This window comes from Hyperolius riggenbachi, chromosome 1 (assembly GCF_040937935.1).
Source record: "Hyperolius riggenbachi isolate aHypRig1 chromosome 1, aHypRig1.pri, whole genome shotgun sequence".
NCBI lineage: Eukaryota > Metazoa > Chordata > Amphibia > Anura > Hyperoliidae > Hyperolius > Hyperolius riggenbachi.
The window spans coordinates 670,195,162-670,267,250 of record NC_090646.1 but is presented as its reverse complement, the minus strand read 5'-3'; the positions used below and the strand labels follow the sequence as shown (position 1 = coordinate 670,267,250).

At 47.9% G+C, this 72,089-nt stretch overlaps 1 long non-coding RNA gene across 1 annotated transcript; it reads right to left on the bottom strand.

Moving 5' to 3' along the window:
* Positions 1-31,861: 31,861 nt before the first annotated feature.
* Positions 31,862-51,205, bottom strand: LOC137561139 (uncharacterized). Its single transcript, XR_011029879.1, has 3 exons — positions 50,960-51,205; positions 33,370-33,520; positions 31,862-32,193 (listed from the first exon to the last, which is right to left on the bottom strand). It is a non-coding gene; the product is annotated as an uncharacterized lncRNA (long non-coding RNA).
* Positions 51,206-72,089: the final 20,884 nt, after the last annotated feature.

The following is a 72,089-nucleotide window of genomic DNA, read 5'->3' as shown; positions in this document are numbered from 1 at the left end:
GAAATAAGAATTCCGTCGGAATCGGAACTCTGTATTTTCCAACTATCCCTATTATTATCTTTTTGTTGTTCTCATGCTGTGGGCAGGGTTGGGCGCACTGTGGGTAGGGGATACCTACCTGGGGGATGACCATTACCTGTCACAGCAAAGACCCCCCTCTTGGGAGAGACTGGCAGCTATCACGGCTGCCAGTAGGTGGTGTCAGCCTCCAGTATTCCAGTTCTCAATTCCAAAGCTTTTCCGACAGGTTCTCTTCATTGCGTAATACTATTTTTTTTATTGTTTGAGCACAGATGTGAAAAAGAACAGCTTAAAGGGGATTTAAATATTTCTAATTAAGTTGCTCCTCAAGAAGTTAGTTCTGTGCGAAAGCAGATTATAAAAAGTAATTCTACAGGTGCAGCAGCAATAAAGTCTAAATCCTGCTCCGTTAAATAAAATAATAAAAAATAAAACAAATAATAATTCCCTCCAAGGTTTTGAATTCTAATATGCAGCGCACTGATTTTGGCAAACATCCCACAAGTTGCTGGCCTCCTTCCTTCGCTGCCTGCGTCAGCCGGATGTTCAGCTATACTGACGGGAAACTGAACTAGTTGCTGGCCTCCTTCCTTCTCTGCCTGCGTCAGCCGGATGTTCAGCTATACTGACGGGAAACTGAACTAGTTGCTGGCCTCCTTCCTTTGCTGCCTGCGTCAGCCGGATGTTCAGCTATACTGACGGGAAACTGAACTAGTTGCTGGCCTCCTTCCTTCGTTGCCTGCGTCAGCCGGATGTTCAGCTATACTGACGGGAAACTGAACTAGTTGCTGGCCTCCTTCCTTCTCTGCCTGCGTCAGCCGGATGTTCAGCTATACTGACGGGAAACTGAACTAGGTGCTGGCCTCCTTCCTTCTCTGCCTGTGTCAGCCGGATGTTCAGCTATGCTGACAGGAAACTGAACTAGTTGCTGGCCTCCTTCCTTCTCTGCCTGCGTCAGCCGGATGTTCAGCTATGCTGACGGGAAACTGAACTAGTTGCTGGCCTCCTTCCTTCTCTGCCTGCGTCAGCCGGATGTTCAGCTATACTGACGGGAAACTGAACTAGTTGCTGGCCTCCTTCCTTCTCTGCCTGCGTCAGCCGGATGTTCAGCTATGCTGACAGGAAACTGAACTAGGTGCTGGCCTCCTTCCTTCTCTGCCTGCGTCAGCCGGATGTTCAGCTATGCTGACAGGAAACTGAACTAGTTGCTGGCCTCCTTCCTTTGCTGCCTGCGTCAGCCGGATGTTCAGCTATACTGACAGGAAACTGAACTAGGTGCTGGCCTCCTTCCTTCTCTGCCTGCGTCAGCCGGATGTTCAGCTATGCTGACGGGAAACTGAACTAGTTGCTGGCCTCCTTCCTTCTCTGCCTGCGTCAGCCGGATGTTCAGCTATACTGACGGGAAACTGAACTAGTTGCTGGCCTCCTTCCTTCTCTGCCTGCGTCAGCCGGATGTTCAGCTATGCTGACAGGAAACTGAACTAGGTGCTGGCCTCCTTCCTTCTCTGCCTGCGTCAGCCGGATGTTCAGCTATGCTGACAGGAAACTGAACTAGTTGCTGGCCTCCTTCCTTCGCTGCCTGCGTCAGCCGGATGTTCAGCTATACTGACGGGAAACTGAACTAGTTGCTGGCCTCCTTCCTTTGCTGTCTGCGTCAGCCGGATGTTCAGCTATACTGACAGGAAACTGAACTAGTTGCTGGCCTCCTTCCTTCGCTGCCTGCGTCAGCCGGATGTTCAGCTATACTGACGGGAAACTGAACTAGTTGCTGGCCTCCTTCCTTTGCTGCCTGCGTCAGCCGGATGTTCAGCTATAGTGACGGGAAACTGAACTAGTTGCTGGCCTCCTTCCTTCTCTGCCTGCGTCAGCCGGATGTTCAGCTATGCTGACAGGAAACTGAACTAGGTGCTGGCCTCCTTCCTTCTCTGCCTGCGTCAGCCGGATGTTCAGCTATGCTGACAGGAAACTGAACTAGTTGCTGGCCTCCTTCCTTCTCTGCCTGCGTCAGCCGGATGTTCAGCTATACTGACAGGAAACTGAACTAGTTGCTGGCCTCCTTCCTTTGCTGTCTGCGTCAGCCGGATGTTCAGCTATACTGACAGGAAACTGAACTAGTTGCTGGCCTCCTTCCTTCGCTGCCTGCGTCAGCCGGATGTTCAGCTATACTGACGGGAAACTGAACTAGTTGCTGGCCTCCTTCCTTTGCTGCTTGCGTCAGCCGGATGTTCAGCTATAGTGACGGGAAACTGAACTAGTTGCTGGCCTCCTTCCTTCTCTGCCTGGGTCAGCCGGATGTTCAGCTATGCTGACAGGAAACTGAACTAGGTGCTGGCCTCCTTCCTTCTCTGCCTGCGTCAGCCGGATGTTCAGCTATGCTGACAGGAAACTGAACTAGTTGCTGGCCTCCTTCCTTCGCTGCCTGCGTCAGCCGGATGTTCAGCTATACTGACGGGAAACTGAACTAGTTGCTGGCCTCCTTCCTTTGCTGTCTGCGTCAGCCGGATGTTCAGCTATACTGACAGGAAACTGAACTAGTTGCTGGCCTCCTTCCTTCGCTGCCTGCGTCAGCCGGATGTTCAGCTATACTGACGGGAAACTGAATTAGTTGCTGGCCTCCTTACTTTGCTGCCTGCTTCAGCCGGATGTTCAGCTATAGTGACGGGAAACTGAACTAGTTGCTGGCCTCCTTCCTTCTCTGCCTGCGTCAGCCGGATGTTCAGCTATGCTGACAGGAAACTGAACTAGGTGCTGGCCTCCTTCCTTCTCTGCCTGCGTCAGCCGGATGTTCAGCTATGCTGACAGGAAACTGAACTAGTTGCTGGCCTCCTTCCTTCTCTGCCTGCGTCAGCCGGATGTTCAGCTATGCTGACAGGAAACTGAACTAGTTGCTGGCCTCCTTCCTTCTCTGCCTGCGTCAGCCGGATGTTCAGCTATGCTGACGGGAAACTGAACTAGGTGCTGGCCTCCTTCCTTCGCTGCCTGCGTCAGCCGGATGTTCAGCTATACTGACGGGAAACTGAACTAGTTGCTGGCCTCCTTCCTTCGCTGCCTGCGTCAGCCGGATGTTCAGCTATGCTGACAGGAAACTGAACTAGGTGCTGGCCTCCTTCCTTCTCTGCCTGCGTCAGCCGGATGTTCAGCTATGCTGACAGGAAACTGAACTAGTTGCTGGCCTCCTTCCTTCTCTGCCTGCGTCAGCCGGATGTTCAGCTATGCTGACAGGAAACTGAACTAGTTGCTGGCCTCCTTCCTTCTCTGCCTGTGTCAGCCGGATGTTCAGCTATGCTGACGGGAAACTGAACTAGGTGCTGGCCTCCTTCCTTCGCTGCCTGCGTCAGCCGGATGTTCAGCTATACTGACGGGAAACTGAGCTAGTTGCTGGCCTCCTTCCTTCTCTGCCTGCGTCAGCCGGATGTTCAGCTATGCTGACGGGAAACTGAACTAGTTGCTGGCCTCCTTCCTTTGCTGCCTGCGTCAGCCGGATGTTCAGCTATACTGACGGGAAACTGAACTAGTTGCTGGCCTCCTTCCTTCGCTGCCTGCATCAGCCGGATGTTCAGCTATACTGACGGGAAACTGAACTAGGTGCTGGCCTCCTTCCTTCGCTGCCTGCGTCAGCCGGATGTTCAGCTATGCTGACGGGAAACTGAACTAAGTGCTGGCCTCCTTCCTTCTCTGCCTGCGTCAGCCGGATGTTCAGCTATAGTGACGGGAAACTGAACTAGGTGCTGGCCTCCTTCCTTCGCTGCCTGCGTCAGCCGGATGTTCAGCTATAGTGACGGGAAACTGAACTAGGTGCTGGCCTCCTTCCTTCGCTGCCTGCGTCAGCCGGATGTTCAGCTATAGTGACGGGAAACTGAACTAGTTGCTGGCCTCCTTCCTTCGCTGCCTGCGTCAGCCGGATGTTCAGCTATACTGACGGGAAACTGAACTAGTTGCTGGCCTCCTTACTTTGCTGCCTGCTTCAGCCGGATGTTCAGCTATAGTGACGGGAAACTGAACTAGTTGCTGGCCTCCTTCCTTCTCTGCCTGCGTCAGCCGGATGTTCAGCTATGCTGACAGGAAACTGAACTAGGTGCTGGCCTCCTTCCTTCTCTGCCTGCGTCAGCCGGATGTTCAGCTATGCTGACAGGAAACTGAACTAGTTGCTGGCCTCCTTCCTTCTCTGCCTGCGTCAGCCGGATGTTCAGCTATGCTGACAGGAAACTGAACTAGTTGCTGGCCTCCTTCCTTCTCTGCCTGCGTCAGCCGGATGTTCAGCTATGCTGACGGGAAACTGAACTAGGTGCTGGCCTCCTTCCTTCGCTGCCTGCGTCAGCCGGATGTTCAGCTATACTGACGGGAAACTGAACTAGTTGCTGGCCTCCTTCCTTCGCTGCCTGCGTCAGCCGGATGTTCAGCTATGCTGACAGGAAACTGAACTAGGTGCTGGCCTCCTTCCTTCTCTGCCTGCGTCAGCCGGATGTTCAGCTATGCTGACAGGAAACTGAACTAGTTGCTGGCCTCCTTCCTTCTCTGCCTGCGTCAGCCGGATGTTCAGCTATGCTGACAGGAAACTGAACTAGTTGCTGGCCTCCTTCCTTCTCTGCCTGTGTCAGCCGGATGTTCAGCTATGCTGACTGGAAACTGAACTAGGTGCTGGCCTCCTTCCTTCGCTGCCTGCGTCAGCCGGATGTTCAGCTATACTGACGGGAAACTGAGCTAGTTGCTGGCCTCCTTCCTTCTCTGCCTGCGTCAGCCGGATGTTCAGCTATGCTGACGGGAAACTGAACTAGTTGCTGGCCTCCTTCCTTTGCTGCCTGCGTCAGCCGGATGTTCAGCTATACTGACGGGAAACTGAACTAGTTGCTGGCCTCCTTCCTTCGCTGCCTGCATCAGCCGGATGTTCAGCTATACTGACGGGAAACTGAACTAGGTGCTGGCCTCCTTCCTTCGCTGCCTGCGTCAGCCGGATGTTCAGCTATGCTGACGGGAAACTGAACTAAGTGCTGGCCTCCTTCCTTCTCTGCCTGCGTCAGCCGGATGTTCAGCTATAGTGACGGGAAACTGAACTAGGTGCTGGCCTCCTTCCTTCGCTGCCTGCGTCAGCCGGATGTTCAGCTATAGTGACGGGAAACTGAACTAGGTGCTGGCCTCCTTCCTTCGCTGCCTGCGTCAGCCGGATGTTCAGCTATAGTGACGGGAAACTGAACTAGTTGCTGGCCTCCTTCCTTCGCTGCCTGCGTCAGCCAGATGTTCAGCTATACTGACGGGAAACTGAACTAGGTGCTGGTCTCCTTCCTTCGCTGCCTGCGTCAGCCGGATGTTCAGCTATACTGACGGGAAACTGAGCTAGGTGCTGGCCTCCTTCCTTCTCTGTCTGCGTCAGCCGGGTGTTCAGCTATACTGACGGGAAACTGAACTAGGTGCTGGCCTCCTTCCTTCGCTGCCTGCGTCAGCCGGATGTTCAGCTATAGTGACGGGAAACTGAACTAGGTGCTGGCCTCCTTCCTTCGCTGCCTGCATCAGCCGGATGTTCAGCTATAGTGACGGGAAACTGAGCTAGGTGCTGGCCTCCTTCCTTCTCTGCCTGCGTCAGCCGGATGTTCAGCTATACTGACGGGAAACTGATCTAGGTGCTGTCACATCATGTGCATTATGAGCACATAATTAGAATTCTGATATACCTTTAGCAGTGAACAGTCCTACCTGCATAAAAAAACCCATTTAGTGCAGAGTGACATGGGGGATGCAAACATGAAAGCGGAATTGTCAGCCAAAAATCAAATTCCATTTACCCACTGCTCTGTGTTTATTATGTAGTCTACATCCTGACCCTGCATTGCATGCATTCCAATATAATCATAAATGTTTCTGCTGTAATTAATCTTATCTCCGTCAGCCTGGCTCTATTTGTATTCTGGCACATCGCCAGGGAGAGGGAATCTTGGTATCTCCCCTCCCACATACCTGCTCGTCACTGATTGGCTGAGGGCAGTTCAGTGTGTCATGAGGCTGAGAAGGGAGATTCACCTCACCCTTCTGCAGAAGCTGCTGAAATCTGATCTATGATGTGCTCACATGTGTTTACAAAGCAAGCTAGATATGACAATGCAGTTTCTAGGAGATAAAATAGTAAGGGAGAGAATTACATCAGGATTGGCGTCAGTCAGAGACTAATGTGTCCAAGGCTTCAGTGGGGAGAGATAATAATTACTTAACTCCTGTACACGGATCCAGCCACGTTTGCTTCGTCTTTATAATTTTGATTTGCCTCCTCCTCTTCTCTAATCTCTCATCCAGAAAGGCAAGACAAACATAGAAAACCTCCTTGCTTTGCCTGCAGTGTGTAATGATGATATTTATATATGGAAGAAGAGGACCTGCATGTCTTCAAAACAGTTGTCTGAACAGCAGTTTGTGCCCACTTTCTTGAATGAAAAGATTTAGACCCCTCCTAAACCCTGACAGAGCCTGCTGTTCGGTCCGAAGCAGTTCAGAGCCCAGCAGAAGCATTGGGCACCCCATTGGTTTGCAAAAATCCAATGGAAATCCTGCTTGAACAAGGAAAAATCTAATTTGTTCTTGGTGGATGTGATGAAACGCGGAAAAGCCGCTGTCTCTCAAGGCGAGGCGGCTGTTTCCGCGTCCAGCATGGCGTCACAACGCGGAAAAAACGCTGCATGCCGCTTAGGCAGAGCGGCGGAATCCGCATTGGGAACGGCGGAATCCGCATTGGAGGCGGCTCCCGCACTCAGTTCACTGGATACATTGCAAAACAGTACTGGTGTGGCTGGGACTGATAGTCCACCAAGATTCAGACTTACGCGCGCGCGAGCACAGAGGCAGAGTTTAAATAGCAGTTAGAAGGGTGTCGGCTGACCAGCTGGGTCAGCTGACAAATTCCACTGCTCCCATTGGACCAGCAATTAGGGAGGTCCTGGAAAGGTCCTAGAGTATATATACTGCTGGTTGTTCACTTGCTCTTTGTCTGGCGTGCGATCACATATGTGGGAGCACCCAGATCCGTAGTCAGATCCGCAAGTGTGCCGGGACCAGCTGGAGCTGTAATCCTACACTTAGCTAGATTCTGTTGATAGCTAAAGTACTAGTTTGATTGTGATTATCTGTTATGACTTTTGCCTGCCTAGACTATCCTCCTGAACTCTGATCTTGTACCTCGATATTTCTGATACTCTGTTGCTGAACCCCGGCTCGTTCTTTGACTCTGCTTCTGCCTCCTGATTTTGTACCCCGATATATCTGATACCCCGTTGCTGAACCCTGCCTGTACTTTGACTCCGCCTTTGCCTCCTGATCTTGTACTTTATCTGTCCGTGTGTGTACGACCTGGCTTGTCTGACCCCGAGAACCGACCTTACTGTTAGAGGCGGTTCCTCGCTCTGTTAGTGATCATTCCTCCTGAAGGTTGCTTTCAGTCTGTCCTTCCTACTGTCAGTCTGACTCCTCCCGTCTTGGAGAGCTCAAGTCTGCGGAAGGAATCTGTGCAGTTCTCCTTGCTGCACTGAGGCCTAGTCCTCAAAGTGTTACAGTTACACCAAAACACTACACTCTACTCAGGTGAACAGAGGTTAGCTAGTATATCGGATTATCAGTGATACTGCAGATCACGTATAATCTGGTATACATCTGTATTTCCTGTGATACTGCAGATCACTGGTAATCAGATCCTCTCTGTGCTTCACCGATCGTTACAGAACGCCAGACCAAAAATACTGATGGACGCACAAGCTGACCCTCTGTCTGTGCTTGCCACTTCGGTGGATAACATCCATCAAGCACTGGGCCAGCACAATGCCTTAATTGATGCTCTTAAAGGCTCTGTGCAAACCCTTCAGACGTCAGTTGATTCGGTGCGATCCCCTCCTAGTGATGACATACGTATGCCCGTACCTGATAAGTTTTCCGGCCACAAGTCTGACTTCCGGAATTTTAGGAGTAGAGTGTTGTCATATTTCGAATTGAGACCCCGATCATCGGGGACTGAGACCCAACGGGTCATTTTTATTAAAACATTGTTAACCGGTGACTCCCAGACCTGGGCATACAATCTGCCTCCCACAGATACAGCTCTGACCTCAGTTGAGGCATTTTTTAAGGCTATGGCCGTGATATACGACGACCCTGACCTTGCGGCAACCTCTGAGCGGAAGCTCAAACTTTTGCGCCAAGGCAGAGGGTCGGTCGAGGATTACGCGGCAGAATTCCGTAGGTGGTCCGTCACCGCTAGATTTGACAATTTTGCCCTGATAGATTACTTCCTGTCTGGGCTATCGGAGGAGGTCTCCGACCTAATGTTAACTGTACCTGAGCCCAAGACAGTTGATCAGGCCATATCATCGGCCATTCGAGTTGATCGCAGGCTACGTCATCAGAGGCAGGCAGGGGCAGGTAGGGGCAGTCACCGTGTCAGGGTGACTTCGTACGCGGCACCATCCGCTACTCCCCTAGTAACACCTTATCCACCTGTCTCAACCTCTCCGGCCTTGCCTCCGCCCGAACCAATGCAGATTGGTCGAGCGAAACTGCCCGAACAAGCCGGGAAACGAGTCTGCCTAGGAGTAGTGGGGGGTGACACCCTAGGCACGCCATTCTCACCCCAAAAAGAGAAAAGATTGCTTCTCCCCTGTATGATTACATGGGATAATAAGTCTGTAGCCACTGAGGCTTTTATTGATTGGGGCTCAGCGGCTAATTTTATGAACACTGAATTTGCTCGGGAGTTGGGTATTCCTCTCACACCAGTGAGTCCCCCCATTCAGGTCACGGCAGTAGACGATTCCCCTCTGCAATGGAATCGTTCCCTGTCACAGACACCGCAGGTGAAGGTCACCTTAGGGGTACTGCATGGGGAACATCTACAGTTTTTTGTATTGCATATGTCAACCTCCACTATCATCCTAGGCATGCCGTGGTTACAAGCCCATTCTCCACAAATAGACTGGGCTACGGGTCAGATAACCAGATGGTCCGATCATTGTCACCAGCACTGTTTAGGGAGGGTGACTTTGGGCCAAACCAGGGTTCAGGTGGAGGGGGTTCCTGAACAGTACATGGAATATGCTGACGTATTTTGTCCCAAGGCAGCGGATAAGTTACCCCCACATCGCCCTTTCGACTGTCCCATTGATCTCCGTTCCGGTTGTGTACCTCCCCGGGGTCATTTGTACAATCTGTCAGGGCCCGAAAAATTGGCCATGCAGGAGTACATCCGTGAAAATTTGGCCAAGGGTTTCATTCGCCCGTCCCGGTCCCCTGCTGGAGCAGGGTTCTTTTTTGTCAAAAAGAAAGATGGAGGCCTGCGACCCTGCATCGATTATCGCGGTCTCAACAAGATTACTGTAAAAAATCGCTATCCGTTGCCACGGATAGATGATTTGTTCACTCAGATTACGGATGCTAAAATCTTTTCTAAGCTAGACTTGCGGGGCGCGTACAATCTGGTACACATAAGACGGGGCGATGAGTGGAAAACGGCCTTTAATACACCAGACGGGCATTATGAGTACCTGGTGATGCCCTTCGGGCTATGTAATGCTCCGGCCGTTTTTCAGGAACTCATTAACGAGGTATTCCGGGAGGTGTTGGGAAAATTTGTTCTGGTTTATCTTGATGATATTCTTATCTTCTCCAACAACCTCGCTGAACATAGAAACCATGTGAGGTTTGTGTTGAATCAGTTAAGGCAGAACTCGTTATACGCAAAACTTGAGAAGTGCATCTTTGAAGTAACATCTGTCGCTTTCTTGGGGTACATAATCTCCACCACGGGCTTATCTATGGATCCTGCCAAGGTCTCCGCTGTTCTGGAGTGGCCACAACCGGTTGGGTTGAAATCCCTTCAGCGCTTTCTTGGCTTCGCCAACTACTATAGACGGTTTATAAAGGGGTACTCCACGGTCATTGCTCCCCTTACCTGTCTCACTAAGAAGGGGGCAGATACCACCCACTGGTCTCCTGAGGCTTTACAGGCTTTTGCCACCCTGAAGGGCCTTTTCTGTTCAGCACCCATCCTCAGACATGTGGATGCCTCTTTCCCGTTCATTGTAGAGGTAGATGCCTCGGAGGTTGGGGTGGGGGCTGTGCTGTCTCAGCGGTCAGGCTTACAGGGTAGATTGCACCCGTGTGCGTATTTCTCTCGCAGGTTCTCCCCTGCAGAGAGGAATTACGATATTGGCAATAGGGAGCTTTTGGCCATCAAATTGGCTTTCGAGGAATGGCGACATTGGTTAGAAGGAGCTGAGCATACCATCACGGTTTACACCGATCACAAAAACCTAGAGTATATCGAGGGGGCTAAGAGGTTGAGCCCGCGCCAGGCTCGGTGGTCGCTGTTCTTCTCCAGGTTTAGTTTCATTATTACGTACACTCCAGGTAGCAAAAATGTTAAGGCGGATGCGTTATCCAGGTGTTTCGAGTCGGAGGCAGCACAGCCCTCCGTTCCAGAGACCATTGTTCCTCAGAGGTTGATACTGGCAGCAACTGGAACTTGGGAGGACTGGAAGGAGACTTTGACTCCCTTTCAGCAGGACATCCCGGAAAGGAAGCCCGCAGGGGTTTTGTTTATTCCTCTGCCATTTCGTCTCCAGGTACTGGAGATGTTCCATGCGCATAAGAATGCTGGCCATCCAGGGGCATCTAGAACACAGGATCTGGTGGCCAGATGCGCCTGGTGGCCGTCACTGGCAGCAGATTGCAAGGAATATGTGAAGGAGTGTAAGATATGTGCCAGGAGCAAACCCTACCGGCTGGCACCTGTCGGTACCTTACAGCCTTTGCCCACCCCGAGTGAGCCGTGGACCCACCTGTCCATGGATTTTGTGTGTGAGCTTCCCAGATCTGAAGGCATGACAGTCATTTGGGTCATAATTGACCGCTTTAGCAAGATGGCCCACTTTGTGCCATTGAAGGGACTCCCCTCGGCTCAGGAGTTGGCCGAGTTATTTATTACACATGTATTCCGATTACACGGCATTCCTGAAGACATAGTTTCAGATAGGGGAGTGCAATTTGTTTCCCGATTTTGGAAGGCTTTTTGCCAACTCATGGGCATAAAGCTGTCATTCTCGCCTGGTTATCATCCTCAGACAAATGGCCAGACTGAGAGGATAAACCAGTCCTTAGAGCAGTTTTTGAGGTGTTATGTTGCAGAGGCGCAAGACGATTGGGTCAGATTCTTGCCCTTCGCGGAGTTTGCTCAGAATAATTTAAAAAATTCGTCCTCCGGATTTTCCCCCTTTCAGGTAGTGACAGGGAGATCACCCAAATTTTCGCCATTGCCTGTGGTCTCCACTCCGTTCCCAGCCCTGGAGCTCTGGCAAAGGTCATTTAGGAACCTTTGGGGGACGGTAAGAAGTAACCTGGAAAAAGCATTTCTGAGTCAGAAGGGTCAAGCTGACAAAAGACGCTCAGTGGAGTGGAGGTTCAGACCAGGAGACTTGGTCTGGGTATCCACACGTCACTTGACCCTGAGACAACCTTCTGATAAACTTGGTCCCAGGTTTGTGGGTCCATTCCCGGTTGTCAGGAAAATTAATGATGTTACATATACCGTTGACCTTCCCACCAGCATGCGGGGAGTAAGGTCTTTCCATGTATCCCTTCTTAAACCAGCAGTCCAGGTGGGTCCCACTCCTCCTCCTCCTGTATTGGTAGATGCCCAACCCGAATATGAGGTGGAGAAGATTATTGATTCACGTACTGTACAAAACTCGGTACAGTATCTCGTTCATTGGAAAGGGTACGGCATTGAAGAGAGGCAATGGGTACCAGGGAGGCGTATGCATGCGGATGAGTTAAGGAGGGAGTTTCATGCCTTACACCCCGAGAAGCCTGGTAGGAGTTGTCCGGAGTCCACTCCTCGGGGGGGGGGTACTGTGATGAAACGCGGAAAAGCCGCTGTCTCTCAAGGCGAGGCGGCTGTTTCCGCGTCCAGCATGGCGTCACAACGCGGAAAAAACGCTGCATGCCGCTTAGGCAGAGCGGCGGAATCCGCATTGGGAACGGCGGAATCCGCATTGGAGGCGGCTCCCGCACTCAGTTCACTGGATACATTGCAAAACAGTACTGGTGTGGCTGGGACTGATAGTCCACCAAGATTCAGACTTACACGCGCGCGAGCACAGAGGCAGAGTTTAAATAGCAGTTAGAATGGTGTCGGCTGACCAGCTGGGTCAGCTGACAAATTCCACTGCTCCCATTGGACCAGCAATTAGGGAGGTCCTGGAAAGGTCCTAGAGTATATATACTGCTGGTTGTTCACTTGCTCTTTGTCTGGCGTGCGATCACATATGTGGGAGCACCCAGATCCGTAGTCAGATCCGCAAGTGTGCCGGGACCAGCTGGAGCTGTAATCCTACACTTAGCTAGATTCTGTTGATAGCTAAAGTACTAGTTTGATTGTGATTATCTGTTATGACTTTTGCCTGCCTTGACTATCCTCCTGAACTCTGATCTTGTACCTCGATATTTCTGATACTCTGTTGCCGAACCCCGGCTCGTTCTTTGACTCTGCTTCTGCCTCCTGATTTTGTACCCCGATATATCTGATACCCCGTTGCTGAACCCTGCCTGTACTTTGACTCCGCCTTTGCCTCCTGATCTTGTACTTTATCTGTCCGTGTGTGTACGACCTGGCTTGTCTGACCTCGAGAACCGACCTTACTGTTAGAGGCGGTTCCTCGCTCTGTTAGTGATCCTTCCTCCTGAAGGTTGCTTTCAGTCTGTCCTTCCTACTGTCAGTCTGACTCCTCCCGTCTTGGAGAGCTCAAGTCTGCGGAAGGAATCTGTGCAGTACTCCTTGCTGCACTGAGGCCTAGTCCTCAAAGTGTTACTGTTGCACCAAACACTACACTCTACTCAGGTGGACAGAGGTTAGCTAGTATATCGGATTATCAGTGATACTGCAGATCACGTATAATCTGGTATACATCTGTATTTCCGGTGATACTGCAGATCACTGGTAATCAGATCCTCCCTGTGCTTCACCGATCGTTACAGTGGACCAATGAGAATTCTTGTTGTTGCTAGATGAGACTGTTATTTTTTTTTTACAATCAAACAGTACACATACTATAATTCTCCTGCTGCTTAAAGAGAACCCGAGGTGGTTCTTGGGGGGGCAGATGGAACACAGAGGCATGTTCTCTGCCTCATGCCATGCCTCTGTGTCCCCCCGCCACAAATCTCTGCCCCCCCCCCCCACCATCGCGCTATAGCCCCCTGAGATTGGCGACATTATTTGTCGATATCTCGGAGGTAAACACAGGGGAGAGGAATTCCTTGTTCAAAGCACCCACCAGGGGTGTTCCTACAGGTTCTCCAGAGCTGCCTCTCCCCCTGGCCACGCCCCCTGCTGCTCCCCCGCCTCCCTGCACGCTGTGAACGTGTGTCTCTCATTCCAGCATCGTGACCCAAAGGTCACGAAAGTGAAAGTGGGCCATAGCGGCCCACAGGAGCGGCAGTTTTTGCGGCTACCTGATCCACTCAGGCCCCTGAATCAGGTAGCCTACTTTTTTTTTATTTTATGAGCCCACTCCAGGCTCTCTTTAACACTTTGGGGACTGGCCACCTAACCCCCCTTAAGGACCAGGCGAATTTGCATGTGTCGGGGGGGCGCGTTAGGGGGGGGGGGGGGTCAGGCAGTCGGATCCCCTCTGTGGCTAGCTGGGTTGTGTGTCCCCTGTGTGGCCAGGTGTCCCCCTGTATGCAGCAGCCTTTACTCCCCTCCCAGGCTCCGGCAATGAGGACCCCTCTGCTCTGTCCAGCATCTCCACTCGTACTGCCGCTCAGTTCCGGGTCGCAGCTTGATGATGGTATCAAGCCGGAACCCGGCGCTGACGTCAGAGCGAGCGGGGATGCCGACCAGAGCGGTGGGGAGCGCAGATCGTCAGGGGAATGGCAGGGAGGTGAGTGGACTATGATCCGCCGGCGATCATAGTGATCACGTGATCAGGAGCCAATCGCGATGGCTCCTGATCACCGAGGGGAGATGTCAGCTTTCATATGACAGCTTAATCTCCCCTCTCGGGTGCGCAGGATCACGTCGGGAGCGGTAACAGCAGGTGGCATCAGGGTAGAACAGCCATGAGTGCGGCATAGGATCTAATAGAGGTGGTCCCCAAAAAGTTAAGGACTTCCCATAGTTCCTTCTTCCTGTGTCAAGGCAGCCCAAAGAGGAAACTACAGTTTCACAGCAACATTTTATTCCTTACGCACAATAACAAATAAGTATATTTTTCCTCAGGACAATAATAATAATGCACTTCGGTAACCTTGACACGAGTTGCGTTGATTCATTTGACTTTTAGTGACAGGTCCACTTTAGGACATCTTTCTCCAACTTTATCAAAATGAAGAGCTTTAATTTAACCTGAGTGGCTTTTTGGGAAGGCATCGTGGAAGGTGCCAAACGCCAGTCTGAAGAATGAATGGCCACAATGGCTTAATAGGTGTCTCATAAAACACAAAGCGTCAGATAAAAGGTGCAGAAAATATTTTCTTCAGATGCTGACAGCTAATGCGAGAGAACATAGCAGAGCCATACATTACTGCGTACATTACCCACGCCGCCACTCGTTCCCCAACGTGAGAGAGCCACACCCATCGCTAGCAGTAAATACGCTTTCTGAGAATTGCCATTCCCGCCTGACAAGCGAACTCATCTATTATAAGATTTCACAGCACTGATAAAAGTCAGTTTTTAGCTGTGTTTGAAATTCTCTCCTTATAAGCAGTGTGAATGCATCGCAGTATTGATTTTGCTTTTGGAACTGGATATGAGACTGCGGTACTTTCCATTGTTTACATGGAGCAGCACAGAAGCAAAATTCCTTTACACCTGCGTCTGTGATCAACACTCATTCATATCCTGCTAAACACTCCAACTCCACCTTCATATGTCTCCCCAGCCACTTCCTGCTCTTCTGCTGCTTCCCTGCTCCACCCTACTCCTGCTAAACACCCCAACTCCACCTTCATATGTCTTCCCAACTACTTTCTGCTCTGCTACTGCTTCCCTGCTCCACCCTTTTTAAAGGGTTACAGTCCTAGAAAGGAAAAGAGTTTTGCAGTCAGTGTCCTGAGCTGGTGGGTTGCCATGGGCAACCACTTGCTGAGACGTGACAGGAGGGCACCTATGGCTGACTAGCCTATTCTGGAGCACCTATGGTTGACTAACCTATACTGGGGTACCTATGACTGGCTAAGCTATACTGAGGAACCTATAGCTGGCTATGCTATACTGGGGCACCTGTAGCTGGCTAACCTATACTGGAGAACCCATAGCTGGCTAACCTAAACTGGGGCTCCTGTAGCTGGCTAAACTATACTAGGACACCTATAGCGGGCTAACTTATACTGGGGCAACTGTAGCGGCTAAACTATACTGGGGCACCTATAGCTGGCTAAACTATACTGGGGCACCTATGGTTGGCTAACCTATACTGGGACACCTATAGCTGGCTAACCTATACTCGGGCACCTATAGCGGGCTAACCTATACTGGGACACCTATAGCTGGCTAAACTATACTGGGGAACCTATAGCTGGCTAAACTATACTGGGGCACCCATGGCTGGCTAACCTATACTGGGACACCTATAGCTGGCTAACCTATACTGAGGCACCTATAGCGGGCTAAACTATACTGGGGAACCTATAGCTGGCTAAACTATACTGGGGCACCTATGGCTGGCTAACCTATACTGGGACACCTATAGCGGGCTAACCTATACTGGGACACCTATAGCGGGCTAAACTATACTGGGGCACCTATGGCTGGCTAACCTATACTGCGGCACCCGTAGCTGGCTAACCTATACTGGGACACCTATAGCTGGCTAAACTATACAGGGGCACCTATGGCTGGCTAACCTATACTGGGACACCTACAGCTGGCTAACCTGTACTGGGGCACCTATACCTGGCTAACCTATAATGTGGCACCTATGGCTGGCTTACCCATACTGGGGCACCTATAGCTGGCTACCTGTACTGGGGGGCTAAATATTGCATCACAAATAACTTTTTCAGCCCACGGGAGGGGGCGCAGTTTTCACACCCTCGCCCGGGGGAGAAATGTAGCCTAGAAACCTCTGTGAATATGATTATTCTTGTTTGGGAGGATTTCAAGGTATTTGCCATCCCAGGTCAATTTAACATGGCATGTAGCGTTATTCCTTGTTCTCTATCCAGGCTTCTTATCTCTCCGCCTGGCAGGGGTGTAGCAATAGGGGTTGCAGAGGTAGCGACCGCATCGGGGCCCTTGGGCCAGAGGGGCCCCGAAGGGCCCTGCCTCAACTACAGTATTAGCTCTCTATTGGTTCTGTGTTCATAATAATCACTTCAATAGATACTTTGAATAGTGATAATCCTTAACAAACTGTTTCCCATCCTTTTCTTGCACCTCTGACACTGTAGTTGCCCTTGGCAGGTTTTGGTGCGCCGTATCAATTGTTACGTATAGAGTGCTTGGGGGGGCCCCATTGTAAAACTTGCATCTGGGCCCACCGCTCCTTAGCTACGCCACTGCCGCCTGGCTTTCCTTCAAGTCAATTAAAGACGGGCATAATTTATGTGGCGACTCTCGGAGACTCTCGGCACATATGCCGCCGGTTTGCTTGGCTGCCCGTACACAAATGTTTGAACTTCGCCGCTTCCTCTGACATATTTTTTTCTCTGGGCCGTAGCCGGGCGAGGACCAGCGGTGCAGAGAGATGTGGACGATGGGCATCTTATATTACTATTATTATTATTGATTTATATAGCGCCAGCAACTTCCCGTGGCGCTGTACAAACAGCATACAGGGTATAACAATGCAAAGTATACAATACAACAGTTAATACAAGACAAGAGTGCATAACAGCTGGTGCAGCGATGGGAGGTATGCACAGCCATTACACAGCATTACACAAAGGGTGGGAGGTATGTACACACATTACACAGCATTACACAGGGGTGGGAGGAATGTACACACATTACACAGGGGTGGGAGGTATGTACACACATTTTACAGCATTACACAGGGGTGGGAGGTATGTACACACATTTTACAGCATTACACAGGGGTGGGAGGTATGTACACACATTACACAGCATTACACAGGGGTAGGAGGTATGTACACACATTTTACAGCATTACACAGGGGTGGGAGGTATGTACAGCCATTACACAGCATTACACAGGGGTGGGGGGTATGTACACACATTACACAGCATTACACAGGGGTGGGAGGTATGTACACACATTACACAGCATTACACAGGGGTGGGAGGTATGCACACACATTACCCAGCATTACACAGGGGTGGGAGGGGCACACACATTACACAGCATTACACAGGGGGTGGGTGGTATGTACACACATTACACAGCATTACACAGGGGTGGGAGGTATGTACACACATTTTACAGCATTACACAGGGGTGGGAGGTATGTACACACATTACACAGCATTACACAGGGGTGGGAGATATGTACACACATTTTACAGCATTACACAGGGGTGGGAGGTATGTACATACATTACACAGCATTACACAGGGGTGGAAGGTATGCACACACATTACACAGCATTACACAGGGGTGGGAGGTATGCACACACATTACACAGCATTACACAGGGGTGGGAGGTATGCACACACATTACACAGCATTACACAGGGGTGGGAGGTATGTACACACATTACACAGCATTACACAGGGGTGGGAGGTATGTACACACATTTTACAGCATTACACAGGGGTGGGAGGTATGTACATACATTACACAGCATTACACAGGGGTGGGAGGTATGCACACACATTACACAGCATTACACAGGGGTGGGAGGTATGTACATACATTACACAGCATTACACAGGGGTGGGAGGTATGCACACACATTACACAGCATTACACAGGGGTGGGAGGTATGCACACACATTACACAGGGATGGGAGAAGCACACACATTACACAGCATTACACAGGGGTGGGAGGTATGCACACACATTACACAGGGATGGGAGGAGCACACACATTACACAGGGGTGGGAGGTATGCACACACATTACACAGCATTAAACAGGGGTGGGAGGTATGCACACACATTACACAGCATTACACAGGGGTGGGAGGTATGCACACACATTACACAGCATTACACAGGGGTGGAAGGGGCACACACATTACACAGCATTACACAGGGGTGGGAGGGGCACACACATTACACAGCATTACACAGGGGTGGGAGGTATGTACACACATTACACAGGGGTGGGAGGTATGTTCACACATTACACAGCATTACACAGGGGTGGGAGGTATGTACACACATTACACAGGGGTGGGAGGTATGTACACACATTACACAGGGGTGGGAGGTATGTACACACATTACACAGCATTACACAGGGGTGGGAGGTATGTACACACATTACACAGCATTACACAGGGGTGGGAGGGGCACACACATTACACAGGGATGGGAGGAGCACACACATTACACAGCATTACACAGGGGTGGGAGGTATGTACACACATTACACAGCATTACACAAAGGGTGGGAGGTATGTACACACATTACACAGCATTACACAGGGGTGGGAGGTATGTACACACATTACACAGCATTACACAGGGGTGGGAGGAGCACACACATTACACAGCATTACACAGGGGTGGGAGAGGCACACACATTACACAGCATTACACAGGGGTGGGAGGGGCACACACATTACACAGCATTACACAGGGGTGGGAGGTATGTACACACATTACACAGGGGTGGGAGGTATGTACACACATTACACAGCATTACACAGGGGTGGGAGGTATGTACACACATTACACAGCATTACACAGGGGTGGGAGGTATGTACACACATTACACAGCATTACACAGGGGTGGGAGGTATGTACACACATTACACAGGGGTGGGAGGTATGTACACACATTACACAGCATTACACAGGGGTGGGAGGTATGTACACACATTACACAGCATTACACAGGGGTGGGAGGAGCACACACATTACACAGCATTACACAGGGGTGGGAGAGGCACACACATTACACAGCATTACACAGGGGTGGGAGGGGCACACACATTACACAGCATTACACAGGGGTGGGAGGTATGTACACACATTACACAGGGGTGGGAGGTATGTACACACATTACACAGCATTACACAGGGGTGGGAGGGATGTACACACATTTTACAGCATTACACAGGGGTGGGAGGTATGTACACACATTACACAGCATTACAGAGGGGTGGGAGGGGCACACACATTTTACAGCATTACACAGGGGTGAGAGGTATGTACACACATTACACAGCATTACACAGGGGTGGGAGGTATGTACACACATTTTACAGCATTACACAGGGGTGGGAGGTATGTACACACATTTTACAGCATTACACAGGGGTGGGAGGGGCACACACATTTTACAGCATTACACAGGGGTGGGAGGTATGTACACACATTACACAGCATTACACAGGGGTGGGAGGGGCACACACATTACACAGCATTACACAGGGGTGGGAGGTATGCACACACATTACACAGCATTACACAGGGGTGGGAGGTATGTACACACATTACACAGCATTGCACAGGGGTGGGAGGTATGTACACACATTACACAGCATTACACAGGGGTGGGAGGTATGTACACACATTTTACAGCATTACACAGGGGTGGGAGGTATGTACACACATTACACAGCATTACACAGGGGTGTTAGGGGCACACACATTTTACAGCATTACACAGGGGTGAGAGGTATGTACACACATTACACAGGGGTGGGAGGTATGTACACACATTACACAGCATTACACAGGGGTGGGAGGGGCACACACATTACACAGCATTACACAGGGGTGGGAGGGGCACACACATTACACAGCATTACACAGGGGTGGGAGGGGCACAGACATTACACAGCATTACACAGTGGTGGGAGGTATGCACAGGGACAGATCAAAGAAGACGTAAGATTAACCCCCCCCCCCCTTGCCCACCCACACAGGTGCTTTAATTACCTGGATGAAATCTGAATAAAACCTATTCGGATTTCATCCGGTGATCATCACTATGTGAGAAAAAAGGGGAAGAGAGCCCTGGCCAAAGGCCTTACAGTCTAAAGGTTTAAGGTATAGGACAGGAGGTAAAGGGAAGCTGTGTATGGAGTGGTTAAAATGGTGGTCATTGGGTGGTGCTCTAGGTAGGAGAGTATGCTTGCCTGAAGAGGTGAGTTTTCAGATTGCGTCTAAAATATGTAAGTGTGGGTGAGTGGCTGTAGTGTTGAGGGGGGGTGTTCCAGAGGAGGGGAGAGGATCGAGAGAAGTCTTGTCAGCTGGAGTGGGAAGAGGTGATCAGGGAAGAAGACAGAAGGATATCGTTAGTAGAGCGGAGATTGGGTGTAGGATGGTATCTGGAAATGAGTTGATTTGGATAGGAAGGAGCTATGTTGTGGCATCTCTTGATAATGCGCCTGTCTTCAGAAATACTCAGGGATGCGAGTATTTCCAGAAGCTGCCCAAGGAAGGAATCTCTTCAAACTCAAAAGCCGTCGGGGGTAAGTTATGCAGCCGGTGCCCTCGTTTGCCACGCCGACACTGCAGGACGTGGCGGCTTATCAGGTGTGAGATGAAAGAAGGGAGAAAAAATGATTCCTTCGTTATTCGTGGAGCAGGTGGAGGCGTCCCTTCTGAAGTCTTTCCTGCGGGCGGAATAAATTCAGACGCCTCGTTTGTTCTGTTGAGTGATCTCTCCGGTGATGGGAATGATTTGGGATAAGTGCCTTATTCAGGTAAAGGGTTAACCCTTTACCCCGATACACAACCCGAGATAAAGGGAGAGCTCAGTGGGGGAGACCATTTATTTATCTCTGTAACTGGCGGATATAAATTGGGCAATGAAATGCAGATTTAATGCCAGTTGTATGCAGGTTGGAACTTGCCCAATCAAACCCATTAAAGAGAACCCGAGGTGGCATATGATAATCCTAATAGGACCCAGAGGCATGCCGTGTGCACAATGACTTGCCTCTGGGTCATTGTACCACCGCTGCTAGCCCCCCCTGCCCTGCACCCCCTTAAAAGATCCCCAGGCTAGCGACAACCTGCTTGTCACTAGCTGGCTATATTTACCTGATGCTGTCAGTCAGCCTCGTAGCATCTCTGCCTGGATTCCAGGCTCCCCCCCTCCTGCTGCTCCCCGCCCCTGTTAGCTACCACCAGGAAGTACTTCCTGGGTCGCAGCCTGGCTTCCTATTGGTGGAAGCTAACAGAGGCGGGGAGCCTGGAATCCAGGCAGAGAAGCTACGAGGCTGACTGACAGCCTCACATAAATAAAGCCAGCTAGCGACAAGCAGGTTGTCGCTAGCCTGGGGATCTTTTAAGGGGGTGCAGCGCGGCGCAGGAGGGGGGGGGGGCACCTGGGTAATATAGAGCCTATGACAAACACTGAAATTGCGCCCACCCTGTCAGTGCCTGGTGTACACGTGTTATGGTTGCCTGTGTCTTTTGGCGCGAAGTTACTTTTTTGGGAAATATCTCACTTTTTTCCTCTCTGTCCACTTTTCTAACACTAAGCCAAGTCTGCCCTACATACATACATTAAAGGACTTACGAGGCCTGTTTTCTAAAAAAAAAAAAAAAGTTAGATACCTGTGTCAGTTTGTAAGGCACGGAGGACGCCGTCCCCGCCGCTCAATATCCCCCCTAACGTCCCCCGACCGCACGGCCCGGGTCGGGCTCTCCAACCTTCACAAAGATGGCCGCCGGAGCTGGCCGCGGCTGCGCAGCTCTAAGGCCAACCCCCCGATCCACGTAACATGCTGTTTCCTGTCTTAGGGGTAAAGGCAGTTTTTCAGGGGACGCCTGGTGGAGAAGGATGGGGAACCCTACTTACCTCTATTGAGGTGAGTATCCTTTCGTGGCACTTTCCTTACAGGTACACTTAAATAATTAAAAAACAAAAAGAACAAAAAGCTGTTTTTATTATTGAACACATTAACCTCCTTAGCGGTATGGATGGCTTATTTCGTCCATAACTACCGGAGGGCGCCGCTCAGGCCCCGCTGGGCCGATTTGCATAATTTTCTTTTTTAAAACACACAGCAAGCACTTTGCTTGCTGCGTGTTAGGGACGATCGCCGCCGCTCGCCACCGTTCTGCCACTACCCGACGCGTAACAGGGGTGTTCCCCCCCAGACCCCGTGCGCAGCCTCGCCAATCAGTGCCAGGCAGCGCTGAGGGGTGGATCGGGACTCCCTGTGACGTCACGACGTCGATGACGTCATTCCGCTCGTCGCCATGGCGACGGGGGAAGCCCTAAAGGAAATCCTGTTCAGAACGGGATTTCCGTATGGGCAAGCGCGCCGGGGGATCGGAGGCGTGGTAAGGATGCGGCAGGGAGGGGGGAATCATGTAGCTAGCACTAGGCTAGCTACATGATTTAAAAAAACACCAAAAAAAAACCCAGCAGCCTCCCTGGTGATCTTAATAGAACGCCAGGGAGGTTAAAGCAGGAGAATCAGCCATACTATGCCAGAAAGAAAACACATACTGTATATAAGTAGATAAATACTTGATCTACTTACATAACACATGTATTGTACTGTCCATGTTTTGATTTCAGTGAATTTTGTTCCTGGCAGTCTGCATGTCTTTTTCCCACAGTCTGAAGCTAAATCCTGATGTCATTTCTTCCCTTAGTTCTCCTCCAATCTGCTGTATCATTCTGGTTTGATGATGCCCAAGCAATATCACCTTAAAGGGCTTGATTCACAAAAGAGTGCTAACTGTTAGCACGGCCGTTTTCGCGTGAATTTTTGCATTGCGCGCGCTCTCGAATTTTCGCGCGAAATGAGAACAATTTCGCACACAAACGCGAATTTGCGCAAACGTTATCGTTTTGCGAGAAAAACGCGAGCGCACGCAATGCGAAAATTCGCGTGAAAACGGCCATGCTAACAGTTAGCACTCTTTTGTGAATCAAGCCCAAAGTGTCTATCCAAGGGTGAGGTTCCTTGCAGCATTATAAACGCAGTGCAGTGTTTAAATGGAATTTGATTTTGTGGCTGACAATCCTGCTTTAAGGAACAGAAAAAAAGCGAACATGAAAAAAAAAAAACCTGCAACAAATTTGCTTTGACCATAAGACAGGCAAGCATAACCCAATAATGAAATCTTTGTAATTTTAGTGCCATTTTGCATAGCAACACCTCAGTAACAGAACTGGGAGGTTCGGCGTTACCGCCTGACACTTTGTGAAGTTACAGAGCGGGCGCTATGAGGTTCGGCATTACCGCCTGACACTTTGTGAAGTTATAGAACGCGCTTTGTGAGGTTCAGTGTTACCGCCTGGCACTTTGTGAAGTTACAGAGCGCGCTTTGTGAGGTTCGGCGTTACCGCCTGACACTTTGTGAAGTTATAGAACGCGCTTTGTGAGGTTCAGTGTTACCGCCTGGCACTTTGTGAAGTTACAGAGCGCGCTTTGTGAGGTTCGGTGTTACCGCCTGACACTTTGGGCCTGATTCACAAAGCGGTGCTAACAGTTAGCACGCTGGTGAAAAGCCCTTTATCACGCCTAAACTCAGTTTAGGCATGATAAGTTTAGGCGTGATAAGTTTAGGCATGATAAGTTTAGGTGTGATAAGTTTAGGTGTGATAAGTTTAGGCATGATAAGTTTAGGCATGATAAGTTTAGGCATGATAAGTTTAGGTGTGATAAGTTTAGGCATGATAAGTTTAGGTGTGATAAGTTTAGGCATGATAAGTTTAAGCACCAACTGCGTTAGCACCGCAGTGCACAGCTGATCAAAAGTTTTGCGCTAGCAAAGTCTGGTGCACTTTGCATAGAGTTTAATGGCGCTGCTTTGCGTGCGGGACTTTGCACGCTATCTACACTTATCTAAACTTAGCATGCCTAAACTTATCACGACTAAACTGGCTTTTCACCAGCGTGGTGCAATGGTTATCATGCCTAAAGTCTCTAACTGGGTTAGCACTGCTTTGTGAATCGAGCCCCTTGTGTGGTTACAGAGTGTGCTTTGTTAGGTTCGGCATTACCGCCTGACACTTTGTGAAGTTACAGAGCGCGCTCTGCAAGGTTTGGCGTTACCGCCTGACACTTTGTGAAGTTTTAGAAGATGCGGGTGTATTGGAAGCAGCGCTGCAGTTTGCAGTGGCGGAGGCGGATGTTAGCGCGAATGTATGCGCTGTACTCTGGGCCTCATTATGCGAGTCGACCGGCGACCCGAGACTGTCGTTAGTTGCTATAGCTATTACTAGTCGTGCAGATCAGAGTTTAATTAGCACTTATCTTCTTATTAATCAGATGATGGCTCTCCAGCCCATAATAAGACCGAGCTGCAGAGAACATACCGATCTTATTAAACTGCAGAGAAAGCAATCCAGGTTTAATTGGTGGAGACATCTCCCTGTACAGAGGAGAAGAGGAGGAGATTTATATTAACCCCATCGCTGTCTACTGTGACTGCATTACATGAATGTATACAAGTGTCTCCTTATGTAGGATCTATCTATCTATCTATCTATCTATCTATCTATCTATCTATCTATCTATCTATCTATCTATCTATCAGTGGTGCTCGGATAATTTCTGTGATGTATTAGGCACCACCGGGGGGGTCTTAGGGTTAGGGATAGGTACAGGGAGGGTTCTGTGTGAGAGTAGGGTTAGGTTTAGTTGTAGTAAGATGTTAGTAATATTCAACCTCCTTGCCGGTCTAATTCCCGCCGGCAAGGAGGCTGCGCAGCACTTTTTAAAAAAAATGTTTTTAAATCATGTAGTGAGCCCAGGGCTCGCTACATGATAGCCGCTGAGCGGCGGCATCCCCCCACCCACTCTGATCACCTCCGGCGATCAGAGTAAGCAAGAAATCCCGTTCAGAACGGGATTTCCTGCAGGGCTTCCCTGGTCGCCATGGTGACGGGGTGGGTTGACGTCACCGACATCATGGACGTCGGGATGTCACAGGGAATCCCGATCCACCCCTTAGAGCTGCCTGGCACTGATTGGCCAGGCTGCGCAGGGGTCTGGGGCGGGGGCGGGGGAGGCTTGGCGCTGCGGGGAGCAGCGAATCGGCGGGTAGTGGCGGCGATCGAATGTTACATTCACTTGCATACCATGTGCGAATCCGCATGCGTTGGATGCATGCGGATTCGCGATAGTGGAAACGAGCCCTCAAGGCTAGGGAGGTGTCTGTACAACATTGTTCTGCGAATTGTCGCCTGAGGGATCGTTTCTCGATCCCCGATGTTCCGTGTAACAGGAGAGTTTACCTACACACAACCTGTTCATAGTATGCAGAATCTGTTGTCCCATACTACATGGAGGTGGTAAACTAGGATGTGCGCATAGTCTATGCCCAGAGATTATCAGTTCTTGGATGTGATGCGATTTTCTTCCTCACTTTGTTTTTTTCTTTGGATGAAGTTATTTTGAGCATTCTGGGTAAGTGATATTCTTTGAGCCGTAGGAAGCTGACCATATTCACACAAGGAAGTAAAGCTCCTATCTCCGGAGTCCTGGCAGACGCCGCACTCCCGCCTGGAGGCTGCTGCGCTGCCCTGCGTGCACACAAGGGTTAAGGAGCGGCCTATTTTTAGCTCCATGTAGGAGGCAGAAGGTTGCGGATACGCGGGAGCAGCAGGGCCACCACACAAGTGGCTTTTAGTATGTGTGAGATCAAAACGGTAAATGGCTTTTTCATCAAAGTCCCAGCGCTAAGCGACACATGAGGCCCGCGGGGCGGGGGGGCTGAGCAGGTCGATTGACAAACTTCGGGAAACTGAGATGGTGAGGGGAGGGAGAGAAACATCCGCTTATGAGTAAGTCTCGCATTTAAGTGGACCTGAACTCAATACTTCTTCTCTGTGTTAAAAGATAAGCAACAGCAGAATAACCTTTAAATCTGTTTGTGGGTGGCAAATTTTAAATCTTCCCCTGGGCTGTACCAGTTCAACTTATTTTGCAGTTGTAGGCCCCTTTCACACACAGCAAAATGCTTGCGCTTGCAAACCACAAGCGCTGCAGTGAAAATAATGCCATAGGGATACATTTGTCACAGCGCTTTGCTGATAGCCGGGCGATCCGCCAAGCGCTGAAACACTCCCCAAAAGCGCCCCAGTATGAAGCAGCTCTTAGGGTTTCTAAGCTAAATTGCTCCTAGGGTGACAGTGTACAAATTACGCCCCCCCCCCCCCCCACCAACAACAACCTTACGCTCACGGCACTTTTGCCTGCGCACAATAATGTCTGAAGGGAAAGCGTAGCATTTATAGGAGACTAATCCTGAAGTTCGTTACATAAAGGATGTTAGAGAATTGCCCATGATCCAGTGTCAGAGAACTGCCCATGACTCCACGTAAGAGAACTGCCCACGACTCCACCTCAGAGAACTGCCCACGACCCCACGTCAGAGAACTGCCCGCAACTCCACGTCCGAGAACTGCCCACGACTCTGCGTCAGAGAACTGCCCACGACTCCGCGTCAGAGAACTGCCTGCGACCCCATGTCAGAGATCTGCCCACGACTCTGCCCACGCCCATGACTCCACATCAGAATACTGCCTACGACTCAGCATCAGAGAACTGCCCACGACTCTGCGTCAGAGATCTGCCCACGAATCTGCGTCAGAGAACTGCCCACAATTCCGCATCAGAGAACTGCCCACGACTCTGCGTCAGAGAACTGCACACCACCCCGCATCAGAGCACTGCCCATGACTCCACATCAGAAAACTGCCCACGTCCCCGCATCAGAGAACTTCCAACGACCCCGTGTCAGAGAACTGACGAAGACTCCGCGTCAGAGAACTGCCCACGACTCTGTGTCAAAGAACTGCCCACGACTTTGTGTCAGAACTGCCCATGACCCCACGTCAAAGAACTGCCCATGACCCCGTGTCAGAGAACTGCCCATGACCCCACGTCAGAGAACTGCCCATGACTCAACGTCAGAGAACTGCCCACGACCCCACGTCAGAGAACTGCTCACGACCCCGCGTCAGAGAACTGCCCGTGACTCCGCATCAGAGAACTGCCCACGACTCCGCGTCAGAGAACTGCACACAACCCCGCGTCAGAGAACTGCCCACAACCCCGCATCAGAGAACTGCCTACGACTCCGCGTCAGAGAACTGCCCACAACCCCGCATCAGAGAACTGCCCACGACTCCGTGTCAGAGAACTGCCCACAACCCCACGTCAGAGGGTCTAATGATTCCCAACTCTATCACAGTTACTGGCGGTTGTCACGAACCTGAACAGAGGAACATGGAATTACCACAGTTTGCAGCAATTCAGAAATACTAAGACCAGTGAATAAGGTGCTATAAGGTTTATTGCAAGATACAATTACCACAAGACGTGCATACAAACATAAATGCAAAATAAATGCAAACAACATGCAACAGTGCAAATTATATACAAATAACCATGAACCAAGTAATACAGTGTGCACACAGACCCCAGAACTAACTATCTAACTAATATATACAAATACACAACAGGCAGCGTACAGGAGGGACAGACAAGCTCACGGTCAGGACGGAATACAGGGTTCAGCAGCAGATTATTAGATACAGGGGTATTAGTACAAGGGCAGACGCATTTCTATGGGCATGCAATATGTGCAATCGCCCGGGGCACCAGATTGTGCAGCAGGAGGGGGGCGCAGCAGCGGGGGGGGGGGGGGGGGGAGTGAACACAATAGTTGCAACTCACCTTCTTCAGCCGATCCCCCGCAGCTTCAATCAATGTTCTTCCTCTCCCGGCGTTCGTTGCGTAGTAACAGCGCCCCCTGTAATGACGTCCCGCATGTCATCACAGGGAGCGCTGTTACTAATGAGACAGATGCTGGGAAAGGAAGGATATTGAAGCTGTGCGGGATTGGTGGTGGAAGGTGAGTTATAACTGCTATGTCCACTCTCCCCCCGCACATATCTATCTAATCTAAACTGCGGGAACCTACTTATCTAACCTATACTGGGGGGAACCTACCTATCTAGCTTATATTGGGGGAACCTACCTATCTAACCTAAACTGCGGGAACCTACCTATCTAACCTATACTGCGGGAACCTACCTATCTAACCTATGCTGTGGGAACCTACCTATCTAACTTATACTGGGGGTACCTACCTATCTAACCTATACTGCGGGAACCTACCTCTCTAACCTATACTGCAGGAACCTACCTAGTACCTATCTAACCTAAACTGTGGTAACCTACCTATCTAACCTATACTGGGGGAGCCTACCTATCTAACCTATACTGCGGCAACCTACTTCTTTAACCTATACTGCGAGAACCTACCTATCTAACCTAAACTGTGGGAACCTACCTATCTAACCTATACTGTGGGAACCTACCTATCTAACCTATACTGTGGGAACCTACCTATCTAACCTAAACTGCAGAAACCTACCTATCTAACCTAAACTGTGGGAACCTACCTATCTAACCTATAATGCGGGAACCTACCTATCTAACCTATACTGCGGGAACCTACCTATCTAGCCTATACTGGGGGAACCTACCTATCTAACCTAAACTGTGGGAACCTACCTATCTAACCTATACTGCGGGAACCTACCTATCTAACCTATACTGCAGACACCTACCTATCTAACCTATACTGCGGGAACCTACTTATCTAACCTATACTGGGAGAACCTACCTATCTAACCTAAACTGTGGGAACCTACCTATCTAACTTTTATACTGCGGAAACCTACCTATCTACCCTATACTGTGGGAATTTACCTATCTAAACTATACTGGAGGCACCTACCTATCTAACCTATACTGGGAGAACCTACCTATCTAACCTATACTGGAAGCACCTACCTAGCTAATCTATACTGGGGAACCTACCTATCTAACCTATACTACGGTAACCTACCTATCTAACCTATACTGAGGGAACCTACCTATCTAACCTATACTGGGGGAATCTACCCATCTAACCTATACTGCGGGCACCTACCTATCTAACCTATACTGCGAGAACCTACCTATCTAACCTATACTGGGGGAACCTACCTATCTAACCTACACTGCGGTAACCTACCTATCTAACCTATACTGCAGGAACCTACCTATCTAACCTATACCGCGGGAACCTACCTATCTAACCTATACTGCGGTAACCTACCTATCTAACCTATACTGCAAGAACCTACCTATCTAACCTAAACTGAGGGAATCTATCTATCTAACCTATACTGCGGGGACCTACCTATCTAACCTAAACTGTGGGAACCAACCTATCTAACCTAAACTGTGGGAACCTACCTATCTAACCTATACTGTGGGAACCTACCTATCTAACCTATACTGTGGGAACCTACCTATCTAACCTATACTGTGGGAACCTATCTATCTAACCTATACTGGGGAAACCTACCCATCTAACCTATACTGCGGTAACCTACCTATCTACCTAAACTGCGGGAACCTACCTATCTAACCTATACTGCAAGAACCTACCTATCTAACCTAAACTGAGGGAATCTACCTATCTAACCTATACTGCGAGGACCTACCTATCTAACCTAAACTGTGGGAACCAACCTATCTAACCTAAACTGTGGGAACCTACCTATCTAACCTATACTGTGGGAACCTACCTATCTAACCTATACTGGGGGAACCTACCTATCTAACCTAGTCTGTGGGAACCTACCTATCTAACCTATACTGGGGGCACCTACCTTTCTAACCCATACTGGTGGCACCTATACAGGCTACCCTATACTGGAGACACCTACGTAGCTAACCTAACCTTTGGGTACACAAAATCAGATACTTACTTAAAGTGAACCTCCAGATTAAAAATCTACTCAGCAGCACTGAAAAGACTTGGTGTTTCTTTAACAGTTTCACAGCACCAGAACTTTGTTTTTCTTACCCAAGCCTCATTTTTAGCTGCACAGAAGAAAACGGCCCAGGTATTTTTCCCCTGATGCTGTACAAAGCATGATGGGATTTCTGTTCAGTATCCTATTGAGGCTTCCCCCGGCGCTCTGATGTCCCCTGTTGCTGCGCGAGTCCCCCCCCCCCCCCTGGAAGATTAGTGACAAGGCATTGTCCCTAATCAGATCGGGGCCATGCAGCTTTACTTCCTTGTTCATGGCCGTGCGATAGTCGACTGAGCATGCCTAGGCATGCACAGTGAGCTGGAGCCGTGGGCTCCGTGGTACTGCGCCTGGGTGGGCAGGCTCCCGTGGCTACTGTGTAACAATGAATAAGGAAGTGGTGCTGCGCGGCCCCGATGGGAAGGGGGGACGCGCTTTGCAATGGGGGGCTGCTGACAGGGGAGGGTAGCCTCAATAGGATCCTAGTGCTTCACTCTCTTAACGGACATGCGAGGTGAAAATAAATGGATGAGAAAAACAATTGTATCTCTCCTCCTTCTCCTATAAAGGACATTTTTAGATATCCCACAGTTTTATTTTATATATAAATCTATTTTTTTACTGTTTCATTGTCTTTGCTCGTTGACACCTTCATTGAAGTATGTCAGAGCTCAAATCTATGAATTATTGACCCTTTTTATCTCTTTCCTGCTTTCAGAAGTCATATACTCACCGGAAATTTTTTAATGGCTATAATTACTTATCAGAGAGGGTTATTCTATAGTCTGACCTAGCCCGACCCAATCCCGACCCGGATAGAAACTGTCACTTGTATGCCTGATATTTGACTCTGTCAGGCAGAGAAAAAAAGAAGGAACACAGCATAGTTATTTGTGTGCTAGGCACTGTACAATACATACATATGTCTATCTCATCATGTCACATGTCACCCTGGTTGTCCTTTAAAGGGACACTGTAGGGGGGTCAACGGAAAATGAGTGGAACTTACCCGGGGCTTCTAATGGTCCCCCGCAGACATCCTGTGCCCGCGCAGCCACTCACCGATGCTCCGGCCCCGCCTCCGGTTCACTTCTGGAATTTCAGACTTTAAAGTCTGAAAACCACTGCACCTGTGTTGCCGTGCCCTCGCTCCCGCTGTTACCAGGAGTGTATTGTGCAGGCCCAGTATGGTCTTTGTCTGCGCAGTACGCTCCTGGTGCCATCAGCAGGAGCGAGGACACGGCAACGCAGAGGCAGTGGTTTTCAGACTTTAAAGTCTAAAATTCCGGAAGTGAACCGGAGGCGGGGCCGGAGCATCGGTGAGTGGCTGCGCGGGCGCAGGATGTCTGCGGGGGACCGTTAGAAGCCCCGGGTAAGTTCAACTCATTTTCCCCCGACCCCCTACAGTATTCTTTTAAGGGTAAGATCTTGTTTTGAACCCGAGCTTTGTTTCAAGCTCTCTTTAAGTTCTGATGCAAAGGCTGAAGGAAAAGAGTTTGCTGATTGGCTGCAGCAGTCTACTGTTCCCTGCTATTGTGTTCACAGCATCGAAACTGTGACAAAGAGAGACTAAAATTGGAATATAAAACTTCCTGGATGATAAGATGCCTGTAAACAAAGTTAACAGAATAGACAAGAAGAACATGGTGTTACCAAGAAATAAGCAAGTTATAGTTTTGGCAGCCCGTAGATGGGCATCTAGATTGGGACCTCCAGCGTTGCTCTGCATCTGTTTCATATGTCTGCATAGAGAGATAAGGACCATCAACAAAGACATAGAAGAAAGCAAGAAGCCCAACAGACACTCCAAAATGAAGGCTGTATACAAAAAAGTAGAAGTACCCAACCCATTCTTGTTAATTGGGGCGTGGCTCGAATTTAAAAAATGTTGTTTGTTTTCCTCAAATATGTAGAAAACATTTAGTAGGATGGACACAAGCAGAGACAGAAGAAGACACCAGAGTAGTCTTTCAGAAAACATCCCCTTTATGTAGGTGTAGAATCTTCGATTTATAGTCACAATTTTGAGGCAAAAGTACACACACAGCCAGGTGGAAAACCAGAAGCTGCAAGACATGATGGCCAGAACCACTGCTAGGCTTGTCCTTCTGTCAAAGCGCATTGCGAGAGCTTCTAAGATGTACCCACAAGCTTTGAGGGCTTCATAGAGGGCAACGAAGAAGCTCGCTCCAGAGGTCAGCTGGTCAGAGAGATTCATTTTTCTCTTCTTCACCAACCATCCACTCATATTCAAGACGAGGATAAGGATGTTCCCTAAAAATGAAGTAGACAGAACCAGGCAATCAATGGCTTTAGAAAGAGGACTCCACATGGTGAATAAATTCAGCTACGTGGTGTTTTAGTCAACTGTTCGTCTGCTTCTTTGTCCTCTCCATCCACCTAAGATCTAGAGCAGTAAATGCGTATGTCCTCTTTGTGAAATTAGGATTGGAGCTTGTATGTTATGCAAAGTTATGCTCTGCTTGGGCTTGATGGACGGAAGTCTTTTTTTCAACTAAACTAGCTCTGATACTAAAGGTTTGTTTTCATTACCGAAACATAAAACGAGGCAAACTTATGTAAATACTTCAGATGATTTAGGTAAGGCATGGGAACAAGATCTGGTTAAAAATGTAGCCAACAGTCTGTGTTTTACTTTGTACCTATTTTAACCACTTCATTTACTAAAAGACATTTTCAAGTTCTTGTGATCTACTTCTCAATGTGATAGTAACTAGGGATGCTCATTTGGATTCCACGGAAATGCAATTTCCGAAATTCCGATCGGAAATTGCATTTCCGCATCGGAATGCGGAAATCGGTAATGCAAGTGCCGTAGGCGGATTTCCGCCGGAAATCACGGAAATTTCCGCCGGAAATCGCGGAAATTCCACCCGACTTTAACATCGATTTTCTCAAAAACTATAAGGTCTTTTTGAAAACTTTTTTTAGCATCTTGTTCACAAGATTCGGTTTTATAAACCCTGAAAATTTGGTGTTTCTAGGACTTAAGTGGGATTTGCTATTAACCGCTAAAGTCGGCGGATTTTTACTGTAATGTAAAATGCAGAAAAAACCTGCATCTGGCTATTTTCTGCATTTTACATTACAGTAAAAATCCGCCGACTTTAGCAGTTAATAGCAAATCCCCAGTAAGTCCTAGAAACACCAAATTTTCAGGGTTTATTAAACAGAATCTCCTGAACAAGATGCAAAAAAATGTTTTCAAAAAGACCTTATAGTTTTTGAGAAAATCGATGTTAAAATCGGGCGGAATTTCCGCGATTTCCGGCGGAAATTCCGCCTTGTAATGCGGAAATTGGTAGCGGAATGCGGAATCGGTAATCGGTACATGACGGAATGCGGATTTACCGCGGAATCGGAAATTGGCATTCCGACCATCCCTAATAGTAACTACAGTGACCAGACATACTAGACGTACCAGCTTACCTGGGGCATGTCCCAGACACAAATATTTGCCAGCCAATGTCCCAGCGGGATCGCCGGATGTCCCAGCCCCCGAACTCTCTGGCTTCACAATTGGCTCCTGTGCTCCGTGCCTGCCACCTGAAAACATTGACCCGCCCACAGATTGCAGTGCCTGTTATGAATGAAAAACTGGTGTCAGTTACACTTAATAGTTCCGTGTACTGTTTTACAGAACTTGGCAATTAAGTGTAGCACCATCTTGTGGCCAAAAAGTAAAAATACACCCACATACTCTTTTATATATAAAAATACGTACATTTGTATTACATTTTAACCCCTCACACCCATACTCTATAGTTACCAAAATAAAACACTTGTAAAAAAACAAAAAAAACAAACATTCAACAAACAATACCTTATGTACTTTTTAATATGTATTTAATGAGGGTATATTATTGTTAATTTTGCAAATAAAGGTATGTAATTAGCGATATACTGTAGACTAAAAAAACGGAAAAAATACACCTTTATTTCCAGATAAAATATTGTTATCATACATTGTACTAGGGACAAAATTTCAACTTTGTGATAACTGAGACAAATGGGCATTGGTCAAATAAAATGTGTGGGGTTTTATCCACAGTTGAGCGTTTTATTTTAAAACTATAATAGCAGAAAGCTGAGAAATAATGTATTTTTTCTTATTGTTTTCTTATTATTCCTTGTAAAATGCACAGGATATAAACCTGAGGAAGGCTGCAAGGCCGAAAGCTTGTTTATTCTTATTCATTTGTAGTTAGCCAATAAATGGTATCATCCTGATTTAAAACTTCTTGCTTTTACTGATGGCTAACACGGTACAATACCCTACTGCTACTAGAATAAAATAATTCTTAGCAAAAAGTACCACCCAAAGAAAGCCTAATTTGTGACTTGGGGTGTTTGAATAGCTACGGTTATGTCACTTAGTCTGAGACTGTTCAATAAAAGTTAAAACTTAGGACACAATTTGGCCTGCGACTAATGCTTAAAGAGACACTGAAGCGAAAAAAAATATATGATATAATGAATTGGTTGTGTACTATGAATAATTGCTAGAAGATTAGCAGCAAAGAAAATATTCTCATACTTTTATTTTCAGGTATATAGTGTTTTTTCTAACATTGCATCATCCTATAATATGTGCAGATTACACAACACTCAGCATTCAAAATGAGTCTTTCAGAGCAGTCTGTGAAGTAATGACCTCTCCTCTAGCAGATGAAAAGTAAACAGTTTAATTACAGTTGAGATAATAAAAGTCAGATAACAGCCCTCTCCACGACTAAGTTAGTCTGAGAGCTTAATGGCTTTTTTGCATAGAGATAACAACTGGAGTTTCTCAACTCTTCCTGTACTGGAAACAATTAGACTGATGTATCTGATCTTAATGTTTTATTTCTTAGCTGTGCTACACATACAAATCATAATATCATAATTTTTTTTCGCTTCAGTGTCTCTTTAAAGGTGGCCATACACTTATAGATTTGCCGCAGATTCGACCATCAGATAGATTTCTGTCAGATGCCTATCAGGTCGAATCTGACAGGAATGTATCTGATGTGTGCCACACAGTAGGAATCGAATTTCAATAGATTTCAGAATGAAATCTATTGAAATTCGATTGAAATGCAGTGTTGCACCATTCGATCCAATGCAACCCTATGGGCCAACTATCTGCTGCCAGCAGCTGATCGACCCAGATTTTCCACCAGGACCGATTGAGCTAATTGATCGAAGTCGGATGCAAGTCGATCGATCGGCTGATTTAAAATAATCGATTTGCAATCGATCGATTGATTCTATGGAATCATTTGGTTGAAAGATGGCTGAAACTGACCAGTGTATGGGCCCCTTAAAGAGAACCTGTACTGAGTAAAATTATTTAAAATAAACACATGAGGTAACTTCAAATGAACATTACATAGTTACCTTGCCATCAGTTCCTCTCAGAAGCTCACCATTTTCTTCTTACAGTGATTCCTTCCAGTTCTGACAATATTTTGTCAGATCTGAAATATATCAGTTGCTGTCAGTTACAGCTGAGAGGAGAACTGATGTGTCCATGTTTCCCTATGGCTCAAGTGGGCGATGTTACAGTTTAACTGTGTGCTGACCAGAAAGCTGTTATGGGTAATGGCTATTTTCAAAATGGAGGACGGAGAATTCCCATTGATCACAGTGGACAAACAGGACGCAGGAGAGGAAAAATAGATTGAGGAGTAGACTACACAGGAGGTAAGTATGACCTGTGCATGTAGATTTTGACTTTTAATTTCAGTTCAGGTTTTCTTTAATGCACACCATACAATTTTCTGTTAGATTTACTGTTAGATTATTTTCTGTAGAGACTGGTCATTCTCTCTGGTGCATTGTCTTCTGCTTATCTCCTGCTGAGTAGAACAATGCCTAATTGCTAGGCAGATAGATGGTTAGATAGATAATTTCCAACATGTTGGATATTATCTATCTGACAGGTAAATCTAACTGAAAATCTAAAGGCTGCCATACACTAGTCCACTAGTCGATTGCCACCAGATCGACCAGCAGATAGATCCCTCTGTGATCGAATCTGTTCAAAGAGGGATCTATTGGCTGTCTACACTGCAAACAGATTTTGAATCGATTTCACTATGAAACCGATTCATAATCTGTGGGCGCTCTACTGTTTAAACTTCCTGTCGGGACAAGAAGTAAGTGAAGCCACCCGGAGCCCAGCGGAGAAGGAACAGCGGGGACAGTGGCGACACACAGGTAATGTATTGCCGCTAGCGTCAGTTGTTGGACATTTGAACGCCGCTATCGACACACTCCCGACCTGCCAGCGACCAAACGAAATCTTCCGCACGGACAGATCGAGCCATACAGCTGGACACTGAGGAGTCACAATACCTGTGAGCAGGGCCGGGCCGAGGCATAGGCTGGAGAGGCTCCAGCCTCAGGGCGCAGTGTAGGAGGGGGCGCAGAATTCATTCAGCTGTCATTCCTAATTGTGTTTGAAGCAGAAAGAAATAACAAAAGGGGATACAGTGACTGCAAGCCATATAACTAGATATTAAGGTGTTGGGGAGGTTGTGGCCCCTGTGGCGCCTCTTAGTCTAATAGCAATCAGTGTGTGATGGCTGGGGTGGCAGGGATGGAGGGGCGCACTTTGGTGTCTCAGCCTTGGGTGCTGGAGGACCTTGTCCCGGCTCTGCCTGTGAGGTCCAGTATGATGATGATGATGACAAGTAGAATGGGAGGAGCTGAGCTGTCAGTTTTATGGCCACTGCCTGGCCTCAGTTACCCTGAAGACTTGTCACGTCTGACTCACTGTCACTGCTTAGAAAAAATACAAATGTGTTTTCATAACATTATCACCATGATGCCAGTCTGCTCGCCAGCACAGGATATGTTACATGGCTGACATATAACCTTACGCACAATGCAAATATCTGTATGCAATGTGATACCTGCAGCTAGTCTTCTGTATCATGTGCTTCATGGCAGCCAGACTTCACTGGGGAAAGAGAAAAACCCTGACTGACCCGATCTATCTATCTATCTATCTATCTATCTATCTATCTATCTATCTATCTATCTATCTATCTATCTATCTATTTACAGTTTCTAGGCTAAATTGCTTCCATGACGAGGGTGTAAAAATTGCCCCCCCCCCCCCCTCCCCCCCTATTCAAAGGCACAATTTTCAGTGAACAATCATATCTTCAGATCACATATAAGAAAACAGAGAGCCCAATCGATCCTGAATGATCACATATAATAAATGGTCAGTTGGTGTGGCAGATTTTTCATAGATAAAATCATAACAGGTGAAAATTGGATTCTTTAAAGAGGAGCTGTCAGCGATACTATCTCAGGGGGAAAAAAACACACACATATAAGTACATAAATACTTGCTCTACTTATATAACATATGCATTGCACTGTTCACATTTTAATTTTAGTGATTATTTTTCTTAGAGTGACCAGATTTTTGTGGGTCCAACCTGGGACGGGGGGTGGGGGAGTGGGGGGGGGTGGGGATGGGGCGGGCGGCGCGCATAGCGCGCCGCGGCGAAAAGTGGGGGGACTGTGGAGCGCGCAGCAATGAAGACTGGGGGTGGGGGGGGGGCTGCGGAAAATGGGTGTGGCCATGACATTGTATGGGCGGAGCTAGCGTAATGATGTAACAGCGGGGCATAAGAAAGCAGTGTTTACGCCATGATGTGGACAAACGAGACTTTGCATCATGGGTGTGCAGAAACTGTGTGATGCTAATAGTATACCATAACCACAAAGCAGCAAACACAGCCAACTATGACCATTAAATAATAAATGCAGTAACAGTTACCCAGGACACCAGAAAATAAACGCAATAGGCAACATGTCAGTATAAAATAAATGCAATGCGGGCAAACATGTCAGTACAAAATAAACGCAATGCGGGCAACATGTCAGTACAAAATAAACGCAATGCGGGCAAACATGTCAGTACAAAATAAACGCAATGCGGGCAACATGTCAGTACAAAATAAACGCATTGTGAGCAACATGTCAGTACAAAATAAACGCAATGCGGGCAACATGTCAGCACAAAATAAACGCAATGTGGGCAAACATGTCAGTACAAAATAAACGCATTGTGAGCAACATGTCAGTACAAAATAAACGCAATGCGGGCAACATGTCAGCACAAAATAAACGCAATGCGGGCAACATGTCAGCACAAAATAAACGCAATGCGGGCAACATGTCAGCACAAAATAAACGGAATGCGGGCAACATGTCAGTACAAAATAAACGCAATGCGGGCAACATGTCAGTACAAAATAAACGCAATGCGGGCAAACATGTCAGTACAAAATAAACGCAATGCGGGCAAATATGTCAGTACAAAATAAATGCAATGCGGGCAACATGTCAGTACAAAATAAACGCAATGTGGGCAAACAAGTCAGTACAAAAAAAACGCAATGCGGGCAAACATGTCAGTACAAAATAAACGCAATGCGGGCAACATGACAATACAAAATAAACGCAATGCGGGCAACATGTCAGTACAAAATAAACGCAATGCGGGCAACATGTCAGTACAAAATAAACGCAATGCGGGCAACATGACAGTACAAAATAAACGCAATGTGGGAAACATGTCAGTACAAAATAAACGCAATGCGGGCAACATGTCAGCACAAAATAAACGCAATGCGGGCAACATGTCAGTACAAAATAAATGCAATGCGGGCAACATGTCAGTACAAAATAAATGCAATGGGCAACATGTCAGCACAAAATAAACGCTATGCGGGAAACATGTCAGCACAAAATAAACGCAATGCGGGAAACATGTCAGTACAAAATAAACGCAATGCGGGCAACATGTCAGTACAAAATAAACTCAATGGGCAACATGTCAGCACAAAATAAACGCAATGGGCAACATGTCAGCACAAAATAAACGCAATGTGGGCAACATGACAGCACAAAATAAACGCAATGCGGGCAACATGTCAGTACAAAATAAACGCAATGGGCAACATGTCAGCACAAAATAAACGCAATGCGGGCAACATATCAGTACAAAATAAACGCAATGCGGGCAACATGACAGTACAAAATAAACGCAATGTAGGCAACATGACAGTACAAAATAAACGCAATGTGGGCAACATGACAGCACAAAATAAACACAATGGGGGCAACATGACAGCACAAAATAAACGCAATGCAGGCAACATGTCAGCACAAAATAAACGCAATGCAGGCAACATGTCAGTACAAAATAAACGCATTGTGAGCATCATGTCAGCACAAAATAAAGACAATGCGAGCAACATGTCAGTACAAAATAAACGCAATGCGGGCAACATGTCAGCACAAAATGAACGCAATGCGGGCAACATGTCAGTACAAAATAAACGCATTGTGCGCAACATGTCAGCACAAAATAAACGCAATGCGGGCAACATTTCAGCACAAAATAAACGCATTGTGGGCAACATGTCAGTACAAAATAAACGCATTGTGAGCAACATGTCAGCTCAAAATAAACGCAATGCGAGCAACATGTCAGCACAAAATAAACGCAATGCGGGCAACATGTCAGTACAAAATAAACGCATTGTGAGCAACATGTCAGCACAAAATAAACGCAATGTGGGCAACACGTCAGCACAAAATAAACGCAATACAGGCAACATGTCAGTACAAAATAAACGCAATGCGGGCAAAATGTCAGTACAAAATAAACGCAATGCGGGAAACATGTCAGTACAAAATAAACGCAATGCGGGCAACATGTCAGTACAAAATAAACGCAATGCGGGCAACATGTCAGTACAAAATAAACGCAATGCGGGCAACATGACAGTACAAAATAAACGCAATGTGGGCAACATGTCAGTACAAAATAAACGCAATGCGGGCAACATGTCAGCACAAAATAAACGCAATGCGGGCAACATGTCAGTACAAAATAAATGCAATGGGCAACATGTCAGCACAAAATACATGCTATGCGGGAAACATGTCAGCACAAAATAAACGCAATGCGGGCAACATGTCAGTACAAAATAAACGCAATGCGGGCAACATGTCAGTACAAAATAAACTCAATGGGCAACATGTCAGCACAAAATAAACGCAATGTGGGCAACATGACAGCACAAAATAAACGCAATGCGGGCAACATGTCAGTACAAAATAAACGCAATGGGCAACATGTCAGCACAAAATAAACGCAATGCGGGCAACATGTCAGTACAAAATAAACGCAATGCAGGCAACATGACAGTACAAAATAAACGCAATGCAGGCAACATGTCAGTACAAAATAAACGCAATGCGGGCAACATGTCAGTACAAAATAAATGCAATGGGCAACATGTCAGCACAAAATACATGCTATGCGGGAAACATGTCAGCACAAAATAAACGCAATGCGGGCAACATGTCAGTACAAAATAAACGCAATGCGGGCAACATGTCAGTACAAAATAAACTCAATGGGCAACATGTCAGCACAAAATAAACGCAATGGGCAACATGTCAGCACAAAATAAACGCAATGTGGGCAACATGACAGCACAAAATAAACGCAATGCGGGCAACATGTCAGTACAAAATAAACGCAATGGGCAACATGTCAGCACAAAATAAACGCAATGCGGGCAACATGTCAGTACAAAATAAACGCAATGCAGGCAACATGACAGTACAAAATAAACGCAATGTAGGCAACATGACAGTACAAAATAAACGCAATGTGGGCAACATGACAGCACAAAATAAACACAATGGGGGCAACATGACAGCACAAAATAAACGCAATGCGGGCAACATGTCAGTACAAAATAAACGCATTGTGAGCATCATGTCAGCACAAAATAAAGACAATGCGAGCAACATGTCAGTACAAAATAAACGCAATGCGGGCAACATGTCAGCACAAAATGAACGCAATGCGGGCAACATGTCAGTACAAAATAAACGCATTGTGCGCAACATGTCAGCACAAAATAAACGCAATGCGGGCAACATTTCAGCACAAAATAAACGCATTGTGGGCAACATGTCAGTACAAAATAAATGCATTGTGAGCAACATGTCAGCTCAAAATAAACGCAATGCGAGCAACATGTCAGCACAAAATAAACGCAATGCGGGCAACATGTCAGTACAAAATAAACGCATTGTGAGCAACATGTCAGCACAAAATAAACGCAATGTGGGCAACACGTCAGCACAAAATAAACGCAATACAGGCAACATGTCAGTACAAAATAAACGCATTGTGAGCAACATGTCAGCACAAAATAAACGCAATGCGGGCAACATGTCAGCACAAAATAAACACATTGTGAGCAACATATCAGCACAAAATAAACGCAATGCGGGCAACATGTCAGTACAAAATAAACGCATTGTGAGCAACATCTCAGTACAAAATCAACGCAATGTGGGCAACACGTCAGCACAAAATAAACGCAATACGGGCAACATGTCAGTACAAAATAAACGCATTGTGAGCGACATGTCAGCACAAAATAAACACATTGTGGGCAACATGTCAGTACAAAATAAACGCATTGTGAGCAACATGTCAGCACAAAATAAACGCAATGCGGGCAACATGTCAGTACAAAATAAACGCAATGTGGGCAACATGAAAGCACAAAATAAATGCAATGGGGGCAACATGTCAGTACAAAATAAACGCAATGCGGGCAACATGTCAGCACAAAATAAACGCATTGTGAGCAACATGACTGCACAAAATAAACGCAATGTGGGCAAACATGTCAGTACAATATAAACGCAATGTGGGCAAACATGTCAGTACAAAATAAACGCAATGTGGGCAAACATGTCAGTACAAAATAAACGCATTGTGAGCAACATGTCAGCACAAAATAAACGCAATGCGGGCAACATGTCCGTACAAAATAAACGCATTGTGAGCAACATGACTGCACAAAATAAAAGCAATGCGGGCAAACATGTCAGTACAAAATTTAGGAAAATTGGATACTTACCTGCCGGTAATTTTCCTTTCCAGATGTGTCCATGGCAGCACGATAGGGTTAAGTCCCACCCACTTCACCCCATAGGACCAAGAATGAATAAATTAAATCCCTTAAGCGTCCCTCCTCAGTCTTGTAACTCGGAATCACCGAATCTAGGGAGGGAGCCTCGTGCTGCCATGGACACATCTGGAAAGGAAAATTACCGGCAGGTAAGTATCCAATTTTCCTAATTCCATATGTTTCCATGGCAGCACGATAGGGACATAACTAGTCAAATAATACTAGGGAGGGATGAGGTGCGATTCAAAAGTTTTAATGATATTCACACAGTATTTACAGTATTCACAGATAACACACTTGTTCCAAACTGTACAGAAGAACTTGCAGCTGGGTCTACCCTGTAATGTCTCATAAAGGTGTTCATTGAACTCCAATTTGCAGCTTGACATATTTTTTCTGGGGACACCTTCGTGAATGCTGCCCAGGAGGCCGCTAGACCCCTTGTTGAGTGTGCACAAATTTGATGTGGAGGAACCAGATTACGTATCCTATACGCCTCCTGGATAGTCTTGACCAACCAATTGGCTATTGTCCTGGATGATGCTGGTAGGCCCTTTCTATATCCAGTAGAAATAACAAAGAGTCTTTCTGACTTCCTAATAGAGGCGGTTCTTGAAATATATTCTTTCAAAGTCGCCCCCACATCTAGAGGATGAGGGACAGTGTCCCCTTCCTGCCATAATGTTGGTAGAGTCCAATCCTGGTTGAAGTGATATAAGGTTGCAACCTTTGGAATAAATTGTTGAATAGGTCTGAGGATTACTCTGTCTGGGAAGAAGGTTAAAGATGGTTCTTCAGACCCTAGCGCTTGGAGTTCTGAAACTCGCCTAGCTGATGCTATGGCCACGAGAAACACAGCTTTGTATGCTAGGTGTATGAGATCACAGTCCTCTACCGGTGTGAATGGTGGACCTGACAGGACTTTCAGAACTAGAGGTAAATCCCATTTGGGGAAGAAAGTCTTCCTAGGAGGTTTCTGTTTCATTACCCCTCTGAGGAACTGCACAACTAGGGGATGTAGAGCCCATCTGTAGTCAGTTAGTGCTGATAAGGCTGAAATCTGGACTCTCAATGAATGATACCCTAGTCCCTTATCCAACCCAGTTTGTAGAAACAACAGTATTTCCTTCACCTGAGGTTTGAGGGGGACAAGATTATATTGACTCATGAATGTAATAAATCTATGCCAGATGTTCTGATATGATGTCTTTGTCGCTGGCTTCCTTGCTTTTAGTATGGTTTCAATTACTGAATCTGGGAGCTTTAACCACTGCAGCTTCCTCCTTTCAATGTCCATACTGCTAATTCCAGTTTTGCTGGATTGGGATGGAGTATCGGTCCCTGGTGCAGTAAGTTGGCACAGTCTGGGAGTCTCATCGGCTGGCACGTCTTCAGACGCCATAGTAGCGGAAACCAGGGTCTCCTTGGCCAGATCGGAATTACCGCTATTAAGGTGACTGGCTCCGTGAGTAGTCTTAGTAGTAGCCTCTGAATCAACGGCACTGGGGGAAACACATATCCCACTGAAAAGTTCCATTCCGATATCAGAGCGTCTGTTGATATTGCATTCCTGCATTGCCATCTGGACATGAAGATCTCGCATTTTGAGTTCTTTGAGGTTGCCATCAAGTCTATCTCTGGAATTGCTATCTGACTGCAGATCTCTCGAAATATGCTGTCGCTGAGGGTCCACTCGTTGTTGTCCAGGCGATTCCTGCTTAGAAAATCCGCCTGTAGATTTTCGGGACCTGGAATATATTTTGCTGTTAGGCTGAGTAAATGGTTCTCTGCTAGATAGAAAATTGGGGCTACTTCTTCCAGAAGCCGTCTGGATCTTGTCCCGCCTTGCTTGTTTACATAGGCTACCGCGGTGCAGTTGTCCATTCGCAGAAGAACCTGTTTTCCTCTTAAGTGTGCCTTGAATTTGTGTAAGACTAGATAGGCCGCTCGCAGGGACGGATCTAGACCAAGTTGCCCCAAGTTGCGCCTGGGGCAAGGTCAGGTTTTGGCGCCTAAACTGCCATTCCCCATCCACATTTTGCCGCCTTTTTAAGAATTTAACAAACTGCGCCTGGGGCAAGAGACCCGCTTGCTCCCCCCTAGATCCGTCCCTGGCCGCTCGTATCTCCAGTATGTTTGCTGGGAGAGTGGAATCTTGATGTCTCCAGACACCCTGTGACACTTGTCCCTCTAGGTGTCCTCCCCATCCTGTTTGACTGGCATCCGTAGTGACTATAGTTGGGGGAGGAGGACAGATCTGTAACAGAACTGAAAGATTCTTCCTGTCTGTCCACCACAATAGACTGTTCTTCTTAGGCTGAGATATCATGATTTGCTGGGACATCTCTCTGCTGTGCCACTGATTCAGGAAACCCATCTGCCAAGTCCTGCTGTGCCACTGCGCCCATCGCACCATAGGAATCGTAGACGTCAAGGTTCCGAGTAAACTCAAGCACCGAGTCGCTGATGTTGATGACAGACAGATCATGTTCCGTACCTTGTGAATAAGCTTCTCTTGCTTCTCCAGTGGAAGGCCTATTGAGTTCAAATGTGTGTGGAACAAAGCTCCCAAGAATATGATACTTTTTGACGGTTCCAGTTGGCTCTTTATCAGGTTTACTTTCCATCCAAAGCTTTCCAGTTGTGATAGCAATGTCTGTCTGTGTTGCAATATCTGTCCCTTGTCTTGATCTAATAGTAGCAGATCGTCCAGGTAATGGAACAGTCTTAGTCCTTGTACTCTCAGGATCTCTACTAGAGATAGTAGAACTTTTGAGAATGTTCTTGGCGCTGTACAGATCCCGAAGGGAAGACAGCGGAATTGGAAGTGAAGGTTGCCTATGGCAAATCTGAGGAATCTTTGATAAAGAGGGTGGATCATAACGTGGAGATAGGCATCCTCTAGATCGACTGAGAGTGCCCAGTCGTTTCTCATGACTACTCTTGTGATTGTTTGCAAAGTCTCCATCTTGTATTTCGCCAGACTGATATATCTGTTTAATCTCCTTAAATCCATCACAGGACGGAGATCTCCCGATCTCTTTTTTACTAAGAATAACGGGGAGTAGACTCCCATCCCCCTCTCGGCCTGAGGAACCTGGATGATAGCGTTTTTTGCTAGAAGATTCTGAACGTACTCCATCAGAATATCTTTCTTTTCCTGCGATACTGGAATACTTGTAGCTTTGAATATTCTTGGGGGCATCTTGGTGAACTTCCATCGATGTCCGAATCGTACCGTCTGTACTACCCAGGGATCTTTGATGTTGTCCGCCCAGACATTCGCAAAGGCCTGAAGCCTCCCGCCTACAGGTAATGCCTGAGCGGTCCGACCATCAAAAGGACTTCTGTTGGCTGGTACCCTGGGTAGTCTTTTTCTGTTTGTTCAACCTTTGCAGGGTAGCCTGTGAACTCTGCCAGTTCCTTCTAAATCCTCCTGAAGGCCTATATCCAGCTGTAGATCTGAATCTATTCTGCTGATAAGCTGGTCTCTGGTTTGACGTCGGCTTCCTACTCTTACGGTCCTGAGGAATCATCCCGGATTTTCCGCCAGTCACCCTACTGATGGCTGAATCCATAGCCTGTCCGAACAAGTTTTTTCCATCGTAGGGAATCTTGCACCATTCCTGCTTGGATCCTTGGTCAGCTGACCAATGCTTGAGCCATAGGGCTCTTTTGGAGACTACAGAGTGTAACATGGACCTTGATGAGCAACGGAGGATGTCAACTGCTGCTTCACCGACAAAGTCGGCTGTGAGTTTGAAGTCGTCCAGAGCTGCGATAATAATCTCCTTATCCGCATCAGATCTAATGGCTTCTTCGATATTCTCTGTCCACCCCCTTAGGGCTTCTGCGACTGCAGTCAGTGCTACTGCTGGTTTGCAGGCACTCCCTGATGAAGTATACGATTTCTTTAGTTCTGAGTCAATCTTCCTCTCTAAAGGATCGGTGAATGAGGTTGAATCCTCCCGAGGTAATGTCACATGTCTGGCTAGATTCATGACTGATGCGTCCACTCTAGGCGGTTCGTCTAACACCGCCGTTTTACTCTCCTCCAGGGGGTACAGTTTATTAAATTTATTGCTTAAGGAAGGTTTTTTATCAATTTTCTTCCACTCATCCAGTATAACCTCGTTAATTCTATCGATAAATGGAAAAGTCTTAGTACTCTTTTTCAGATGAGCGTAGTAATCCTTTCTCGACTGTGTAGAAGTAGAGGGAACTTCCTCATCCTGCCACTCCATGGCCTCTCTCGCCGACTTAATGTATGGTTGTACTAACCCAAATTCAAACCCAACTGCTGGTTGGTCAGGTTCTGTTTCTGTGTTAGCCGAGGGGCCTATTGATGATTCGGATTCCTTATGATGGCTGGTTTGAGGTAAGGAAGCAATGTACTGGTCCATGGACTCCTGGACCGCTTGTTTGATCATGGCGGAGATATCCATGGGCTGTTCCGGCTCTCTGGCCATAGAGGTAAAGCACGCTCTGCATACCAGCTTTCCACTCATCACGTCATTGTCACATGCCCAGCATTTCTTTCTTGAATCCGATCTGGAATCTCTACGCCTAGGTGATGAGCTTCTATCTTGTCTCCTGGAGGAGGAGCGTTTACTGGAACGTGAATGGGAGCGTGAGCGGGATCGAGATGGAGATCTCCTCTTAGGGGTCAGTCTCCTCTTGGGGGAATATGGCTCAGAAGGATCCCCATATAAGCTTGTCTGGTCCAGCCCCCGCACTTGCTCCTGAATTAGGCTGCAAAAAAAATCAAATAGAGCCTAATTAGTAGGCACTCTTTTACCTAAAATAAAGAATTGGCCACTTACAATCTGCTTCCTACCTTAGGCCATCAGGCTGGTCACTGTCAGGTAGGGATGACTCCATACTACAGCAATCCTGCTATGGAAAGAAAAGATTCTTACTAGAAGCCTGCCACTTACTAAGGTGTTCCTAATGTTCATCCCCCCATAACAAATACCCTACCAGTCTTTAGCTGCCAAAGAACCTAGGCTGCGCACGATCCAGTGGAGAACTCCCCCTGCCACCTCTCCGTCAGACTCGCAGACCCTATCTGACAGAGAAAGCCGGCTTAAATCCCCCTCTGATCCGCCCCGACCAATGGGCGAGTGGAGGAGTGCCGAACGCCGCCGCCGTCCTTTTCCGCATCTCAAGCGGCCAATGGGACGCCAGCGCGTCATACGGAAGTGACGTCAGCCGCCCCGGAACGCGGAAGCACCCAGCGGAGAAGCTGGAACGCACGCCAGAGCGTGTTAGCACGAGGAGAGAGCGGCAAGGAAAGGTAAAACACCCTAACCAGACAAAAGTATGGAGTCCCAGAAGAGAGTGCATTGCACAATCATGCAGTTTAAACAGGGTCATAATAGGGAGCATTGCAACCATACGACCTGCACCATGGCCAGAAATGGTGATTTCGCCAGCCAGCGCCATTTAGTTGCTGGCAGGGAACCTTCAGCAGGAGAGGCTGAACCTGCTGGAAAGGAAGCAGATTATCATTCTCCCGAGGTCTTTCAGTAACTTTTGATAGCAACAGTCCCAAGGGTGAGGTGATTCGAGGACAAAAAAAGACTGAGGAGGGACGCTTAAGGGATTTAATTTATTCATTCTTGGTCCTATGGGGTGAAGTGGGTGGGACTTAACCCTATCGTGCTGCCATGGAAACATATGGAAAAACGCATTGTGAGCAACATGACTGCACAAAATAAACGCAATGTGGGCAAACATGTCAGTACAAAATAAACGCAATGTGGGCAAACATGTCAGTACAAAATAAATGCAATGTGGGCAAACATGTCAGCACAAAATACACACAATGGGGGCACATTTCACCTGGAAAAGAAAGCATTTACTCACCTGCAGGGGCGTTTCTAGCCATTTTGTCACTCCAGGCAAGAAAACCTTTGGCGCCCCCCCCTCCCAGGGCGCCCCCACCCCACACAGCACCAGTCCTTATTCCCACACACGCAGGGTGTGCTGGACTACCTGCTGCCTGCTGTGCCTCTGGAGCTCTGAGGGAGACACACAACAAACAAGTGAATGGGGCCAGGGGGGCACGTCAAGGAAGCACAGTCTCCTGTCTGAAGCCAGCGGTGGCACCCGAATGCCTGGTGCGTCACACGCTGGCTGCACACACGTCATACCTCCCAACTTTTGGAGCCTGGAAAGAGGGACACTAAGACATGCCCCTGCCACACTTTTAGACACGCCCCATTCTTACATGCTGCGTATGCCTTCCTCCCATTCCTGTACAGTTTCCTGGCGTCAAGGTATGCATGATGTTACATCCAACAACACAGTCTCATTCTTTACATACCAAAGGAATGATTATCTTTACTTTTAATACAGTTATGTGTAGCATAGAAAGCTCAAGCATTCACAGCAAATTTATAATTAATTATTATTATTATTATTATTATTATTTATTGTATTTATAAAGCGCCAACATATTACGCAGCGCTGAACATTAATTTAGGTTACAGACAATATTTAGGGGTGACATACAGCAATATGACAATACAGGAATAATAGAAAACCAGATCACACAGCACAGTATGAGTACCAGGTAATGCTTAGTCACTGGATGCAGCATGGAGATCACACAGCACAGTATGAGTACAAGGTAATGCTTAGTCACTGGATTGAGCATGGAGATTAGGCAAGTTAGGTTCACTCAGATGCATAGCATGGGTTCACAGTAATGGAGGTGTATGATCAGGTAGGACACAAAAGGAGGAGGACCCTGCTCAAAGGCTTACAATCTAGAGGGAGAGGTAAGGACACGAACGGTAGGGGACCAGAGTTCAGCTGTAGGTTTAGAGCACTTGTGAGGGGTAGTAGGCCAGAGTGAAAAGGTGAGTTTTGAGGGCTTTCTTGAAGATGTTGAAGGAGGGGGCTGCCCTAATGGGTGGAGGTAGGGAGTTCCATAGTGTTGGAGCAGCTCTTGAGAAGTCCTGGAGGCGTGCATGGGACTGGGTGATGCGGGGGGCGGTTAGGCGAAGTTCATTGGAAGAGCGGAGTGAGCGGCTAGGTGTGTACCTCTGAGTAAGATCGGAAATATAGGTTGGACAGGTTTTGTGGACCGATTTGTAGGTCAGACACAGTATCTTGAATTTGATTCTGGACTGGATAGGAAGCCAGTGGAGGGATTCTAGGAGGGGATCTGCCGTGGTGGAGCGATGGGAGCAGTGGATAATTCTGGCTGCCGCATTCATGATGGACTGCAGTGGGGCTGTTCGGGTCATAGGGAGACCAGACAGCAGGGCATTGCAGTAGTCAAGGCGGGAAATTATGAGGGCATGGATGAGGAGTTTGGTGGTGGCAGAGGTCAGGAAAGGGCGAATCTTACAGATGTTACGAAGGTGGAAGTTGCAGGACTTTGTGAGGATTTGGATGTGGGAAGTGAAGGAGAGTGCCGAGTCCAGGGTGACACCCAGACAACGGGCTTGAGAGGTAGGGCGAATGGTAGTGTGGTTAACAGTGACATGCACATCTGGGAGGTTCGTGGATGGCCGGGGTGGGAAGATCATAAATTCCGTTTTGTCTAGATTTAGTTTCAGCAACCTGGCGGACATCCAGGAGGAGATGGCTGATAGGCAGGAGGAGACCTTGTCCATGGTAATGGTGGATATGTCAGGGGTGTGGAGGTAGATCTGGGTGTCATCTGCATACAGATGATAGTTAAAACCCATGGAGGAGATAACCTTGCCAATGGAGGATGTGTATAGGGTGAACAGTAGGGGGCCAAGGACCGAACCTTGGGGAACTCCCACCGAGAGGTGGTTGGGGGTGGATGAGGACTCATTGAAGGCGGTCGTGAAGGAGCGGTTGGAGAGGTAGGATGAAAGCCAGGACAGGGCGAGATCGTGAATGCCCAAGGACTGGAGAAACTGGAGGAGTAGGGGATGATCTAATTCATGCATTCTATCATTTCAGGCACTGACACTCAGTTGTTAAAGTGGACCTCAGACAGTTCACTGTGCCTAATTTATACTTGAGGTTTCCTCCCACCCCATAAGGACCGCCAGCTTCCTCGTTGTCCACATCAACCACTCCTTCGTCCCAGCATCGCCTCACGTATCTTTTTCAGTTGCAGTGCTCTGTGCATGTGCAGCCTGGTCACACGTTGCCGTGGCTGGGAGTATTTTGCGCTTGGGTGAAGAATGGGGCACACTCGTGACTGGGCATGTGCAGAACACCACGACTGGCCATGACTTAAGAAAATAGAGAAGGCGACAACAGAGCGACTAGGGAGGATGGTGAGGGCGCCTATAGTCCTCATGGGGCTGAAGGAAGTCCCAGGTAAGTATAAATAAGGCACAGTGAGTGTACTATCTCAGGTACACTTTAAGCATGTAACCAAAATCAGTGCTAACTATACAGACTGCTACATCAACACAAACGTTCATTAGACATCACATTATATTCATGTGCTATACTTGTGAAATGCAGGACACAGCAGGGTTGCAGCATACATTTACACATGAGGACATCCCTCTGCTGATCCTGCACGGACAGTCATCCAGCTCCTGTGACACCCGACACCACAGTACAGGAGATAAACTCCTGTCAGAAACGTCTCTGCAGAAGCTATGCCCATCCTTCACTGATCCCTGAAAGAGCCCAGCAGACACCCAGCCTGCATCACACAGCAGAAGCCATGCCCATCCTTCACTGATCCCTGAAAGAGCCCAGCAGACACCCAGCCTGCATCACACAGCAGAAGCCATACCCATCCTTCACTGATCCCTGAAAGAGCCCAGCAGACACCCAGCCTGCATCACACAGCAGAAGCCATACCCATCCTTTACTGACCCCTGACAGAGCCCAGCAGACACCAGGCCTGCATCACAGTGCAGAGGAGAAACAATTAGCTCCATCACGCAGACAGGAAGTAACTTTGCAGTGAGCCCGTGTGTCTCTCTCTGATGATGGCGATTGGCAGCTGGGATAGATCAGTAGGGGCAACGTGAAAGATGCCTGTAATTACTTACTGTGTGCTGCCCGCAGTCTGTGCCCTTGCAGGGTTTGATGTAGCCGTTTGCTTGCTGCCCTCTCTCTGCCTAAGATCACTTTGGCAGCCAGCATAGATGAGCCTCCGAGTCCCCATCATCTCCAGCAGCATCTACCTCTGGAGGCTCTGCATCACGGATCAGCTCTGCCTCCTTCTTCCTCCGCTCTCTGGCCTCTTCATTCCTGCTTGCCGCTCTCCTTTTCAAACTGTGTCAAGCACAGTAGAGAGAGGCAGGAAGGGGCGGAGCAAAGCAGCATCTTCGATCTGCTGGATCAAATCTGTGTGGCTGCTCGCTCTGAATGAGAGGAGAGGGGGCGGTACCAGAGGCAGCACTCGGGCACTGAGTAGGGCAGGCATGAATGTAAATAAATAAAAAACATACTGCAGTAGCGGTGGTTTTGCGCTCTCTCCGCCTGTGGCGCTCCAGGCAATAATTTAGAGTTGCCTGATGGGTGAGACGGCTGTGCTCACCTGGCAGAAGTCTCCGGCCTCTGGCGCGCTGGATCATCTTCCCCCCTGCATATCTCCCGCGCTGACAGGGCTATGGCAAGATGGAGCCCGAAGCCCTGTACTTAGCAAGGAAATGAGCAGCGCTACTTAAAAACAGACTAGTGCCTACCTGCAAAAGAGTGCAAGCCCCACTTGTAGGGTCGAATACACACCGAGCATACACATGACCTGTCTACCACTAGAGGAGGATGTTGGTTTCCATTAACAGCTTGCATGCAACCTATTAAGTACTCGTCCCTCCCACTGCGAAGAAGTCAATCCTCCATGGGAGGGGCCTAACACTAACTAAATCCTAACCTATGTATATGCATAGCCTGGGTGCCGCTAATCAAATAAAATTGAAAATTGCGCAAAAGGTGGATCAGCGCAACACCAGGCCGCCTCCGAATGGCCTCCATCAGAGATGCGCTGAGCCCCCCCAGGAACTACAAACGCACCTTGAACCCAAACAGAAGCTCTGCATATACACCAAAAGCATGGCTGTTAAGTGGGAGCAGCTGACCAAAAACGAATTACATTAGTACATAGCAAGGAAATGAGCAGCGCTACTTAAAAACAGACTAGAGCCTACCTGCAAAAGAGTGCAAGCCCCACTTGTGGGGTCGAATACACACCGAGCATACATCGATTTTATTTGATTAGCCGCACCCAGGCTATGCATATACATTGGTTAGGATTTAGTTAGTGTTAGGCCCCTCCCATGGAGGATTGACTTCTTCGCAGTGGGAGGGACGAGTACTTAATAGGTTGCATGCAAGCTGTTAATGGAAACCAACATCCTCCTCTAGTGGTAGACAGGCCATGTGTATGCTCAGTGTGTATTCGACCCCACAAGTGGGGCTTGCACTCTTTTGCAGGTAGGCACTAGTCTGTTTTTAAGTAGCGCTGCTCATTTCCTTGCTATGTACTAATGTAATTCGTTTTTTGTCAGCTGCTCCCACTTAACAGCCATGCTTTTGGTGTATATGCAGAGCTTCTGTTTGGGTTCAAGGTGCGTTTGTAGTTCCTGGGGGGGGCTCAGCGCATCTCTGATGGAGGCCATTCGGAGGCGGCCTGGTGTTGCGCTGATCCATCTTTTGCGAAGCCCTGTACTGGAGACACAAATAGTCTCCAGTACAGGGCACCGGCAGCCATCTTGCCGCAGCCCTGCTTGCCTGACGGAGGACTAATAAGGAGGCTGGAACGGGGCTGCGGGCAATGAACTGGCATGGCGTCTATAGACGCCGCTGTCAGTTCATGCAGATACAGTGACCAGAGTCCTGAGGCCGGGACGTCCCGCTGCTAAAAGCGGGACGTTTCCCGGGACCTCATTAAGCCTGAGACAGCGGACCCCAAATCCGGGATGCGTACCGGGCACTCTATTTTTCTACAGTAAAAAAAAAGAAAATCCTTTTTAGCATTCCCCATTAGGGAACCAGAGATGTTGGGGGAAAGGTTTTATACATACCTGGGGCTTCCTCTCCAGCCCCATAAGCCTGGATCGCTCCCACGCCGCCATCCTCCACTGCCTGGATCCGCCGCCACCGGGTCCCGTCATTGCCGCGAGTCGGCCAGTCGGCCGGCGGACGTGGCCAATTCTCCGCATCACAGCGGCTCCCTCCATATACCTACGCATCCGGCTGCATACTGCCCCTGTGATGTGGAGAATTGGCCGCGTCCGCCGGAAGTGACGGGGCCCGGTACCGGCGATCCAGGAAGCGGAGGATTGCGGCGTGGGAGCGATCCAGGCTTATGGGGCTGGAGGAAGCCCCAGGTATGTATAAAACCGTTTGCTATTTTTTTACCTTTAAGTGTGACTATTTTGAAGCCAATCCTGCTGTAATTTCCTCCCTTACTCTCCTCTTCCTGATTTGCCCGCCCTTCACTATAGAAACTGCATGAAAAATATTGGCCAATCAGAAAGGAACAGAGGTGTGGGAGGGGAAAACAGGAGGGAAAGAGGCTTCAGCCAGTCAGACGGCATTAGTTAAGTTTGAGGGGAAGTAGAGAAGCAAAAAAAAGGACAACCCAGCATGCCCTGCAACTTCCTTTGTGTGTACCACATTTTGTGTGTACCAAATAAGACTCAGGTAAACTGGGGAATGATCATTTGTCAACAAGAAAAGTAATAATAATTTTAACTTTAGGATTGCCTGGTTAGCAGCATCCTTATTACTTGTTTACCAGATAAAAATAAAGAATTGATTTTTTATTTTATGCCCGACAGTTACACTTTAATGCTGTAGATCGAATAAAGAGACTCTGTAGTAAAAAAAAAACCTCTGGGGGGTACTTACCTCAGGAGGGGGAAGCCAGGGCCAGAGCTACCATAGGAAAAAATAGGCAGTTGCCCCAGGGCCCCAGAGCCTGTAGGGGCCACCAAGGTGTCCCTCCTCATATTAACTGTTGCTCCCCAGGGACTCTGCAGAGTCTGTTACGTTGGGAGATGATTGGGGGAGGGTCAGCAGCCAGCTCAGGGGCCCAGGGGGGAAATTTAGCTGCAAAAAAGGGCCTCTAATGGCGCTTTTTGGTCGAGGGGTGTCTGTTGGGGGGCCCCCAGGCTAATTTTGCCCTAGGGCCCAATTGTTACTTGAACCGGCCCTGGGGGAAGCCTCGGGGTCCCAATAAGGCTTCCCCATCCCCTGTAGGTTCAGAGAATCCAGCGCTGGCTCCGCCAATCCTCCCCCGACAAGGTTGACAAACGATGATATATTTACCGCAGGTGCAGCAGCGGCTCTGCGTTCGGGTAAGGCGGAAGTAGCCGAACCCCGATCGTATCCGCTGTACTGCGCAGACGCAAAAGGACTCGCAGTAGAGTGGATCGATCGGGTTTGGCTATTTCCATCTTAACCCGAATGAAGAGGCGCTAGTGCGCCTGCAAAGGATCGCAGGAGGTAAATATTTAGCTTGGCGCACTTCGGGGGACCATGACATGGGGAATGTACAGCAGGAGACATTGGCAGCGCTTCCAAACAGAAGCTGCACCCGAATTGACTACCTGCAATAGATGTGCAGAGCTCCACAATGTGGACTAAAATACACAACATTCATTCAAAACAGGTACAGCAAAGGAGGATGTTAGCTTCAGTATAAATAATATGTGCACAAATTATTCCCTACTAGACTTCCCCATGGCGGTGACGGGTCCTCTCGGGGAAGACCTACTGCTAGTCTAACGATAAAAACGCGATTTTTTCCTAGTGCTGCTAGTCATAAAATGGTATACACATTTCTCACAAACAGACATCAAACAAATGACAGCGCTCATAGGCTGCAACTGAATTGTAGCGGTAGGGCACCTTAATCTATAGTTATCTGGCTTGCAGTCGCTGCTATGTATGTCCTTTTCTTATTTCTTTGTGCTTCAAACACAATTGGGAATGACAGCTGAATGAATTGTGCGCCCCCTCCTACACTGCGCCCTGAGGCTGGAGCCTCTTCAGCCTATGCCTCGGCCTGGCCTTATTAGGATCCAGAGACTTCCGCCTCCCGAGGTACGTATCCCCCAGAGGTTTTTTTTTCCAATTACAGGTTTTCTTTAAATCCTATCTTTGCTTTCAATCTGATTGATCTTATTGAAAATATAATTGTTTGCTAAAAATCGCACAGTTAAACAGTTAGGCTGCTTTCACAGTGAGACGTTATAGGCGCACGTTAGAGTAGCCTGTAACGCAGCCCAACTCACAGTGATGAAAAATCAATGGGCTGCTCACAGTGCCCACCTTGCGTTACAGCATAACGCTGGACGTTAGCCGCGTTAGACTCAGGGCCGGCCTTAGGTTTCACAGCGCCCTGAGCGAAACCTGATTTTTGTTCCCCCCCTCATCCTCTTCCCACGTGCATATACACGCACGCACGCCCGTATACACACACACAGGCCCATATGGAATTCACCTTTTCTCCTGAGATATCTCTTAGGACAGTGGTTCCCAACCTTTTTGACATTGTGACACAAATGCTCAGATCTCTGTGACACGTCACGTATGTATAATAGAAAAAATACTATTAACCCTCCTGGCGGTTTGCAAAAAAATCGCCAGGGGGCAGCAAATCTTTTTTTTTAAATTTTTTTTTTTTTTTCATGTAGCGAGACAAAGTCTCGCTACATGATAGCCGCTGCTCAGCGGCATCCCCCCAGCCCCTCCGATCGCCGCCGGCGATCGGAGATCCGGAGATCCCGTTGAAAGAACGGGATCTCCTGGAGGGCTTCCCCCGTCGCCATGGCGACGGGCGGGATGACGTCACCGACGTCATCGACGTCGTGACGTCAGAGGGGACTCCGATCTGACCCATAGCGCTGCCTGGCACTGATTGGCCAGGCAGCGCACGGGGTCTGGGGGGGGGGGGCGGCCGCGGCGAGAGCAATTGCGGCGGATCGGCGGGTAGCGGCGGCGATCGGGCACTGCACGCAGCTAGCAAAGTGCTAGCTGCGTGCAGCAAAAAAAAAATTATGCAAATCGGCCCAGCGGGGCCTGAGCGGTGCCTTCCGGCGGCATAGCCCGAACTCAGTTCGGGCTTACCGCCAGGAAGGTTAATAACCACGAATGGATGGAAAGAGTGCATTATCCTGAATACACTTAAAAATGAAGGCTAGAACCTTTCAGGAATATTAATAAAAACAGTCAGTGGGACAGTTAGCCGCCTCCCCCCCATTTAGAATGATAGCACAGCACTGACAATTTTCACCACGCGTTATAGCCGCAGTGCGCCTCCCGAACGCCCTCAGACTCAGTATAGGTAGGTAGCCAGGAATAGGTGCCCCCAGTATAGGATCTCATGAATAGGTGCCCTCAATATAGGTTGCCAAGCATAGGTGCCCCCAATATAGGAAGTCAGTTGAAGGTCTCCATCCCCCCCATAGGTAGCCAGGCGTAGGTGCCTCCAGTATAGGTAGCCAGGCGTAGGTGCCTCCAGTATAGGTAGCCAGCTATAGGTCCCCTCAATATAGGCAACCAGCTATAGGTGCCCCCTTGGAAGCCGGCGCCCTGAGCGACCACTCAGGTCGCTCATATCAAAGGCCGGCTATGGTTAGACTGTTTGCACATGCTCAGTAATGTTTTTTTTTTTTTGTATTTTTAAGTGCAGGAGAGGAGGAGGGGAGAGTCTGCTATTGTGGCCAGCCACATGGCTAATTAATATTCACTGCACTGCAGTATTTACTTCCTGGAGCGGCCGCTTATTGGCTGGCGGGACCATGTGATGCGGAGTGTTCCGATCACTTGGTCTCCACAGTCTTTTGACGCATGCGCAGTTTTCGTTCTATCACTATCGAACGAAAACGGTGCACCAAGAGCCGCATAACACGGCTCTATGTAGCGTCCACCTTTAGCACCACCATGCGTTGCATCAGGGGAACGTTATGCGACCTTAACGTCCCCTAAAACACAACGTCCAAGTGTGAAAGAGCCCTAAAGTCTATATGGATGCATACACAGGTCCAGTTTGAGCAGCAGTAAATTGATCTGGATGTGTGTACGCGTCCAGTGTTGTTGCTGCCACCCCCCAGTAGTTACCAAAAACAAACGTGTTAAAAAAGGTGACAATTAAAAAGAAATAAAACATTATATAGTTAACTTCGAGTCTGAGCTTTTTTAATATATGTGTAAGGAGGTTATATTACTGCTATTGTAGCAAATAATGGCTTGTAATTATTGATAGGGTACAAAAAAACTCAAAACAGAAAAAATACAACCTTATGTCCAAATAATATATTGTCGCCATACATTGTAGTTGGAACATAATTTAAATGTTGTGATAGCCGGAACAAACGGGCAAATAAAATGTGTGGGGTTTATCTACAGTAGCACTGTTTATTTTAAAACTATGGGGGGGGGGGGGGTGGAACTTAATAAATTGGGTATTTTGTCCTTGTATTTCCTTAAAAAATGCATAGAAAATAAAGTAATTACTGAAAACAAGTATCACCCCCAAAAAAGCCTAATTTGTAGCAAAAAAAAACAAAAGAAAATATAGATCATTTAGGTGTGATAAGCAGTGATACATTTATTGGCAAATGAATGGGAGGGAGCGCGGGTGTTTGCGCGACCTAGTGGACAGTGCCGTGCTATGGGGGGGGCGGCTGCATAGCTAGCATAGTTGCCCCAGTATAGGGAGTTTAGTTGCCCCAGTATGGTTAGTATAGTTACCCCAGTATAGTGCCCCAGTATAGCTAGTATAGTGTCCCAGTATAGCTAGTATAGTCCCAGTATGGATAGGTAGTGCCCCAGTATAGCCAGTAAAGTGCCCAGTATAGCTAGTATAGTACCCAGATAGCTAGTATAGTGCCCAGTATAGCTAGCATAGTGCCCAGTATAGCTAGCATAGTGCCCAGTATAGGTAGGTAGTGCCCCAGTATAGTGCCCAGTATAGCTAGTATAGTTGCCCCCAGTATAGCTAGTTTAGTTGCCCCCAGTGTAGGTAGTTTCGTTGCCCCCAGTATAGCTAGTTTCGTTGCCCCCAGTATAGCTAGTTTAGTTGCCCCCAGTATAGCTAGTACAGTTCCCCCCAGTATAGATGCCCAGGAGGGGGGGAAGCAGCGCTAGAAGGAGGGGCAGTGGAGGCAGCGGTGGGGAGGGGGGAAATATCCCCCCCCCCCTCCCTCACCTGGGACCCCTCCTTCTGCCTCTCTCCCCCTCCGTTTAGCGGTGGCAAGTGCGGCTCGGCGGCGGGGAGGCATACGGAGAATTACTCACCACTTCTGCGTTCCAAGCGCCGGCAACGTCATGTCGTCACACATCTCCGCCTTCAATACCGCCCACTGTGCTTCCGCTAATCAGGAAGAACAGTGGGCGGCATTGAAGGCGGAGATGTGTGACGACTTGACGTTGCCGGCGCTTGGAACGCGGAAGTGGTGAGTAATTCTCCGTATGCCTCCCCGCCGCCGAGCCGCACTTGCCACCGCTAAACGGAGGGGGAGAGAGGCAGAAGGAGGGGTCCCAGGTGAGGGAGGGGGGGGGGATATTTCCCCCCTCCCCACCGCTGCCTCCACTGCCCCTCCTTCTAGCGCTACTTCCCCCCTCCTGCACCCTAAAGTAGGTACAGGTCTGGCGAGAGGCCAGACCTGTACGGCACACCGGGCAACATGCCGCGGCACACTAGTGTGCCGCGGCACACTGGTTGGGAAACACTGGTCTAGACGATCCTTACTAGTGATGAGCGAAAATGACAATATTCTTTTCACATAAATTTTTTTTTTAGGTAATGTTAAATTCCATTTTCGAGTGAAAATGCCAATAAAAATAAATTTTGTTACTTTTTTGCTTTTTTCGCAAATTTTTACAGTAAAAATATCGACACAATGTCATGGTAAAAATTTTTGCAGTAAAAATATTGGGGGTTTTGTGGTTTTGCGCTTTTTAGCAAATTATTGTGGTAAAATATCAATTTTTAATGTTTTTGTGAAAAACGCAAACATACAAGCAGTTTTTGTGAAAATGTTCCCGAAAGGAAATGATAGCATTTTCGATGCAAAAATGACTTTACTGAAAATTCGCAGACAACGCTGATCCTTACGATCGTACGAAACACAAACTTGCTTTCCACTCACCGGAACGGACCAAACAGATCCATTCTGAGCGGACTAATATTAACCTTTTGCTTCGTATAAGATCCCTTCTCATCTGTTCCAGTTCATTCCACTAAACTGAATGTTTTTATGGCCAGTGTGAACCCAGCCTAATATTTGCAGCTATTGGTACAATTATAACGTACATCTGCGCAGTGGCATAACTACAATTTGTGGTGGGGCCCCCAGCAAAACTTTGATGCTTCCTCCCAATGTTCCCTCGCCTCCCCCTGGTGACCTTCACAGCCTGGGGGCCCATCTCACAAGGGTCATAACACAAGTGTGACCATCATGATCTTCTTCACACCCATAACAAGTGTAGCCACAAAACACTTGATCTGAAGTCTAGTCCCCTGCATGGGAGGAAGGTAAGTTAATAGTTCGGGCCCCTCACAGCTCTGGGACCCTCTGCAATTGCAGTGGCGGCTCCCCCCCCCCCCCCCCCCCCCCGGGGACTCGGCATCCCTTACTCTTTAGGAACAGAAACACAGCCACAGGTCACAAGTAGATTTTCCTACTTACTAGTGACCAGCCGCTCATCCAGGAGGAAGCAGGGACCAGGAAAACACACAGGAGAAGAGAGCCGACTCCTCCATGGGCGCCGCACACTAACAGCCTGCAGTACCACTACAGGACATCAGGTGTCATCACGCGGTGGTGACAGCTTGCAGTACCGCTACAGGACATCAGGTGTCATCACGCGGGGGTGACAGCTTGCAGTACCGCTACAGCACATCAGGTGTCATCACGCGGTGGTGACAGCCTGCAGTACCGCTACAGGACATCAGGTGTCATCACGCGGTGGTGACAGCCTCCAGTACCGCTACAGGACATCAGGTGTCATCACGTAATGGTGACAGCCTGCAGTACCGCTACAGGACATCAGGTGTCATCACGCGGTGGTGACAGCTTGCAGTACCGCTAAAGGACATCAGGTGTCATCACGCGGTGGTGACAGCTTGCAGTACCGCTACAGGACATCAGGTGTCATCACGCGGTGGTGACAGCCTGCAGTACTGCTAAAGGACATCAGGTGTTATCACGCGGTGGTGACAGCCTGCAGTACCGCTACAGGACATCAGGTGTCATCACGCGGTGGTGACAGCCTGCAGTACCGCTACAGGACATCAGGTGTCATCACGCGGTGGTGACAGCCTGCAGTACCGCTACAGGACATCAGGTGTCATCACGCGGTGGTGACAGCCTGCAGTACCGCTACAGGACATCAGGTGTCATCACGCGGGGGTGACAGCCAGTTACAGGACATCAGGTGTCATCACGCGGGGGTGACAGCCTGCAGTACCGCTACAGGACATCAGGTGTCATCACGCGGTGGTGACAGCTTGCAGTACCGCTACAGGACTTCAGGTGTCATCACGCGGTGGTGACAGCCTGCAGTACCGCTACAGGACATCAGGTGTCATCACGCGGTGGCGACAACCTGCAGTACTGCTACAGGACATCAGGTGTCATCAATCACGCGGTGGTGACAGCCTGCAGTACTGCTACAGGACATCAGGTGTCATCAGTCACGCGGTGGTGACAGCCTGCAGTACCGCTACAGGACATCAGGTATCATCACGCGGTGGTGACAGCCTGCAGTACCGCTACAGGACATCAGGTGTCATCACGCGGTGGCGACAGCCTGCAGTACCGCTACAGGACATCAGGTATCATCACGCGGTGGTGACAGCCTGCAGTACCGCTACAGGACATCAGGTATCATCACGCGGTGGTGACAGCCTGCAGTACCGCTACAGGACATCAGGTGTCATCAGTCACGCGGTGGTGACAGCCTGCAGTACTGCTACAGGACATCAGGTGTCATCAGTCACGCGGTGGTGACAGCCTGCAGTACTGCTACAGGACATCAGGTGTCATCAGTCACGCGGTGGTGACAGCCTGCAGTACTGCTACAGGACATCAGGTGTCATCAGTCACGCGGTGGTGACAGCCTGCAGTACTGCTACAGGACATCAGGTGTCATCAGTCACGCGGTGGTGACAGCCTGCAGTACTGCTACAGGACATCAGGTGTCATCACGCGGTGGTGACAGCCTGCAGTACTTCTACAGGACATCAGGTGTCATCACGCGGTGGTGACAGCCTGCAGTACCGCTACAGGACATCAGGTGTCACACAGTGGTGACGTGATGATGACTTGACGTCTGACGCAGGCAGCCCAGGAGGAGTCAAGGAAGGTGATTGCACTTCTAATCTTCCGTCTTCTTCCATTTGGCTGCACCGTGCGTCACCAGCTCCCTAGCAGTTATGTCCTTCCGCCTGCGCCCCCCTTCTTCTACTTGCCAGTTTGCACCCAGGGCGCTCCCCAACCCACCACCAGAGGTTCACCTGCATCTCTGGTGTCCCTAAAGCCCTCCTCCCCCCAGGAATGTCACCTTAAAGTGGACCTAACCTCTTGCACAGCACAGAAGGTAAACATAGGGAAATGCATCCTGTATGTATTTAGAGCGTTTACCTGTCTAATTCACCCTCATCTGTGACTAATCACAAGTTGTAATTTGACCTGTCACCTGATTGCCATGGCGGAGATGGCAGATGAGTTCAATTGAAAGCACAGGATGTCAAAAATTAATTCCATGAATCAGGAAGTAGAAACTGCAGAGTTATTGCAGGATCTGTATCAGCTGTAACAAAGAAATGTTTTTCTGTAAAGGTCATTATGCTCTTGTGTATCTTTTAGAGCAGAGAGGAAGTTCTGAGTTCAGGTCCGCTTTAATTACACACAACTAAACAGCTCACACATTAAACTGCATGTCTCAGGGCAAACCCATTACAGCCGCCCCCTCTTGGCCCTGCGCCGGGCTTCACGCGAATTGATGAAATACGACCGCGATGATATTTACTTTTAATTGGTGTTATCATTTTCAGGATTTTTTTTCAAACACGACAACCTCCATGTGACGCTCAGGTGAAGGTTTATTTTTAGCCGTTCCCCGTCACCTGAGATCTTCTTCCAGCGAATCAGTGATGGTGACAGGCAAGCGTTAGGTTAGCGCCAGTCAGTCACAAAGCGGGGGTTAAAACCTGACCTGAGCTGTATGAAGCGAGTGCATCCGGGTGTGTTAAAAGGGAATGAGTAGCCATTAATTGCTTTTTAATAAACTTGTCTAAAATCTATTCAAAGTATGCCTTAAAACAATAATAATTATATATAAAAAAATCAGATAAGGTTGAATACTATATACACGAATCTTCATTATGAAGTCAGTGCAGCTCCTGTGCTGAAGTAAAGAGCTGGATAGTTTTTATGCTCTCAGCTCCATTCTTGGTAGGACAACTAGACATTTATCAGTGAACCTGCCACTTTAGTCTTTATTTCTGACTTTGTATAAGCTGCTTGGTTAGCTGAATACCCAGCCAAGTGCCCACACACTGGTACTTCCTGAATGACAGACTGTCTGTGCTGCTGATAACAATTTTCTCAGAGAGATCCAAATTGTCCCTTCCCCAGGGCTGGATTTAGGTAGAGTGACCAGATTTTAGCTAAAAATGGGGGGGCTGCGGCGCGCACAGCGCACCGCGTTGAAAAATGGGCGTGGCCATGTCATTGTATGGGCAGAGCTAACATAATGATGTAACAGCGAGGCATAAGAAAGCAGTGTATACGCTATGATGTGGTCGAACGAGGATTCACATCATGGGTGTGCAGAAACTGTGTGATGCTATTTAATAGTATACCGTAACCCCAAAGCAGCAAACATAGACAACTATGACCATTAAATAATAAATGCAGTAACAGTTACCCCAGACACCAGAAAATAAACGCAATGTGGGCAACATTTCACCAGAAAATAAACGCAATGTTGGCAACATTTCACCAGAAAATAAACGCAATGTGGGCAACATGTCAGCACAAAATAAACGCAATGGGCAACATGTCAGCACAAAAACGCAATGTGGGGAACATGTCAGCACAAAATAAACGCAATGTGGGCAACATTTCAGCACAAAATAAACGCATTGTGGGCAACATGTCAGCACAAAATAAACGCAATGTGGGCAACATGTCAGTACAAAATAAACGCAATGTGGGGAGGTGTAAAGGATAGCGGAGATACCGCAGCATGGGCAAGCGGCATGGCGGCTATCTCCGCGTATCAACCGACAGTTTCTGTCGCGCAGCTACATGCTGCTGGTTTGCCTGGTCCTTCTAGTGCACGTAGATTGAGAGCTACGCGCGCGCACCAGGCGACAGGACCTTTATGCAAGTAAGAGGGGAGTCAGCTGATCAGCCGGTCAGCTGACTCCAACCTGTGCTCCGGATTGGCTGAGTGACTGTGGAGCGCTTGGACTATATATAGGACCTGCGTGTCAGTTGCTGGTTGTCTGCTGTTGCGAAAGCTTACGTGTGAGCACTCAGACCCTTAATCAGATCTTACAGTGTGTTAGAACCAGCAGGAGCTGGGAATTCACACTTAGCCAGTTTCCGTTGATAGCTTAAAGTACTAATTGCATTGTGATACCTGTGTACTCTTCTTTAGTCTAGATCCCAGGTGTTGAAACCAAGGACTTCACACCTAGACTAGGATAGTTATATTATATTGTATATCTGTTATGATCTTCTGCTTTCCTGACTACTCTCCTGCTTGCTGATTCGGTACCTCTGCCTATCTGATAACGGTTACCGACACTGCCTGTACCTTTCTCTGAATCAGCCTTCCGACTTTGTACCTTATCTGTCCGTATGTTGCCAACCTGGCTTGTCTGACCTTCCAATCCTCTCTAGTGGGCCTTACCATTAGTGAGGAGTTCCTACAGAGCTGTCACCTATCTTTTAGGTGATCAGTCTCTTCAGCATTGTCTGTAAACACTTGCCCCTCAAGTGACTGCTAGCTGCAGTAGAGTCTTAATCACGCACTCTTTGGGTGATCATCCTTGCTTTTCAGGTGTCCACTGGCTGCAATACAGTCTGCATCCTCTGCTCCTCAGGGGATCCTTGGCTGTAGTGTGATCTTAAACACCTGCTCCTCAGGTGGACATCCTTGCAGCACAGTCAGTGATTCCTGCTCCTCAGGTATCCCCTGGCTGCAGTGCAGTCTGAATTCCCTGCCCCTCAGGGGATTCCTGGCTGCAGTATTGTCTGAATCTCCCGCTTCACGGGAGATCTCCTTTCCTCATTACTGTTGCACCAAAACACAATTCCACATTGGTTGTACTGTGTCTAGCTATACTAGTATTATTGGTGATTCTGCAGATCACCACATAATCAGGTATAGCATCTGTATTATTGGTGATACTGCAGATCACTAATAATCTGAAAAATTTGTGTTGCTGACACCAATCGTTACAGGAGGGTAACACTCCCACACTGGGTGTGGATCAGGGTGCCATTAGGTGGGGAGGGTTCCTCTCACACTGGATGGGGATGAGGGTGCTACTAGGTGGGGAGGGGGACACTAGGTGGAGAGGTTGACAAAGAGGGCGCCCACCAATGTCTTGTCTTCTCTGTTCCCCTCGTGGCCTGGCTTGCTAAAAGGGTGCCCCACCGTTTTCTTTTCCCCCATACCGCTGCAGACTTTTACCGGGCCGGCTTCATCCCCTCGTGGCCTGGCTGCTGCTGCTGACGTCACATACAAACAAGCAAGCAGCACTCAGCGGGCGGGGCCAGGGAGCTGCGCGGCTTTCCATTACTCAGGCGATTTGAGGAGAGGGAGTTTAGAGCAGGAAAAAGGGCGGGCAGGGGAGGAGAGAAGGGCAAAGTTGGGCGGATTATTGATGTCGGAGAAATACACACACGGCCTTTTATGACCAGACATCCTGCCGCCGGGACGTCCGCCGGCCAACCTGGGACATTTCCCGGGACAAATTTCAAGCCAGGACAGTGGTCCCGGAAGGCGGGACGCGTCCTGGCTAAAGTGGGACGCCTGGTCACTCTAATTTAGGCCAAGGCCACCTAGGCCATGGCCTAGGGCACCACAGGAGAAAGGGCACCAAAGCAGCAGGCTAAACTGGTGCAGCATTGGCAAGCTTGCAAATGCTGCAATGCAGGGAGATCAGGCGAGTGCCTAACCATGGTACTCTGCTGCTAGCTGCCTGTGCAGCAGCCACCTTGCTCTCTGTGCACGTTTGCATTGTGGCCGGCGGCTATGGACTGGGGCAGCATTGGAGACGGAAAGGAAGAGGAAGCTTCTGCACTGGAGATGAGCAGAGAAATGAGTGACACTGATGGCTGTTGCGGTGTGAAGGCGAGCTGGCTACCTATACTGGAAGGTGCGCGGGTGGGAAAAGGAGGGATTAAGGAAGTCATCTGACTACCTATACTGGAGGGAAAGGGGGAGGGGTCAACTGGCTACATATACTAGAGGGAAGGGGGAGGGGTCATCTGGCTACCTATACTGGAGGGAAAGGGGGGAGGAGTCATCTCGCTACCTATACTGAAGGGGGGCGGCTGATGACAGTGACCTAGGGTGGTAAAGAGTACAAATCCGGCCCTGCCCTTCCCCCCCCTGCAGTCTGAACTGAAAAGATGATGCAATCCAGGCATTAGTAGAAGCCACACCTCCAGGGCCTGGTCATGTGGTCAGAATTACAGGAAAGGATTTTTAGTTGAGGAAGCCTCATTTACCAATAACAGGCAGCGGAACTCTGCTATGGGAAAGGAGTGATAGAGGAAACATTCTGCGCCCAGAGTGACTGATACTGCAAGATACAGATGGGCTTGTACGTTGTATATTGTAGGTATAATTTGGGTTACTGGCTGACCCAATCACCATAACGCTGTCTAAAGGTGACCACTAATTATCCCATTTCCCAAACAAGCGTACGACCGATCAGGTGCCGTTAATGGTGCCAATCAATGGAGAGCAATCGTTCTATCGATTCTTGGTCAAGCCAATATTCCAAACAAATTGTTTACAAAATTATTCACTTTGTTGGTAGGCATGAACGATCATTTTCAATCGATCAAAATGATCAGAATGAGATCGGACAGTCGACCGTCTCGAGAATTGGACTATTAGTGGGCACCTTCGGGATGTCCAATAACCGTCCACTTTTTAGTGAAGAATTGTTTGAGTGCTTGGAAAATGTTGAACAGATTGGCAGAACATAAACCAAACAACTGCGAACAAATCGTAAAGCGATCATTTGGCAGCAATTCTGACGATCTGGATCGATTTCTTATAATCAGTTATGATCCATAGGAAGTAGCAGCTGGTTTGTTGATGGGGAAATAATCAGTGTACCACAACATGGTATTTCTGGTCGCATTTATCTGATCGCTTAAACGATTTTTCGCTGAAAATTGGACATTTGTGGCCATCTTAAAGAGGAACTCCAGTGAAAATAATGTAATAAAAAAAGTGCTTCATTTTTACAATTATTATGTATAAATGATTTAGTCAGTGTTTGCCCATTATAAAATCTTTCCTCTCCCTGATTTACATTCTGACATTTATCACATGGTGACATTTTTACTGCTGGCAGGTGATGTCAGTGGAAGGAGATGCTGCTTGCTTTTTTGCCAGTTGGAAACAGCTGTAAACAGCTATTCCACAATGCAATGAGGTTCACAGACAGGAAACTGTCAGGACCATGGTCCTGACATCACACTGTGGGAGGGGTTCCACCACAATATCAGCCATACAGCGCCCCCTGATGGTCTGTTTGTGAAAAGGAATAGATTTCTCATGGGAAAGGGGGCATCAGCTACTGATTGGGATGAAGTTCAATTCCTGGTTACGGTTTCTCTTTAAGCCAGCAAGTAACACACGTTATGCACTCAACCCTCGTCTCCAAATCCTCCTGCTCTCCAAACAGGAAGGCCTTTGGGGTGAGTGAAGTCAGCATCAAGGATGGGAACAGACAGGAAGTGCCACCTGACAGCATTGTCCCCACATCGATAATGGTGCTCTGATGTTCCGCTGGTCTCCATGTGACAATGTTGCATACCTCGCCTGTGTGCACTTTGCGAATGCTTGTTTTATGGAAGCAGTAATTGGCGATGAATAGAGATTTATTGTGTCAGTGAGCAGAGCGCAGAGATCGAGGTGGCGGCATTGTGCGGCGCGTCCCTGATTGCTTCTGTTGGAGGGGGCTGCCTGATACAATCATTATCCGGAAATCAGAATAATTGTGGCAGAGTTAATGCAGGAGGTCAGTGCTGTTATCATTTCTACATCTGCACTGCAGCTTTGTTCTGCGGACGGCGGTTCTCACGCCTGTATCACAGCTACCAACGGCACGATGCCAAATCCAGGAAGAATCTACACTGTATGTATTCCTCTAATCTCACAGAGAACCGCCATTATTTAAAACGGAATCCTGGCCACAAGTCAAAACCCAACTTAACCTCAAATGTAAATCTATTAAGTTAGCACACATGTTCTTTGGTTTAAATTAAAAATCTGTTTAATAGCTGAGCTTGCCTGCAGCTGTACACCCACCCATGCAGATACAAGACCCTTGCAATTTTCTGGCTTCCTATTTAGATACGATATTTTCTGTGAAACCAGTCTATAGCAGGCTGTGACTGAAGCAAGCTCCCGCCTAAAACGGAATGTGGATGAGGTGGGCGGTGATCTGCACAGCTAAAGAAACAAATGCGCAAGCAGTTTTCAAGCTCCGCCCCTCTCACTGCCTCTGTCCCCGCCCTTTGCTATCACCTTCAGCCACAAATGTCCTACTGTAGTGCTGGGAAATATAGTGTAACCTTTTATTGTCCTCCTTTGACAGTCACATGGCTAATCTTAATTCACCCACCCACCAGCTAAATCTACAAAAAGAGTAGTGTCCACTTTACTGGTAAGCACATGTGTCTGCTTGTCAATCTGAAATTATCTGGGTCATTTTTAGGCATAGGCACTGCAACTACCTAGGGTGACACCTGCTAGAAGGGGACACCATAGAGCTATTCTTAGCACACTGAGCTCATTTGGATTCTTATACACCGCAGCAATTTCCATTAAGAAAGGGATGGATTGTAATTTTAAAGGATACCCAAAGTGACGTGTGACATGATGAGATAGACATGGGTATGTACAGTGCCTAGCACACAAATAACTAGGCTGTGTTCCTTTTTTTTCTTTCCATGCCTGAAAGAGTTAAATATCAGGTATGTAAGTGGCTGACTCAGTCCTGACTCAGACAGGAAGTGACTACAATGTAACCCTCACTGATAAGAAATTACAACTATAAAACACTTTCCTAGCAGAAAATGGCTTCTCAGAGCTGGACAGAGATAAAAAAGGGTCAATAGTTCACAGATTTTAGCTCTGGCATACTTCAGTGAATGTGTCATTGAGCAAAAACAATAAAACAGTAAAAGCGTAAAAAGCAGATTTAAACATGAAATAAAACTTGGAACTGGAATATCTTAAAAAGTCATTTTTAGGAGAAGGAAGATAGATACAATTGTTTATTTCATTAGTTTATTTTCGCTTCAGGTGTCCTTTAACCCCTAGGTGAACAGTGCTAATTAGTGGAACAAAGGAAACCAGAACATCATACCAGTAACAGGTGTTTTTAAAGTGCTAACTAAGCTATAATTGTTTTAGATTTGGTCTGTATTGATTTTTGCATGTCGTCTGGATTTCCAGGGTAATAATCTGAACTAAAAAGACCCAGGCTATACATAAACACTGCTAAAGCCGGCATAAAATGACAAGTAAATTAAGCGAAATTGCGAAGTCACGGTTCCTGATTACGTTACATACAAAACTAATTATGTTTTTTCCCGAAAAAATTTGCATCAAGATTTTGCATTGTAATTGGGAATTATGCAAAGTTGGTGCTCATCACTATTGTCAGCATTACCACTTGGTGGCGCTTTGTAATGCTGACAACCTCCCTTTGGGTCCCAATCACACAGGGCCAGAACAAGGTCCTCCAGCACCCAAGGCTGAGACACCAAAGTGCGCCCCTCCATCCCTCCCAGCCGTCACACACTACCGTTATCTGGCTTGCAGTCACTGCCATGTATCCCCTCTTCTTATTTCTCTCTGCTTCATACACAATAGGGAATGATAGCGGAGTGAGTTGTGCGCCCCCTCCTACACTGCGCCCTGAGGCTGGAGCCTCTCTCGCCTCTGCCCGGCCCCACCCTGTGTGTGCCCCTCCAACGCTGCGCCCTGAAGCTGGAGCCTCTCTCACCTCTGCCTCGGCCCCGCGATCACGTCATATCATGTGATCTGGTCCTGATAGGAGGATCTTGGCAATACAGCGCCGCTCAGTGGTAAAAGAGAGCTGATACTGCAACAAGGTGACAGCGAAGCCTGTGTCTGGATGAGGTAAATATGAAGCGATCCCTGCTGATCTGCAATAGGCTGGGGGAGGCACTTAAAAGTGGTGCTGCAGCGCAGGTAATTAACAATAAACTATGACAGGTATAAAAGGTTCATACAAATGAAAAAAAAAAAACATTTTTTTTCTCTACAGAACTTTGCAAACATAATGAATAAACAATGAATACACCTGTACCATTATAAGCATAATAATAAGCCTGCCACCACCAGCACAGCCTGTATGTCGTGCGAGTTGTTGCGCGATTCCGCTACAAAGAGAAGGGAAAGGTGTTGAACGCGCTGAAAATGGATCTTCCCTGCTTGTGAATAAAGAACGAGCGATCGCGGCTCGCATTGTTTCCACGCCGTAATAACGCTGGCATTTCAATGAGGCCGGGGAAGAAAGGGCTGGGAGAGACTACTTCCCACAAAGTGCTTTTGTTTTGTTTGTCTTCTAAGAGGCGAAAAATACTCTTTATTCATCTCTCATTTGTGCCGCGCATTTTAATTACACGTTTGTTGGACGCGCGGTGTTAATTAGCTGCGCGGCTGGCTGCTGGCGGAAATATTCCAGCATAACTTAACGAGGGGCAGTCACGGGGTCGCCGCGGAAACGCCTGGCTCGTTTGGCGAATTGGCGGATGATTGTGTCAGCACAATTTCCTGTCGGAGTTCTCCAGGCACTTCAAAAATTCCTTGTTTTTCTAATTATTGTCTGATTTAATATAAAAAAAAAGGAAAAAATAAAAGTTTTAGTTTAGGCCGCCACAAACAATCCTTCATAATAGTTCTGGACAACTTTTCGAAGTGGGTACAGGTAACCCATAGATGACTTCCGTCTGATCCCGTGTGACTGGATATGCTGAAAATCCATTCCATGAGCGCTATCGGGATTAGCGGTCACATGCAAAAATGTCTCTTTCCCCCGCCCGTCCGCCCGTACAGCCTGCCCTGAGCATTACCTGCGAAAAGGGAATAATTTATTTTATGTTGGCTAAATGGGTGAGGTTTTAACCTCCTTAGCGGTAATCCCAAGTCAGCAAGGGCCTGGAGGTGGAGAGCAATGCAATCTGGAAGGCCCACACATGATAGGGTAGCCGGCCCTTGCAACTTAAGGGTTAAGGCTTAAAGAGAACCTGTACTGAGTAAAAATATTTAAAATAAACACACGAGGTAACTTCAAATGAACATTACATAGTTACCTTGCCATCAGTTCTTCTCAGAAGCTCACCATTTTCTTCCGACAATAACCCCTTCCAGTTCTGACAATATTTTGTCAGATCTGAAATATATCAGTTGCTGTCAGTAAAATATCAGTTGCTGTCAGTTATAGCTGAGAGGAAAACTGATGTACCAGGTAATGTCCATGTTTCCCTATGGCTCAAGTGGGTGATGTTACAGTTTAACTGTGTGCTGACCAGAAAGCTGTTATGGGTAACGGTCATTTTCAAAATGGAGGACGGAAAATTCCCTTGATCACAGTGGACAAACAGGACGCGGGACAGGAAAAAGACACTGAGAAGTAGACTACATGGAGGAGTATGACTTGTGTATGCTTATTTTGACTTTTCATTTTCAGTTCAGGTTTTCTTTAAGGCTTTGGCAGGAAGGGGTAGTCACTTCCTGCAGGATTGGCTGTGCGATATTGGTCAGCAGGCTGATTTTGAAGAGGCTGAGGGAGGAATAACCAGTCAGCAAGCTCGAGGTAAAAGCTCCCTCCCTCCATTTTGTTTGTTATTTTCAACGTTTTGTTGTCATTGCAGCCGGAGGGATAAGGGCTCCTGAGGTTGGTGTCTTCTGTGGGGAGATTTGCCTCAGGTGCAAATCACCCAGTTCCGGTTTCATCGACAAGTGATCCTTTTGTGCAGATGTCCCCGAGCCGGTGTAATGTCTGATTGCGCTGCCCGGAAGCTCCCTTCCACACTGAGTAGCACGCATGCTCAGTGTGAAGTTAATTATGCTGCTGATGGTAAAATACTAAATATCTCTGCTTCCTCACATCCTACACTCCCCAAATTTTCAGGGTAGGGAGAGGGCGTACGTACAAAAAGGGCGCCCGGACAAAAAGGGCGCGGGGTGTAAACGCTAATTAATAATTAATCATTAATAGCGTTTATAAAAATAGTGTGCTATATTTCGTTTACAAATAATGTTTTACAAAATTATAAATCATTAAATAATGTTTATGAAATCGGCAATTGTGAAAACGTTAATCTTCCTGTTTCAAAAGTGAAACTTATAATTACGTTTATTAAAAAAACAATAATATATGTTTAATTGTTATAATTATATATTATTGTGAATAACCTTCATTTATGGTTTGTTCTTATAATAAAATCTGAAAATATTCTTTATAACGATGATGTAAATATAACTACGTTCGTAATAAGTGTTGTAAAACATTAGTAAGTATTACTAAAATTTTACTAAAAGTATACCTAAGCCTACTCTCACACAGAACCCTCCCTGTACCTATCCCTAACCCCTAGACCCCCCTGGTGGTGCCTAAACCTAAGACCCCCCTGGTGGTGCCTAAACCTAAGACCCCCCTGTTGGTGCCTAAACCTAAGACCCCCCTTACTGATCGCTTTATTATGTGGATAATAATGTTTTACTAATTGTGGCTGCAAAAAAGATATTGCAATTTACGTTACGTACTGATCGCTTTATTTTGTGAATAATAATGTTTTACAAACAGTAAGGGATAAAACTTTAAATAATGTTTTAATTAGTTAAATAAGATAAATATGTTTAGTATTTTTAGAAACGTTATTCGGCACGGGTGCATTTTATAAACGTAAATCACCACAAGCA